This window comes from Carassius auratus, unplaced genomic scaffold (assembly GCF_003368295.1).
Source record: "Carassius auratus strain Wakin unplaced genomic scaffold, ASM336829v1 scaf_tig00217718, whole genome shotgun sequence".
In the NCBI taxonomy this organism is placed as follows: domain Eukaryota; kingdom Metazoa; phylum Chordata; class Actinopteri; order Cypriniformes; family Cyprinidae; genus Carassius; species Carassius auratus.
Window position 1 is genome coordinate 887 of NW_020529208.1, and position 72,089 is coordinate 72,975.

Here is a 72,089-nt window from a genome sequence, read left to right on the forward strand (position 1 = left end):
ATCAGCTATAAAACAAGGCATTACACAAATGAGGAACACGCTCAATTTTAAACTACCAAAATAAAACTACCTTATTGTACGATCTCAGATGTTTACTTTTAAGTTCACTTACTGCTGTTAACAATAAAGAGACGGACTCGAGTTTAACTGTCTCCTCTGGCTGCTTTCATTCATTTGAGGGGGGGGCGCACGCTGCTTAAGTCATGCATCACACAAACACACACACACACACACACGTCTCGACTCAGCTTTCATCCCGCAGCTAAATAAAAGATTAAATAACTTGGTTTATGCTCACAATTTAGATTAAACTGCCCGCATTCTCCACCAAACTGTAAGGGAAACAGGTCAATTTAGCTCAAAGGAAATCATTTAAGATTTTTAAAGGGAATTTGAACAGAATCACTGTTTCACGGCTGGTCACTGAGACGCCCTGCGATTCAGTGAACGAGCCGTTTAACATCAAATCTGCGCTGGATATTAATATCCAAGCTATAGTGAAAACACTATCAATTGGCACAGTAACAAGATCGGCAGTTTAAGACATTAACTTGTAAGCACAAAACACAAGATACTTCTCTTTTCAATATGAATAAGGCTTTATTAGATAAATTTAAGACATATAAACTAATCTAACACATAAACGCACGCACTCACACATTCACACAAGTTGCAGGAAGATCGAAAGTTAGGAAAAGATGAGTTTAAGAGAATGGAAATATGGAATCCCAAGTTTACAGCAATATGTTAAATTGCATAGACATGTACAACCATCAATCAAGTAATTAGCCCTCGCATTGAGTTCCTCAGTGAGGTTAAAATTATATTAGATACACCAGCAAAGGTCACAGTCTGGAGGTAAAGTTACTTGCATCTCCTGTGAAGAAGGAGCCTCGGTGGAAAGGGCTATCCCGAGGTCGTTTGATTGGCTGGAAGTTCAGTCGCTGAAGTGACGTCTTGGGAAGCCCGTGGTTGTTGGGCGTTGGGCTGAAAGTGCAGAGTCGTGTGCGCTTGTTGAAGTTGAACAGGCACCCGGAGGTCAGGCGTCGAAGACTCGACGTTACCAAACTTAACTCAGAACACGAAACTCTCAAACGGAAAAGAAAAGAAATAAAGTTTGACGAGACTAGGTTGTGTTCCTTCTCATTGTGGCTAAGTAGCAGGCGTGCAGGCTGAAGCACGCTGAAACCGCGCTTAGCAGACACTAAAAGCAGACTAAACGCAGACTAAAAAGCTAAGATTTCATGGTGTCCAAAGTATTTAAAGAGGCCTGTTGGCCACACCTCAAATGTTGTCTTGGACCAATCAGATATTGTCTTGGCTCGGGGGGGATCATAAATCATTTGTTTATCTTACCAAGCATGTGGTCCGAATTTTAGGGATGGCTGACGCGAAACTTACGTTTCGACACAGTGTCGAGATCCCGAAGCGTAGATGTTTCGAAACACTGCTCCGAACTGTGATTCAAAACACCCATGTCACGTGACTATGGCTAAACGAAGCTTCTGCGCGTTTCATAAGTGTCTCGACCGACAGGTGGCACGCTTGCCGAGTCTGCGTTTGATTGACAGGGGCGGGAACAAACCACACAATCGCACATCTGTCTCAACTGCCACAAAGTTTAAAAGAGGAGTTAATGCACCTTCACCTCATGGGTTTTTGTGAGAGGAGAAAGATTTTGAGATAGCGTTTACGATTTATTGACATTATAGTGTGATTTAGTTAGTTATATTTAGGTTACATTTAAGTTTAAATATATTTACTGATAAACTAAAGACAGTGACAGATAGTTAGGATAGATATAGTGACACATTTATATAGGCTAAGTTAGATATTGACAGATAGCACAGTAGTTAGAGATATAGAATTTAGATAGATTCATATATATATAGATAGATAGATTTATAGATATATAAATTATATATAGATTCATATATTAATATAGTATAGAGAGAGAGAGAGAGAGATTCATATATATATATATATATATATATATACTTTCATAAATATATAGATTCATAGATAGATAGATAGATATAGACATTAATAGAATAGATAGAATGGAGGCTCCACAGAAGAGATGCCGTAAATCTGTGGTGTGGGAGCATTTCCATTTGGAAACCCCAAATAAAGTGAGATGTATGTATTGTGATAGGCAGCTAGCCTACTTCAACAATACATCATCCATGATGCGCCATTTGAGGAGCACTTCATCCTGCCATTTTGCAGTGTGCAGAGGATGGTAACATTCCCCCTGTACCTAGGCCTGCTACTGACACTGCTGGGCCATCTAAACAAGGTATACATTGTTTGATATAATATGTACTTCATGTAACACTGTTTAGAAAGTCCATAGTTTTAAATAGACTTAGGCTTGTGTCCACCAGCCTTACAACGTAACGTCAATCTTTTCCAAAACTCCCAATCATGTTGAAACAGCTTCACTCTGAATATGTAAATGTAACATCTCACAAACTTAGTCACTGTATTACATAGATATTTTTATAGGCTTGAAGACAACATTTTGGTTTTCCTAATTGTTGTAATTAGGGCCCGAGCACCGATGGTGTGAGGACCCTATTGTATCTGCTTTGTTTATTATTATTATTATTATTTAGGGCTCAAGCCCAAAGGGCGAGAGGCCTATTGTTTTCCTTAGGATTATTTTTTATTATTATTATTATTATTTTTTTCCAACGTCTCGGGGGCTTTTGGGGCCCTTAACGTGCTTAAAAAGTCTTGAAAATTGGCACACAGATTGGAACCTGCGGCCATTAGGGCCGGGCAGAGACTGATACACGGGCGTGGCACAGGGGCTCTACAGCGCCCCCTGGAATATGGAGGGCCATATATCATACATTCTTGCTCGTAGACGTATGAAACTCGGTACACATATAAATCTCATCAATCCAAACAACTTTTGTATTGCATATCATAGGCTCCGCCCAACAGGAAGTTGGCTATTTAGGGTTTAGTATTCAAATTTTTCGTCAAAGTTGTGGGGGCTTTGGGGGTCCTTAACATACTCAAAAACTCTTGAAAATTTGCGCACACTTTGGAATCTGTGGCCTTTAGGAGCCTGCAGAGGCTGGGACCCGGGCGTGGCACAGGGGCTCTACGGCGCCCCCTGGAACACAGTCAGAAATGTTGATGTATAGCTCACACATACTTGCACATATTCATATGAAACTCAGTACACATATAGATCTCATCGTGCCGAACAACTTTCGTATTGCATGTCATAGGCTCCACCCAACAGGAAGTCAGCTATTTAGAGTTATGTAAAAAGCGCATGCTCTGGAATTTGAAATACTTGTCATAGGTTTTTTTCTCGATTGCCGCCAAACTCGGTCAACATGATCTCAAGACACTGGGGATGAAAAATTGCCAGGGGATTTTTGATATCTCGAACGGTTTGCTCGTGGCGAGGCGTTGAAATTATGGCGAGAAATTAGAAACAGGAAGTGTCTAATACCATCCACATACATTTCCTGATTTTAATCAAACTTCATCAGATTATTCGTTGTATGATGTCGATCGCATATATGTGACTATTAGGAGTCAAAGTTATAGCGCCACCAACTGGCAGAAGGAAGTGTGTCATTTTCAAAATGATTTGAATTCAGCATCTTATTATTACTCGATTTGCTTCAAACTTCATCAGAATAATGTTAAAACACAGCTGATATAAATCTGCAAGGGGGATATTGATATCTAAAAAATTGTTGCCGTGGCAACATGTCAAACTGGAATACTTCTCAGGTGATTTTGAGGCATATAACATGCTTAGAATTTCACAAAACTCTGAACACACATCAGTATTAGTGACAGCTAGACACTGGCAAAAGTTCATAAGAGGGGCGTGGAATAGGCACTCTATAGCGCCACCTTTTGTCAAAAGTGGGGGGGTTAGTTTTAGCTACAGACACCAAACTCAGTACAAAAATTGTTCTTATCAAGACGGACAACTTTCTAATTCACAGTCATCAGCTACGACCAACAGGAAGTCGGCTATTTTGATTTGAATGTGGATTATTTTTTACATTTAGCCGTGAATTAATGCATACTGCTCAGAGGAGAGTAACACTATACACACCAAACTTAGTCTACATGTTGAAAAAACATTGAGGAACTTAAATTGTGAATGGGTTTTGGATAGCTTGGATGGTTTTGTCGTGGTGATTTTTTTAAATGACAATAAAGATGGAATTATTAATTTTCCTGCATTTTTAAATTCCAAACACTTCAAAACCTTTTTTCATACAGAAAAAAAGTTATTCTGAGTAAATATGCATAGTTTCATGACTTTACAACACTGTATGGATAACAGAAAATTAAAAAACTGTCAGACATCTCATCTCACTCTGTCCATCTGTTTGAGTGTGTGTGCTTAGACTTCCATTGTCTGAGAGAAATAGCGCCCCTACAGGTTCAGTTACCGGGACTAAAAAAGGGAGGAGACTGTCTTTTGGTTTCGATTTTAAATCGGTTAAAATACAAATAAATACTTGGATTTAATTCACAGTGACAAGCTAAACCAACATATATGATTATTATCAGGTCAGGGCTCATTAATAATTGATGTGTGGTCAGTGATACGTGAGAAACACGAGAGATGAATCACCGCTCTGAGCAGGAGCGTGTGGAATGATGAGCTCAGAAAAAATAGTTTATTCTTGTTTATAGCTATTAAAAATAAAGTATTGCAGCGATATCACACAATTCACCATTAGAGCACACCAAGAGCTAAATTAAGATGTTTTTGAACTGTTTGTGTGAAAATGAAATATTTGCGGCTGCCTATCTGAAATCACTGCCTCCGATCAGCGCGCACAGTGTCTCAGAGCTCAAAACAAACGAATTTATTCTTGTTTAAGAGCTTTTTAAAATAAATTATTGCCATAAATGCACACAATATATCCATTATAACACAACACGAGCTAAATGCAGGTGTTTGTGACCCGTTTAAGTGTGCAAGACTATTTGAAAGCGCGTCTGGCAGAATAACATATCTCTCGAGCTGCAGGTTTCTGCCTTTCGTCGTAAGAACGAACACATCACGGACAAGATTATTTCAAAATACATAATAGCTTGGCTAATATAACGAAAACAGCCACGTGATAAACTGTTGAGAATTAAATCTGAAGTGGATCTACTGGATTTTAATATTAAGTGACCACATATACCAGCTGCTTCTGTCTTCAATTTTAATCTATATAAAAAAATTAAACTCATTCATCCTGGCTGCTTTTTTAATGTGTGTACGTATTTATTTATTATTTTGCTCTAACAAGACTTAATCTATATTTAATTAAATCAATTACATTTTATTTTACATTTGATTTGTCCATTTCTGCATCTAAACGCCTAAAAACCTAAAACATGCTCTATTATACTATTGTTAGCAATTTCTTTATCGTCCAAGTTATCTGGTGTACACGCTTTTATTTTCATAATAAACTCGTTTGTTAGATTATACACAGTTATAGTGGTCTATAATAAATATTGACAGGTTTTATTCAAGATGTTTAGAATGATCGCCGTAGGCTAATTTTTTAAAATGTAAATCCAAAAAAAAAAAAAAAAAAAAAAAAAAATTAAAACATTGGAAAAGAATAACTTGTACTTTTTTATACATTTTGTATAGTTTCATAGTTTATGCATTATAGTTATAAAAACAAACAAATTTAGCCACTCACATAGAAATCTTAGGCCTTATCCTTTTCTGACAGTTTTAGGGATTTTTAAAAATCCTAAAAAACCTTATTTGTGCTGCAAATAATAATTTCAAACTAATTTGATACTGACCTCTGACATCCTGTGACATGATATTTATTTGAATTTACATAATCTCATGGATGTAACAGTAAATCTGTTCAGCTCACAGATCAAGACTAAGCTCTAATGCAAGCAGAACTTTCACAAATGCTTTTAGGTCAATAAAATCATTACAAAACACTTACAAATCATTTAAGGGATTTGATAACACTGTAAAATAATGTCTAATTTGTTAAGATTAGCAAATGCATTGATAACACTTTATAATAACTGCACTCATTAGTAAATAGTCAGTTCATGCTTCATAAAGCCTTGTCCCAATATTAATAGTCAGTAGTAAGCAGTTTATAAATACAGCTATAAATAGCTTGTTCTTGGTTTATAAGCACATTTATTAAAAAGGAGAGTAAAGGGTCAGTTATCTTCCTATGAAAAAAATAAATAAAAAATAAACAAACAACAACACTGATTGATACAGAACTCATAAATGTTATTGTGGATTTATGATAAACTCAGCCTGTAAATGAATTCATTCTCCTCCAAGAAGACACAAGTAGTTCACACCAAACTGTTTTAACATGAAGCCATATACTGAAGATGTTAAATTGCGAATGGGTTTAGGATACCTTAAATGGTGTTGCCATAGCGATTTATTAAAGTAACATAAAAAAAATACAATAGTAATTTTACTATATCTTTAAAATTTTTAATTCCAACTCTTCATAATTTTTTATATACGTAGAAGTCATCATTTGAAGGAAGCACAGTAAGTTTAATAGCTTTATCATTTTCAAGAGCCAGCATAAATTTAAAACTATCATAACATATAAATCAAGCTTGCAATTCTTAGTACCAATAATGGCCACCAGATGGAGCTATAGGATTACTTTTAAATAATTATTGTAGAAACAAGTATGATTTAAATCATTTATAGAAATCTTTCAAAGAAAAATAATATGAATTTTATGTATTTTACTGATAAAATGACATTCACTTAATTAGAATAACAAGCTGAAGTATTGTGAACTGTATATTAAGAATAATTCTTTATAGGCTTTATGGACAGATATGTTTTGAGTGACTTGAAGGATCAGCACCACATCCTCTTTTACCAGTTTAAAGAATGTATCTTACAGTACAGGTGCGGATGAATTTTGAATGGCTTGAATGGTTTTGTCGTGGTGATTTTTTAAAATATTAGTAAAAAAGTAACCAGTAAAATGTCTTTTATTTTTTTAAGTGCAGCTTCTAAACACTTAAAAAAAATTACACATAGAAGACAAGTCATTCTGAGGAAATATGCATAGTTTCATGACTATACAACACTATATGGATGATAGAAAATTAAAAAACTATCATACATCTGATGTCACTCTGTCCCTCTGTCACTGTGGGTAATGTGTGTGTGTGTGTGTGTGTGTGTTAAGTGAATTAGTTGTGAAACTATCAGGGAGCATTTAGTCTCCAGTGCCAACATTTTACAGAACTGCCACTTTCCTGGAGTCTCAGAATTACAATGTGTCAGGTTCTGAGAGATCTAAGATTCCAAAAAATGATTTAATTATAATACCATGAAGTATTGTGAAATACTACATATTAAGACTTTATATATAGGCTTTATGAACAGATTAGAGTGACTCGTGAAGGACCAGCACCACCTCCTCTTGTCCGATGGTTTGAGGAATATATCTTCCTGAATCCGGGGTTAAGATTTAGGAGCTCATTTTTATTCCACCTCATTTCCTGAAAGTCTGTCTTGCAGAATTTACTAAAAATTAATCTTCACATTAATTCCTAATTATTTTGCAATTATTTTTGTCAGTTCTTCTTGACCTGTTTTTTTTTTTTCTTCTTCTTTTCTGACCTCATGACCCAGTCAGCATTTTTGTACAATGGTCAAATCTTAACTTATCCATTTCTGTATTGCATTTGTGTTTGATATTTCTCATGGGTATTTCATAATTTTCGACTTTGAGTTAAAAACGTTTGAGTTAAAACTCTTTTTTAGCGCATTTCATCTGTAAAAGAAAACATGCCTAATGATTCTGCACATGAATATAAGGAGTTTTCTCTTCCAGCTTTCCTGGAATATTGTATAGCACTCATAAATGATTAAACAAAAAATAATGGTAGTTATTAAGATTGATATGGCTTGGAATTGGTAAAATGTGCTTGGAAAAAAAATCACAATAAAACAATGTTTTAATGTTTAAGTTGGGAATATTAAATGACATGAATGAATGCTATATAAATATTGTTCATGTTAACATAATGTTTATAAATGAAATCTTATTGTAAAGTGTTACTAAATATATATATATATATATATATATATATATATATATATATATATATATATATATATATATATATATATATATATATATATATATATTGTTCTGTGAATGTGATTTTAAAGTCTAGATGATTCGGATTAACCCTTTAACCGCCATACCCTTTAAAACCTCACTGCCAGAGGGATATTGTGAATGCATGTGCCCGCTGGGCACAGTTTACCTGATGCCACCGGGGTGGCGATGGCATTGGTGGCTTGAGCCCGCCATCGCTGCTTGCAGCTATATTATTAGGGCCCGAGCACCGATGGTGTGAGGACCCTATTGTATCTGCTCTGTTTATTATTATTATTCTTATTCTTCCGCTTCTCCAAAATGAATCGCATTTTTGAGGGCTTAAACATGCTCAAAAAGTCATGAAACTTTGCACACGCGTAAAACCAGGTGAAAATTTTTGTCTGATATAGGATTCAGAAGAGGGTGTGGCAAAATGGCTCGACAGCGCCACCTATACGAAGAAAATCAACAGCCTTCGAGCTATGTTTCACGTACATGCACGAAAATTGGCACACATATGTAACACACCAATACCTACAAAAAAGACTCTTGGAGCAAAATTCTAAACCCAACAGGAAGTCGGTTATTTTTAATATTATGAGCAAATTTTGTGTAATTTTTGTCATTTCCATGTGTTGTATTTTAACGAACTCCTCCTAGAGATTTCTTCAAATCAACACCAAATTTGGTATGCCAAATCTAAAGGCCTTTGCGATGTTAAATTGCGAAGATCTTGAGTTTTCGTTGAAGGGCGTGTCCGTGGCGGCCTGGCGAATTTCGATGATTCGCCACGAAAAATGAAGTTGCTATAACTCACACATACAATGTCCAATCTTCCCCAAACTTCACATGTTGGATAAGACTCTTGACCTGAACAGATCTACATGCCCATATTCTGTTTTAGTCATAGCGCCACCTATTGGCAACAGGAAGTGACATATTTTACGCTGTGACGAACTACTCCTAGAAATTTTTTGACATCAATGTCTTTTTTGTGGTCAGTCTAATCTAAAGGCCTGTGCGATGTTCAGTTGTGAAGATCTTGAGTTTTCGTTAAAAGGCGTGTCCACGGCACCATGGTGAAGTTCGATGTCTCGCCATGTGAATAAAAGATGTTATAACTCAGGCATAAAATGTCCGATCTTCCCCAAACTTCACATGTGTGATAAGAGTCCTGTCCTGAACAGATCTGCAGGCCAATATTCCACCGGGTGTGGCAGAATGGCTCGATAGCGCCACCTATACACTTTCAATGGAGTGTGCCTCGAGCTATGTTTCACGTACATGTACAAAAATTGGTACACACATGTAAGTCACCAATATCTACAAAAAAGTCTCTTGGTACGAAATCCGAATCCCAACAGGAAGTCGGTTATTTTGAATTTTCCCTGCAAAATTGGTGTTGCTTTTGCCATTTTCAGGGGTTGTACTTTAACGAACTCCTCCTAGAGATTTATTCAGATCAACACCAAACTTGGTCAGTGTAATCTAAATCCATTTGCGATGTTAAATTGCGAAGGACTTGAGGTTTCGTTAAAGGGCGTGTCCATGGCGGCCTGACAAATTTCGATGTTTCGCCATAAAAAGGAAGTTGCTGTAACTCAGACATACAATGTCCAATCTGCCCCAAACTACACATGTTGGATAAGACTCTTGACCTGAACAAATCTACATGACAATATTCAGTTATACTCATAGCGCCACCTATTGGCAACAGGAAGTGACATATTTTACACTGCGACAAACTATTTCCAGAAATGTTATGACATCAATGTCTTTTTTGTGGTCAGTCTAATCTAAAGACCTGTGTGATGTTTAGTTGTGAAGATCTTGAGATTTTGTTAAAAGGCGTGTCCATGGCGCCGTGACGAAGTTCGATGTCTCGCCATGGGAATAAAAGATGTTATAACTCAGGCATAAAATGTCAGATCTTCCCCAAACTTCACATGTGTGATAAGGGTCCTGGCCTGAACAGATATGAAGGCAAATATTCCATTGGGTGTGGCAAAATGGCTCGATAGCGCCACCTATACACTTTCAACGGAGTGCATATGCACTTTCAACGGAGTGCGCCTCGAGCTATGATTCACGTACATGTACAAAAATCGGTACACACATGTAACACACCAATACCTACAAAAAAGTCTCTTGGTACGAAATCCGAATCCCAACAGGAAATCGGTTATTTAGAATTTTCTCTGCAAAATTGGCATAGTTTTTGCCATTTTCAGGGGTTGTACTTTAACGAACTCCTCCTAGAGATTTATTCAGATCAACACCAAACTTGCTCAGTGTAATCTAAAGCCTTTTGCGATCTTAAATTGCGAAGATCTTGAGGTTTCGTTAAAGGGCGTGTCCATGGCGGCCTGACAAATTTTGATGTTTCGCCATGAAATAGGATGTTGTTGTAACTCAGGCATAAAATGTCCAATCCTCCCCAAACCTCACATGTTCGACAAAAGTCCTGCCCTGAACACATCTGAAGGCCAATATTCCACTATAATGATAGCGCCACCTGCTGGCAACAGGAAGATTGGCACATATATGGAATAAACATTGATATATTCTACTTATATTTATGAGTTTAAACGCATATTTTATCTCACCGTTCACCTATTAACTAAAGCCACTCGCTGCCGGTGAGCCCGGGTGCGAGGGCCCGTTCATCGCTGCTTGCAGCTTTAATTATTATTATTCTTCTTCTTCTTCTTCTCCCGAATGAATCGCATTTTTGAGGGCTTTAACATGCTCAAAAAGTCATGAAACTTTGCACACGCGTCAAACCTGGTGAAAATTTTTGTCTGATATAGGATTCAGAAGAGGGTGTGGCAAAATGCCTCGACAGCGCCACCTATACCAAGAAAATCAACAGCCTTCCGGCTATGTTTCACGTACATGCACGAAAATTGGCACACATATGTAACACACCAATACCTACAAAAAAGACTCTTGGAGCGAAATTCTAAACCCAACAGGAAGTCGGTTATTTTTAATATTATGAGCATATTTTGTGTAATTTTGGTCATTTCCATGTGTTGTATTTTAACGAACTCCTCCTAGAGATTTCTTCAAATCAACACCAAATTTGGTATGCCTAATCTAAAGGCCTTTGCGATGTTAAATTGCGAAGATCTTGAGTTTTCGTTGAAGGGCGTGTCCGTGGCGGCCTGGCGAATTTCGATGATTCGCCATGAAAAATGAAGTTGCTATAACTCACACATACAATGTCCAATCTGCCCCAAACTTCACATGTTTGATGAGATTCCGAACCTGAACAGATTGACATGCCCATATTCAGTTATAGTCATAGCGCCACCTATTGGCAACAGGAAGTGACATATTTTACGCTGCGACGAACTACTCCTAGAAATTTTATGACATCAATGTCTTTTTTGTGGTCAGTCTAATCTAAAGGCCTGTGCAATGTTCAGTTGTGAAGATCTTGAGTTTTCGTTAAAAGGCTTGTTCATGGCGCCGCGACGAAGTTCGATGTCTCGCCATGGGAATAAAAGATGTTATAACTCAGGCATAAAATGTCCGATCTTCCCCAAACTTCACATGTGTGATAAGAGGCCTGGCCTGAACAGATCTGCAGGCCAATATTCCACCGGGTGTGGCAGAATGGCTCTATAGCGCCACCTATACATTTTCAACGGAGTGCGCCTCGAGCTATGTTTCACGTACATGTACAAAAATTGGTACACACATGTAACACACCAATACCTACAAAAAAGTCTCTTGGTACGAAATCCGGATCCCAACAGGAAGTCAGTTATTTTGAATTTTCCCTTTAAAATTGGTGTTGTTTTTGCCATTTTCAGGGGTTGTACTTTAACGAACTCCTCCTAGAGATTTATTCAGATCAACACCAAACTTGGTCAGTGTAATCTAAAGCCATTTGCGATGTTAAATTGCGAAGGACTTGAGGTTTCGTTAAAGGGCGGGTCCATGGCGGCCTGACAAATTTCGATGTTTCGCCATGAAAAAGGAAGTTGCTGTAACTCAGACATACAATGTCCAATCTGCCCCAAACTTCACATGTTGGATAAGACTCTTGATCTGAACAGATCTACATGCAAATATTCAGTTATAGTCATAGCGCCACCTATTGGCAACAGGAAGTTACATATTTTACACTGCGACAAACTACTCCTAGAATTTTTTTTTAGATTAATATATATTTTGTGGTCAGTCTAATCTAAAGGCCTGTGCAATGTTAACTTTTGAAGATCTTGAGTTTTTGTTAAAGGTCGTGTCCATGGTGCCATGACAAGTTTGATGTCTCGCCACAGCAAGAGAAGTTGTTATAACTCAGGCATAAATTGTTCGATCTTCCCCAGACTTCACATGTTCGAGTCCTGGTCTGAACACATCTGAAGGCCAATTTTCCGTAATAATGATAGCGCCACCTGCTGGCAACAGGAAGATTGGAACATATACAGAATATACTTTGATATATTCCAATCATATTTATGACTTTAAATGCATATTTCTCACCGTTAACCTTTTTACTAATGCCACTCGCTGGCGGGGAGCCCGGGTGCGAGGGCCCGTTCATCGCTGCTTGCAGCTTTAATTTTATATTGTATTTGATCTGTCTTTGCACACTGAGCATAAACTTTTCCAAACTTGAAAAAGCTTTTATTTTTTTGGAAATTTAGTTTTGTGAAAGTACTTTTAATCTTTTATCTTTATTTTCTTTTAAAAGGCAGACAGAGGGAATTGGATGAGGCTCTTGTAGACATGGTGGTAAAGGATTTGCAGCCCTTCACTATCGTGGAGGATGAGGGTTTCATGGCTTTTGTGAACAAACTTGATCCAAGCTATGTCCTCCCATCCCGGAAGGCACTTAAAACGATGGTAACCGAAAGGTACAACATTTCTAAGGAGAAGACAATGGAGGACCTAAAAAAGGCAGATTTTATTAGCCTTACAGCTGACATGTGGTCCTCCATTAATATGGACGGATACCTTGGTGTTACTTGCCACTACATAACACCAGAGGCAAAGCTGGCAACTGTTGTACTGGGTGTAAGGAGGTTTTACCAAACACACACAGCCCAGCATCTCATGGAGGCTAAAGCTTTGCTAATGGCCGAGTGGGGAATAACCACCAAAGTTCAGTGTATGGTGACTGATAATGCATCCAACATGATCTTAAGTGCCCAGCTACTGAACCTTCGGCATGTCCCATGTTTTGCCCACAATTTAAATTTAATTGTAAAAAAGGCCCTAGATCAAACCCCACTCATCAATGAAATACGACAGAAAGCCAGAAAGATAGTGGGGTTATTTAGATCCAGCTGCAAAGCAAAGGACAAGCTTGTGGAGATGCAGGGCTTGATGGGCAGACCAGCTCTGAAACTGATGCAGGAGGTGGACACAAGATGGAACAGCACTTACGACATGTTGCAGCGCTTGTATGAGCAACGAGAGCCAGTGGGTGCAGCGCTATCAAATTTAAACAGTGATACTGCTCCGCTGACAAGTTTTGAGTATAACATTATACAAGAATCATTGTCACTACTGCAGCCTTTCAAACTCGCAACGACAGAGTTGTCAGAGGAACAGAGAGTGTCTGCTTCAAAGCTCATACCACTTTACAGGATGTTGCAACACAAGCTATCGCAGAAAAAAGGCCAATCAGCACAGGAATCAACTGCACAATTAGGTAGGCCACAATGACCATACTACTGTATGTAATGTATTGGCCACAACTGTCATATTATTTTTTATCAATATAACCAATATGGTTTGCTTGTGTTTTGAACAGGCACACACCTGCAAGAAGGTCTGCACTCAAGATGTGGTGGGTACGAGTCATTCAGAGCCTTGGCTCTGGCTACACTGCTGGACCCAAGGTTCAAAAATGTGGGTTTTGGAAATCCTGCCAAAGCCCAGGAGGCTGAAAAGCAGATCACACTGGAGTGTGCTTCGCTGATGCGTTCAAACACAGCAACTCCTGGTAAGCAGTTTCACTCTTCATCTGACATTATGGAGTTATGTCATCTGAATAATTATGTGACTTATACTTCATATATGCTGTCAGTTTAGACTTAGTAACTAATTGTTGTTTTTACTTTCATTCAGAGCCACAGTCAACATCAGGCCCATCATCATCATCATCAACAACAACATCAACAACAGAAACCCAGGACAGTTTATGGGAACTTTTTGATAGTCGTATCCATGAAACCCAGGCGATACACAGTGCCACAGCAGATGCCACAGTAGAAGTTAAAAAGTACCTAAAAGATGCATTTTTGCCAAGAGCCCATGATCCACTAAGTTACTGGAAAGAGAGAGCTGTGATTTTTCCTCATTTGTATGTCCTTGCTAAAAAATATCTATGCATGCCAGCAACAAGTGTCCCTTGTGAGAGGATTTTTTCTAAGGCTGGAGAAATTATCAGTAAAAAAAGAAGTAGGCTAAGCCCTTCCACAGCAGAGCAATTAATATATTTGAATAAAAATCTTAAAAAAAAAAAAAAAAATTAGACCATTGTGGATTTATTTGTTTTATTCATTTTTCATGACCAAAATAACCTAGTTATTATTATGATATAGGATTATATAGGATATTATTATAGGATTTTAAAATATCACCACATTAACGAAAACAAAATATTTTTATTTATTTTTAAATGGCTTGTTGTCAAAGTTGTTTCAGATAACATGGGCAATTGGCCACTAGGTGTCACCGTGGAGACGGGTGTCGGTAAAGTTTCGAAGCCTCGAAACAAATACGGCACTTTGCTTCAACTGTTTCAGTGTTTCATGAAGCCTCGCTCTGCCCACCACTACCGAATTTTCCTGCCTTGCAGGGTCTAATTCCGGAGATGATTCCTATTACCAGGTTATGATATATTTTACAAATAAATGATTGTCAGGACAATATCAAGCAAGAAAATTCAATCACACACATACAGTATTGTTCAAAATAATAGCAGTACAATGTGACTAACCAGAATAATCAAGGTTTTTCGTATATTTTTTTATTGCTACGTGGCAAACAAGTTACCAGTAGGTTCAGTAGATTCTCAGAAAACAAATGAGACCCAGCATTCATGATATGCACGCTCTTAAGGCTGTGCAATTGGGCAATTAGTTGAATTAGTTGAAAGGGGTGTGTTCAAAAAAATAGCAGTGTGGCATTCAATCACCGAGGTCATCAATTTTGTGAAGAAACAGGTGTGAATCAGGTGGCCCCTATTTAAGGATGAAGCCAACACTTGTTGAACATGCATTTGAAAGCTGAGGAAAATGGGTCGTTCAAGACATTGTTCAGAAGAACAGCGTACTTTGATTAAAAAGTTGATTAGAGAGGGGAAAACCTATAAAGAGGTGCAAAAAATGATAGGCTGTTCAGCTAAAATGATCTCCAATGCCTTAAAATGGAGAGCAAAACCAGAGAGACGTGGAAGAAAACGGAAGACAACCATCAAAATGGATAGAAGAATAACCAGAATGGCAAAGGCTCAGCTAATGATCACCTCCAGGATGATCAAAGACAGTCTGGAGTTACCTGTAAGTACTGTGACAGTTAGAAGACGTCTGTGTGAAGCTAATCTATTTTCAAGAATCCCCCGCAAAGTCCCTCTGTTAAAAAAAAGGCATGTGCAGAAGAGGTTACAATTTGCCAAAGAACACATCAACTGGCCTAAAGAGAAATGGAGGAACATTTTGTGGACTGATGAGAGTAAAATTGTTCTTTTTGGGTCCAAGGGCCACAGGCAGTTTGTGAGACGACCCCCAAACTCTGAATTCAAGCCACAGTACACAGTGAAGACAGTGAAGCATGGAGGTGCAAGCATCATGATATGGGCATGTTTCTCCTACTATGGTGTTGGGCCTATTTATCGCATACCAGGGATCATGGATCAGTTTGCATATGTTAAAATACTTGAAGAGGTCATGTTGCCCTATGCTGAAGAGGACATGCCCTTGAAATGGTTGTTTCAACAAGACAATGACCCAAAACACACTAGTAAACGGGCAAAGTCTTGTTTCCAAACCAACAAAATTAATGTTATGGAGTGGCCAGCCCAATCTCCAGACCTTAATCCAATTGAGAACTTGTGGGGTGATATCAAAAATGCTGTTTCTGAAGCAAAACCAAGAAATGTGAATGAATTGTGGAATGTTGTTAAAGAATCATGGAGTGGAATAACAGCTGAGAGGTGCCACAAGTTGGTTGACTCCATGCCACACAGATGTCAAGCAGTTTTAAAAAACTGTGGTCATACAACTAAATATTAGTTTAGTGATTCACAGGATTGCTAAATCCCAGAAAAAAAAAAAGTTTGTACAAAATAGTTTTATGTTTGTACAGTCAAAGGTAGACACTGCTATTTTTTTGAACACACCCCTTTCAACTAATTGCCCAATTGCACAGCCTTAAGAGCGTGCATATCATGAATGCTGGGTCTTGTTTGTTTTCTGACAATCTACTGAACCTACTGGTAACTTGTTTGCCACGTAGCAATAAAAAATATACTAAAAACCTTGATTATTCTGGTTAGTCACATTGTACTGCTATTATTTTGAACAATACTGTACCAGACATGACTATGTACCCTTCAGCTATCCCAGTTATTTAAAAAAAACATACACAATAAGTGATTATTACATGATAGTCAAATGTGTGGGTTACACATAAATGAATATGGAGTGATGCGATGGACTGATTCATTTATAAGTCTTTTTGAGTTCATTCTGGTCCATATATATGTACAAAAGCAGTTTCTTTGCCATTCTCATGACAAAGACTTTTGTGGAGACAAAATCCCTTCCCCCTTAGGAATTTCAGTCTGGTTCTGCTAGGTGGGGGGAAGTCAATGGAAGTGTTTACCTCATGGGTTTCCATGTGATGTCCAGCGTTGCATTTCATACATGAACAACAAATTTAACAATCTCTTCTGCAAATTAAAATAGTCAATAATTGTTCTAGTGGTGTTAATGTTGAAAACTGTTGTGTGCACAAGTTGGTTGGTCATCTTGCTTGGTTCTTGTGGCACTAGAACTGATTTATGACTTCCTGAGGAATTTGGCTCGTGTTCCAAACAGCTTTGATAGACTCTTTAATTTGTCTGGTTCGACTCATTTCTGTTACAGTGTGTATACAACAGCCATGCAAATTAAAACAAGGAATGGTAAAAGATGGATGTGTCAGATTTTACTTCCATATCACAAAGCTATGGAATGGGTTTTTTTGGGGGGTTCTTAATTTTTGACATGTAGTTATTTTTCCTTTTGGCAGCATCCCCTGCTGACTCTTTTCATTTTTATTGTTACTATTATCTGTTTAGTTGTTTATTAGTATTGAGTAATTGTTTAAGGTTATATGGTTGACATGTTCTGTTCTTTTTACCCACATAGCGACTGATATTTTAATTACTTACTCCTCCCTTGTTCATTTTCTTTTTTTTTATTCACAGTCTCCACAAGTTTTGTTGTATATAGTTCTTTTGGGGTTTCTGGTATTCTTAAATATCTTGCCTAGTCGAGGGGTGGCCTTGAAAATATTTTGGTGGTGGATAATGTCTTTTCTTGTAATCAAGAAAATTTGATCATTTACCTAATTAAAAAAATATAATGTTTTACCAATAACTCTATTCGTATCTTGTATAAAAAAAAAATATATATTTAAAAAAAAATGTGTGTATATATATATATATATATATATATATATATATATATATATATATATATATAAACATATACCGCCACCAGGAGTGGAGATGAGGATGAGAGTGTATTGGTCTTGCATAACTAGAATTATTAATATTTTCTAGAAGAAAAAGGCAGCGTACAAGCATGTCCATCTTTTTGGAGGCATGATCTCAGTTCTTGTTCACAGTTTCTCAGGGGTGCAAACACATGTATGGTCAAAAAAAGAGAGAGGTAATCGAAGCCCCCGCCCAGCGGCAAATATCCAGATACTTACATTGCCACCAACCCCTGCCATCCCCAGCCCACCCCATAGGCACAGACTAGAATGAAATTCTGAAAATCAAAATACACAGACGCTAATTTGTAATATTCTATTTCATTTTTAATTCCGAAACATAAACTCTCATTGAACTATCTTCTTGCTTTACTCCAACTTCCTCTTCTTCCTGGCCACCTCCTGCAACGTATCCAGGGCCTTGCGTCTGGCTGCATTAATTTTCTTATCAACATGTTTGAGACGTGTCTGCCTCTCTTCGGCCAGAGCAGTGGTCTTGGCCTTCTCTGCACTTTCACATGTAGCACTGCAGCCATACTCCACCTGCCTCTTCTGCTTTGCCTCCATCCTCTTCTCTCTGTCGGTCTTGTCCCTTCTCCCTGCAACCCTAATGTTCTGGCAGAGAGTTTTATCAATGTCAGCTCTTTTGAACATGCTAATGCCAGTCTTGCCCCTTGACCTCAGCACATATTTGACAGTCTGCACTGCATCAAAGGTGGAGATCTTCATGCTAGATCTTTTAGCATCAATCACATCTCCCATGAGACTAAAGGAGGACTCTACCAGTGGTCCATGGAAGATGGAGAGGGCCCGTCTGATAACCTGGCTGAGAGCTGGATACTTCCCCAAACTCATGACATGGGCCCACCACTTCACAATGTCATCTCCATCTTCATACTTGGCCAGGTTGGGGTCCACATTGTACCTAATGATCTCCTGGGTGATCTCACTCTCTAGGGGCACTAAATGTTTCATGATCCTAGCCAACTCCTTCAGCTGGGTAACAGCCTGGGAATGTTGAATCTCTGAACACAAAAGAAGACATTTTGGAGAAAGTCGGTAACCAAACGACTGATGGACCCCATTACTGACTTCCATAGTAGGAAAAAAAAATACTATGGAAGTCAATGGGGACCAGCAACTGTTTAATTTCCAACCTTCTTTAAAATACCTTTTTTGTGTTTAGCAGAAGAAAGGAAATAATACACTTTGGAACAACTTGAGGGAGAGAAAATTACAGAATTTTCATTTTTGGGTGAACTATTCCTTTAACATTGCTGCCCCAGCATGACTATACCAGCTCAGCAAACAGAAGTCTACAGAGAAATGTCACCTTATTTGAGCAGACTTTGCTTTTCCAGTGCTTGATCGGTACATGATTGGAGCGTTGGGCCGTGAACGACAGAGCGGAACGCGCAGCGCAAACACGGAGTCGGACATTGAGCAGAGAGTGCAGCGCGCCGACACCTATGGCCGACACACACACAGACACACGGAACAGAGAGTGCGGCGGCGCACACGGAGCGGAAAAGACCCGCTCATGAAAGCTGCGCGAGAATGAAACCCGATCCACATATTTTCGGCTTTTCAATAGCAGCCGCAACAGGAAATCATTCAAACGAGGCAAAAAAGTGCTGCGTTAAATGCGTTTTTTTAACGCGTTAAACATTTCAAATTAATCGCAAAGATTTACGCGTTAATTCCCCCAGCCCTAGTTAATATTAATAAAACATCCTAACTATCAGCATTGGCGTGTTCTACCTCTTTTACTGACGCCTTACAAAATGGTAACATTAGCACCACAACCATTATTTGCTCTCGCACAAATTAGCAGTAACTTACTCCTGAATATATTTTTAGGTTACCATATATGTCGACAGATTACATTTTTCACGAGCACATGCGACCAAAATGGTTGTAATTTTGAGCCTAACAACTTTTTCTATGTAGCTACAGTCATCCATAATTTGATCTGATAGCTAGCGCTAACGTTAGGTCTTTACATGTGAACTTGATGTAGCTAAATCGTACTGATAGCAGGTTACACACAGACACACAACATATTACCACCACCTTTCCAGTGGTGTGACATGCACTTCAGACATGTGCGACGTGACATGTTTTTAACTTGAGTTCTTTGTAATATTTTCCGTTTTTTGTGTTATGCACTATTTATGTATTTGTGTGGTTACTACATTGGTGCCTGTCGTCTTGACAATTTTAGGGAGATGCCACTTTAACTGCAAGGAGATCAGGGAGATGCTCCGGCCTTCTGGATACAGACAGCCCAGGCCCTGTGGAGAAAGAAGCAGCACAAACCACATATTACTATTTGTTTAGATATGTATTAGTATTGCTTAATTTGTGCGTTTGTAAACACTGTAAACCCGGATAAGTTGAATTTACTTAAAAAAACTGAGGTAACTCGTTGCCTTAAAAAAGTTAAGTAATGAAGCATTAGTTGAATAAGTGAAGTGGACTACGTTCAATGTACTAAACACACACACACACACACACACACACACACACACACACATATATATATATATATATATATATATATATATATATAGAGAGAGAGAGAGAGAGAGAGAGAGATACATTAATTCACAAAACAATGTATGTTTACACTTATTTATTTATTTTAACTGAAATATTGTAATTATTTTTCCCTGCACCAAAATGTCTTCACATTCAGTGTTTTTTAAATTTATATAAAGAACATACTTTACAACAATTAAAACAATGTCAAAGCAAATCAGTGCAAAGGCACAAAAAAATGTATTGGGTCCATATGTATTCTCAATTTAATCAGGTTTATAGTGCTTACATTTATCTGCTTAAACAACACAGCATCTCAGTCATTACCATTAACTATGAATGCAGGCCCATACTGGTGCGAAGTAGGAAGCGTTCTGGGGGAGTGGGGCTCATTCAGTCCGTTTACCCCTCAAGTGTGGAGTCCGGTGCGACCGCATCAGTTGCACCCCCTAAGGACAGCCCTGGCTGAATGTATGTTACTGATCACTGAACAAAGTCTGTGCCAATGGAGAAAGTAGTCTCTTTCTTTTTTTCAGGACGACAGGATGTGGTTCTCTGCAGTTTCCATCTAAGCAAGAAATCCACTCCCACTTGCAGCATCACAAAAGTGCTTCTGTAAAATTGGGGAGAAAAAAAACAATCATTTTACATCCATTTATCAAAAATATTATTAACAGGTGAAATATCAGACAAGTATCAATTACAATACAACAATAGTTCACTTAAAGCATTTACCCAAAAATTCTGTCATAATTTTTTTTTCATCCTCATGTGGTTCCAAACCTGTATGACATACATGTCTTACATGGTACCATGTCTGTAGAACCGCATGAGTATAAGTGAATAACAATTCATGTGAACAATTTGTTTTAAGGATTATTTCGGGATTATAATTAAGGATTATATATTTTTTTCAATTATGTCATCATTTATTTACCCGACTGCTGGTCTCTGTGCATGAATATGTGTTCATGAGAATCTATTAGCAAAGCAATTCAATCCAACTCAACTAGGAAAAGCACAATAAAAACTAAGCATGAAATACAACAAATGTGCTTTTTTTTTTTATATAAATACATCTGCTGTGCTCGTCAGCTGTCATTTTGACAGTCATAACAATCGAAGCTCTGGTCAGGAGTCAGTGAAAAAGAATCAACTCAGTGAAGAAAGTACACAGTTTTCTTAAATTTTTTTCACAACTTTTGTGCAATTCAGAGTGAACTAAACTAATAGTGTCTCATGAACACACAGTCATGCACAGAGACCAACAATCTAGTCAGGATGTTGGTTTAATAATATGAAAAAGTTCAGTATGTTTCTGATTCTTTCTACGATTCCTGAATTCCATGCTGATCTCACTGCGCTGAGGGCTCTATCAAAATGTATGCGCATAAATGGGACAGCACATAAATAAATGACAGTACCAAAAAAATCATATCTAATCTGTAGTTCATGCTAACCATCTGTCATACTCCAAGTCTTGTGAGGGCACAAATTCACTTTGAAGGGTGAACAATTTAACTCATGCATTATAGAGGATTTGAGTATATTGAAAAGTTATTTTCAAATATATACAAATTTATATATATATATATATATATATATATATATATATATATATATATATATATATATATATATATAAAAAATATGAAACCTACACATACATACATATATATGGAAAAAATAACTACGTAAAATACAATATACTGAAACTCAACATTATGAAAACTCATTAAATTAATGCTTAGTATAATGACAAAAATGACAACATTTGGTCAGGAGACGTGCAAGAAACAATTAACATTGCTGATATTGCTATTTTGACATCAAATTTAATCTGTGAGAAATGTTTCAGATCATCTAGGCACGCACAGCATACAAATAGCATTAACGTTACTAAATAATATCATTTTATGAAATAACGTACATAAAGTAAATGAAGTAAAACACTTATTTTCCGTGTTTTCCTAATTTCCTTGTTAAAACCAACTTCTCCGTCTGCTCCGCTTTATAAATGAAAGAAAATATCTCTCTGAGGAAAGTGTAGGAGCGCACAACATATTAATTTCACAATAAATCAATATGCTGTTATAAAATAGATATTTTAAATGAGGTAAAACGCTTACTTATGGTCTTTTCTGCGTCTGCACCATCGTGGTGTGCTGCACAGCAGTTCAAATCTGTGAGGAACCGTTAGGCTCGTTTAGGTGCGCAGAGCATTTAAATATCACCATAAAGTAATATCATCTTACAAAATACATGTAAACGAGGTAAATCACTTATGGTGTTTTCCTTTGATAAAAAACTAATTCCCCGTCTTCTCCCCATCGCGAGTGGAAGAAAATATCTCTCTTGAGAAAAAGTTTTGGAGTAAAGCACATAAATATCGCTAAAAACCAATATGATGTTATTAAAGACATTTTAAATGAGATAAAAACACTTACTTTTTAGATTTCCCATATAGAAATTAAAAGACGTCCTCGTCTGTTCCACATCGTGAGTGAAAGGAAATGTCCTTGAGAAAAGTTTATGTGCGCACAGCAAATAAATGTCATTATAAAACAATATGATATTACAAACCCCATTTTATGAGTAAGGTTATGCACTTTATTTCGCCATATTCCGTCCTCATACGAGCCGCGTCGTGAGCAAAGAAAATGGCGTCTGTGAAAAGTATTTCAGATGGGTCAGGCGCGTGCACACGAGTAAATGTCCCGGATTTGACTATAAACACTCAAAGGTAACACCGGCCAGAGGGGCTGTTTACCATAGACAGTAAAAGTTTACACTAGATAAAATTCAACACCACAAATTTAACACTTTACTCTAAAAGTCCCCAACACTAGCATTTCAACACTGGGTAATTTGCTGTGATGAAAAGAAAAATATATCTTCCTCTTTACTTCCAATCATTACAATATTGTACAGCACCTCTTCAAGTTTTCATAAATTTTATGTTAACATCAGGGACACAACAATAAAATCCGGAAATCACAAATTTACCCGTGATTCCATGGAAAATAATTTGCGATTTCATATTTTGTTTTTGACCCTTTGAACCGCTGGACACGAGAAGCGCCAGGCTGCAGGGTCCGTGTATCTTTTGGTCATTCGATTTTCTATTTAAAAATTAATAAAGATAAATGAAAAACGGTTTGATTTTCGTTTTTTCGTTTTGTTTAAGAAACGGAAAACGAAAAATTAGCTGGATTTTTCGTATTTTTGTTTGTGGGTAAAAAATGAGATTATGCTTTAATTTGTTTGAATGTGTGGGCGGCGCTGAAACGCCCCTTTCATCCCTTCTGTACTGCACCGACAAGCGGCAACCGGAAGCTCAGTTCATCTTCACCTGGAGAGAAGCGGCAGACAGCAGAGTTTATTAATCCTGCGGATTATTTCCTGTTTGACCATTTTTGACAGCTCCCCTCTTGATGACTCTATCCATATGAGTACAGTCATACAGCTGAGGTCAAGAACTATTCATAACAGTTGGTTTCATGTATGCTGTTTTTAGCTATTTACAACCTTCAGACTGACATATTTTACTCTTCATGTCGAGCCCTTTCCAACAATATATTTGGTATAGTCCTAAGAAAAAGTTTAAATTTTAACTTCTCATGGACACAGCCTTGGCTCAGGCTTAGTTTCAGTGAGGACTTTGCAGCCCCGACCTCAACTTTTATATATTTTTTTAGAAATGTAGTATTATACCGTGCTGGTCATATAATTAGAATATCATCAAAAAGTTGATGGCTTCAAAAAGTCAAACTTGTATATTATATTCATTCATTACACACAGACTGATATATTTCAATTGTTTATTTATTTTAATTTTGATGATTATATCATTTTCTCATAAAATTAGAATATTACTTAAGTTATAATCATCAAAATTAAAATAAATGAATAAAATGCTTTCTGAATGGAATTAGTGAAATAAATAAACTTTTTGATGATATTCTAATTATATGACCAGCACCTGTATGTATGTACTGCAGCCAAGCAACAAACAGACTATTTGAGTGTTTTGGCACAGTCATAAACTTATGCGCATCAGCATTAGTCTAAAAGGAGCAATTAGGTGTCCAAATAGTACTTTCAAATGATGGCAATGGTGGATTATGTTTTCAGATAATTTACTTTTATTTTTTTTACTTTTAAAGTAAAAGTGCTAATAATTAGCTGGACAAATACTCTGTTACAAGTAAAAGTCAAAATAATGTTACTTAAGTAAAGGATTAGGGTTAGAGTAGAGTCAGAGTTAAACCTCAACCTTAATCAAGAACCCATAGCCTAAAAGTAACACCTTCACACTGCTTGTTTCGTCAGTCTAAACCTAAAAATGTTTAATATATATATATATATATATATATATATATATTAAATAATCAAAATTAAAAGATAATCTTCGCATTTGTGAAGCTGGAACCATTAAATGTTTTTACATGACATGACTTAAACAATTATCTAAATAGCTGGCAATTAAAGTTCTGTCGATTAACAAATGTACTAGCTATACTTTTATAAACTGTTGAGTACCTTAATTTATATTCTTCATATTGTTTGTGTGGAAAACTTTGTGAAGTAAATAGTAACTAAAGCAGTTTTCTGAATAGAAAATACAGAAGTAAAAATACCAGTATTTTGTACCTAATTACAGTACTTTTGTAAATGTACTTATTCACGACCAGGTCCACCACTGAAGGATTTAACTGGCATATTAAGACACAACAGACAATTCCATTAAATGGGTTTATTAAAGTTGTGCATATGCAAGACATTTCTTTATACAGTTTTACAGGATGTAAGTGAAAAATGTTTGGATTTGTCTGTCTGTATTTACATGTAGATATAGAAAACATAAAGTATGCTATAACTACAAATAACTACAAAATAATATGGGTACATGCATATGCATATTGCAAACAAATATAAATCCAAATATATTATGGAAATAAAAAAAAGCATTAGTATTATACTTGTTACAATTACACACAGACTGCCATTGAATCTTCATTACATTTTTCCATGCAAATATGACAATTAATTATTTAAAGCAGCAATAAGCAGTTTTGGTCTGAAACCAGCAAACTCAAATGTTAGAAGAGATAAATAAAACAATGTTTTTCTATTTTTTTTTCCTTTTATAAAAATACAGACTCTACACAAACTTTCCTGTAGATACTTTGGTACAGCTATTTAAAAACAAAGGCAAGATTTTTTTGTACAAATCTCCAGTTCCTCTGTGTTGTTTGGCAGCAGTCTTTAGGTGTCTTCCTCAGATTCAGGGCTGGTGAACCCATTGTCATCCCACTCCTCAATGTCCTCCTGTATGGAAAGAAAATCACATTCCATAGTGGCTATACTGCTGTATGCTTTAACAGCCTGTTGGTGTTGACTTCTAAGTGAGTGACCCCTCCGACTGAGGACACTGTTGAGCCCATGTGTAGCGTCCTCTGTCAGGTCACTGAAACCTGTAGAGGAATTGTGGAAAAAAATAGAAAGAGAAATATGAGACATAAAACAATACATGACATTTGTAACTATTTTTGCTTTTTACAATGCTGAATTTGCAACTCCAACATTATTTTTTAGTCATTATATTTACAACTTTAACATTGTGCACACTGGTGCCAAATAGCTGGTCAGCTTAGTGTCTGATCACAACTCAATGTATAGAGCTCCCTGGAGATATATATCTATATCTTTATTATCTTTATATCTTTATTTATATATCTATTTATTATAAATTAATTCATGACACTAAAATCTAAAGATGCTGTACATACTGCTGGTTTTGATGCGCTCCAAAGTCTGTCCTCTAAGTGACTCGACTTCTTGCACTTGCTTCAGAAGGTACTTGATGTGCTGAGACATCTCCTTTACCAGGATACTCTGCTCCTCCTCCAAGCGTTTCAGCAGCATTACCTGGTCGAAGATAGATCTCTTCAACCTGAACGTGTTGCCTTTGGTTGGGGAAAGGAATGGAACAGTGGACAAAGGAATGTTTATTATTATATTAAGTATAACAGAATTATGTTATTTCTGAAAAATCTTTTTAGTGACAGCATTGGTTCTGTAGAATATAAACAATTAAAACAATATGAATAAAAGTAACAATAATATAATTTGGATGGAGAGCTTGTGAAATTGTGATGGTCAAGCATTTGCATTTACTACAGCAGAATAACATGGTGTTGATGTCACCATTCAAATGTTTATGCTCCATGATAAATATTTCCATATTTTCGTATTCATGATATTTTTTATTTCAATGTATCATCTCATTCCTGTGTTGTTGCATGACAAGTAACAAAAAGGACAATGGTAAACTAGCAATTCATACATATACCATCTTTGTGTCTCTCCCATGGTAGGATGTATCCCTCTGTCAGACTGCAAGCTAATTCCTCGTCAATCGGATCTCCTTCCACTACGGTGTTGTATTGCAAGACCTTTTCGCGAAGCTTCTTCTTCAACTCTGTCATTTTCTTTTTCTTTCTTTGTCTTGCCTGGTTGCTATCTGAAAATCGAAACGAAAAGAAAACTGTGCCATAATCCCAGAATATTATTGTTTTTTGAAGTGTTATTAACTTAAATAACTTGATTTGACAACAAACCATGTAAACGATACAGATCTTTCTTCTTGCGCAAAAGGGTTACAGTGATGTTCTCAATGTCAGCCCTTAGCTCTTCAGTACAACCTGGAGTGTAGACTCTCTCTAAATAGGTGAAACAAAACAGTTGAACAAGAGACAATTAGTGACATTTTCAAAATATAGCCACCTTTTATTATTTGTATAAGGTACAGTCATTAACAGGTGTGTGTGTGTGTGTGTGTGTGTGTGTGTGCATATATACACACACTCTATATACATAGTGTACTGTTTTACCTGTAACCGCCCATTGTCTGACATCACACACCCACTGCTGTATTGTATCCTGATCAAGGTTGTGCTCCTTCTTGATTTTGCTAAGGCTGGCAGCTTCCAGTTTTGCCCTCTCTGTGATCTTTTAAAAAGAAAAAAAAGTCAGAAAAAAAGCTCTACGCACCACTACAATGCAAAAAACCACAAATTTTACTTGAGCTTTTGGTACAAGACATTCATCAGAACAGGTGTTACATTAAATAACACATTAAATATCTGTGTATACTACCAAGCAGACTTGTAAATAGGAGAAAAATGTCATTAAAACAGTGAGGTTACAATCTTAGAAGGTAACTGACCAATCCTAAACACTACCCTCCCCTCAGTTACAAGATTATTATCCAAATAGTCACATATTTATTTGATTAAACAATTAATCAACAAATAGTTTCAGATCTAGCTGTAGATGGTGCACTGAGAGAAACGGGCAGTGCTTAGGATCTCAATTATAATTTACCCTTACTTTGACATATCTGTGGGCTAACACTTGATGAAGGTTGTCCCTCTTTCTTCTGTTCCAACCCATGGCCTGTCGCGTTAGCATGTTCACTCTTCCTAATGAAAACAATGCACCCACAAGCCAAAAAGTATGATTTCACAACCAAAAGACAAAAAGAGAAACCCAACAGACATGCCTAAACCCTATCACTAAAAGTTAGTTGAACGGGTAATTACCTTACATTTACATGTACATTTAATCATTTAGCAGACGCTTTTATCCAAAGCGACTTACAAATGAGAACAATAGAAGCAGTCAGGTCAACAAGAGAACAACAACAGTATACAAGTGCCATGACAAGTCTCAGTTAGTCTAGTATAGAACGCATAGCCAGGATTATTATTATTATTATTATTATTTTTTTTTTTTTTTAATTAAATGAACAAAGACAAGAAAAGGAAAAGTACTGGTGTTAGTAGGTTAAGTGCAGGCGAAAAAGATGAGTCTTTAGACGTTTCTTGAAAATTAGTAAAGACTCAGCTGTACGAATTGGGATTGGGAGGTCATTCCACCAGCTGGGCACAGTCCAGGAAAAGGTCAGTGAGAGTGATTTAGAATTTCTTTGGGATGGCACCACAAGGCGTTGTTCACTTGCAGAGCGCAAACTTCTGGAGGGCACATAGGATTTAACCAGTGAGTTTAGGTAAGTTGGTGCCATGCCAGTGGTCGTCTTGTAGGCAAGCATCAGTACCTTGAATTTGATGCGAGCGGCTACTGGTAGCCAGTGTAACCTGATGAGGAGAGGAGTAACATGAGCTTTTTTTGGCTCATTGAAGACAATCCTCGCTGCTGCATTCTGGATCATTTGCAGAGGCTTGACAGTACATGCAGGAAGGCCCGCCAGGAGAGCATTACAATAGTCCAGTCTGGAGAGAACAAGAGCTTGGACAAGATGTTGGGTGGCTTGCTCTGACAGGAAGGGTCTAATCTTCCTAATGTTGTATAAGGCAAACCTGCAGGACCGGGTCGTTGTAGCAATGTGGTCAGTGAAGCTTAATTGATGATCCATCACAACACCTAGGTTTCTGGCTGTCTTTGAAGGAGTTATGGTTGACGAGCCCAGCTGTATAGAGAAGTTGTGATGAATCAATGGGTTAGCTGGAATCACCAGGAGTTCAGTGTTTGTAAGGTTAAGCTGAAGGTGATGGTCATTCATCCAGCTAGAAATGTCACTCAGACAGGCTGAAATGCGAGCAGCTACCGTCGGGTCATCTGGCTGGAATGAGAAGTAGAGTTGGGTGTCATCAGCATAGCAGTGATAAGAAAAGCCATGCTTCTGAATGACAGATCCTAAAGATGTCATGTAGATGGAGAAGAGAAGTGGTCCAAGAACTGAGCCTTGAGGAACCCCAGTAGCAAGGTGGTGTGACTTTGAAACATCACCCCTCCAAGACACACTGAAGGATCTGTCAGAGAGGTAGGACTTAACCCACAGGAGAGCAGTTCCAGAGATGCCCATCTTTCTGAGGGTGGACAGGAGAATCTGGTGATTAACAGTGTCAAAAGCAGCAGACAGGTCCAGCAAGATGAGTACCGAGGATTTTGAAGCTGCTCTTGCTAGTCGCAGGGCTTCAGTAACCGAGAGCAGAGCAGTCTCAGTTGAGTGGCCACTTTTGAAGCCAGATTGGTTGCTGTCCAGGAGGTTGTTCTGTCCAAGGAACATAGAAAGCTGGTTGAACACAGCTCGCTCAAGTGTCTTTGCAATGAATGGAAGAAGGGATACCGGTCTGTAGTTTTCAAGAAGCGCTGGATTTAGAGATGGTTTCTTGAGCAGTGGGATTACCCGAGCCTGCTTGAATGCTAAGGGAAATGTTCCAGAGTGAAGAGAGGAGTTGATAATGTGAGTAAGTGAAGGTATGACTGAAGTAGAGATCGCTTGAAGGAGGTGAGTGGGGATCGGATCAAGTGGACAAGTAGTAGGATGATTGGACAGGAGAATTTTGGAGACGTCCATCTCTGAGAGTGGGGAGAAGGAGGATAAAGAGTGTGCATCCGTCATTGTGAAGTTGTCCTCGGTCTGCGGTGTGGAGAATTGGTCACTGATGGATCTTGTCTTATTTGTGAAGAAAGCTGCAAAGTCGTCCGCTGTAAGAGTCGATGGAGGAGGCGGAGGCGGCGGATTAAGAAAGAGAAGAGAAAGTCTTGAAGAGTGTCCGAGCATCACTGCAGCTGTTAATTTTGTTGTGGTAGTAGGATGTTTTAGCTGTGAAGACATTTGCAGAGAAGGAAGAGAGGAGAGATTGATACACACTGAGGTCCGTAGAGATTTTTGATTTCTGCCATTTCCTCTCTGCAGCCCTTAGTTTAGAGCGATGTTCACGGAGAACCTCGGACAGCCAGGGGGCAGATGGGGCAGTGTGTGCTGGTCTAGACAACAGTGGGCAAAAGTTGTCCAAGCAAGATGTTAAAGTGGAGCAAAGAGTGTCCGTAGCACTGTTCGTGTCCAGAGCAGAAAACTGAGAGAGTGGTGGAAGAGAGGATGAAACCACAGCAGATAGGCGAGATGGAGAGAGTGAGCGTAGGTTCCGTCGAAAGGTGACCCGCGTTGGAGTGTGTGCCACTTCAGGAGTAAGTGCTAGGTTAGCAGTAATGAGGAAGTGATCAGAGGTGTGCAGTGGAGCAACTGAAGAGGTGTCCACAGAGCAACAGCGTGTGTAGATGAGGTCCAGTTGGTTGCCCGATTTGTGAGTTGCTGTAGTAGACACTAGCTTGAGATCAAATGAGGTGAGCAGAGTTTTGAAGTCAGCAGCCTGGGGTTTATCTAGGTGGATGTTGAAGTCACCAAGCAGTACCAGAGGAGTACCATCTTCAGGAAAGTTTGATAGCAGCACATCCAACTCCTCCAAGAAGTTTCCCAGTTGACCTGGGGGACGATAAATGATCACAAAGTGGATTTTAACAGGGTGGGTTACAGTAATGGCATGTGATTCAAATGAACCAGTACCTGTAGGTGATGGCTGAAGATCAAATTTCCATTCTTTGGATATAAGGAGACCCGTACCTCCACCCCTCCCAGTGGTGCGAGGAGTGTGGGAACAAGTGAAATTAGTGGAGAGGGCTGCAGGGGTGGCAGTATCTTCAGGTTTGATCCAAGTCTCTGTCAGTGCCATGAGGTTGAGACCGGAATGAGTAGCAATAGAAGAAATGAAGTCTGCTTTGTTAACTGCAGACTGGCAGTTCCAGAGACCAACTGGAATAGAGAGCATAGTAGTAGAGGTCAGAGGGACATGGCGTAAGTTTGTCAGACAGGCCTTCCTGCGACATACATAGCGTGCTCTCCGAGTGTTAGTAGTGATAGTAGAGATCTGACAGCACATAGTGACTACAAGTGTAAGATATATTTGAGAGGCTATACAAAAAGTAAAGAAAGAGAAAAGCAATACTCAAGTGCCCTGTCGGTGTCCTTGCTCGGTGAAGTTTTTATATAACATCATCCAATCAGGCATAACATGCACAAATGTAAAAATAATCCTTTGCATTGAAGATTGCTTGAATGTTATATCTACATTAATGCATACAATTATCTCTAAAACATCTCATGACACAATCTTTTTATTTTGCGGAGGAAAACAAAATCCATGTCCTACAAAAGCAGCTGAAAAGCAGTTGGTGAAAGATAACACACAGCATCCTTTATTATCCGACCCATTATTATTTCCCTATAGCTACAGCCATACCAGACAAAGTTACTGCATGTACCTCGCATTTTGCTGTATGGGCTTTGGCATGCATGACGCTCAGAAATGGCCTCATTTCTGTCAATGGCAGAAGCTCTGGTAAACCCTCTGCTACTTTGTTAAGGTAGGGCCAGTACCTAAAAAGCAGGAGCAGCATTATGTGAGTGTAACAAAGATCCATTTTTAATTGAAATCTAAAATCACTGTAAAGCTGAGAAACAAGACAATTTAATCATGGAGTTTGATTTGCAATATGACAATGTGGATTACCTGCATGTAACATCCATACAGAAGAAGGTAACATTTGCCTTCTTTGACATCTCTCTTTGAAGAAACATTGGGTAAGCAAATATTTCTCCACGGTAATGGTTCAGTCCTCGTAAGAGAAACCCATGTCTGATAAATCAGAAGAAAATCTAGTGGTTAGACTCCCTCCTAAACTTTCGTCTCTCATAAACTTAAGAATCGCGTTTGATTTTCTGCGTTTTTCAGTAGCATTCACTTTGACTGGTGTTTTGACAATTCAGAGCCACAGAATCATGAATATGAAAAAACGCATGTGAAAATTTCGGACTTGGTGTGCAAGGACCTTAAAACTTGGATTACCATTAAAACTCAAATATCAGACTCAAAAATCATACACAAGCTCATACATACCTGCAAACTGCAACTTGAATGCCCTCCTCGTCTATCTGAGCACCAGACTTTTTTGACATCTCTCTGCCAGCGGTGAACTTGGCAGTACTTTCATTTGCCTATAAAGTCAGTTTATAACACATTTTAAGATACATAAAAACACAAAATATCTGTATAAACAAGTATTATAAAAAATATTTAAAAAAATAAATCAAATGTTCGTACACTTCTCATGTTGCCTCTGACGAGGTCAACAAAGGTAGCAACTTCCTCGTCCTTGGCCAAGAACAAGCCCTCGTATATGGGTGGCTCCTCAGTCCTGTCCATGATAAGATAAAATGCGTCAGTAATAAAAATCAAAAGTACAACATTTACTATTTGTTAAAATGTAAGTTATGATCACTCAAAGACAACCCGCAGAGCTACTATTTGTGTAAGACAAGTCTAAAATAAACTTCTGAAAAATACCTATACCTACCCTTTTGACTTGCTGAAGCGGTAATGTTTTCGGTTCCCATCAGAGCAGACAGCCAACATGTCTGGATAACATGCTGGACACTCAAAATGATGGACCTGGCACATATCCTCTTCTTTGTATTGACAGAAGGTAAACTCAAAAAAGCTTCGCTGAAATGTATCAGCACAGATACTACCTGTCTGTATATTAAGAAATGATCGGGTTAGGATTTTTTGAATTAATGCCCACAATTAAATATTAGGTATAAAGTAATATAATTTTGTTTGTTATACGTTTCAGTGATATTCAGGCAGATTTACCCTTCCAGCTTGAACAGATCTGTGCTCCAACATTTTCAGGAAGGCCTGCCTGGACATGGCTGGTGCCGTCACCTTCATATGTTCAAACGAGGTGAAGACATCAAACTTGTACAGGGTCTGGCAGCTGGTGCTAGCTGGCCAGTACCGATAAATGAGCAGGTCTTTCAACTCGGGAGTCCACTCTGCAGAGCATGATGAACAGGATTTCCGAGGCAAGCAGACATCGTATCGTCCTGTGAACAAGTAAATATGCTGTAGTAAAGACTAAAATAATTTCAGTAATCAAACTGCAACAGATAGCCTTCTATACAGAGATACAAATTTATGATATATTAGCTATTTGACATGGCATTTGGGCAACGCTTTGCTAGTTCTAGTACAATAAGGCACAAAAAAGAGGGCTTTCAGAACAACATACCATTGATGGTGACCACAGAAATATGCTTCCCTGGAGTGATTGTGAAGTCATGTGTGCATTCACAAATTGACCTTGGTGCAGGAACAGGCAGCTGACATACTGCAAAACAGAAAGAAGTTATGAAGGCCATATTTACAGCTTTTCCTCAGTCCCTTAGATGCATTTCTCAAAACGCTAAGCTCATTTTCAAAACAGTGCTTTAAAACACAACCATTAATCAAAACTGTCCACACCACTATACCAACTGTAATTGTCACTATGTAAATGCTTAGACACATTTATTAAGATGCAATTGACTTAGCTGGTCAAAGATATGCTGGTCAGAACTGTCAAAACCAATCATACTTTTGTTATTCAGCTACTAAATTTCACACTTGCACTTTTTGAGAATAATCTTAGAATGAGATTAGCATTTTAGAAAAAAATGTCTAAGACATTTAGAAACACTGTTAAATATAAACGTGCCAATCTACAAAAACATTTGGGGAATTACACTATAAGTATGAGACAATTTGATATAATAATAATTTTAACATACTTTGTTCACAAAACTGAGGCTGGCCATTTTCATTCAGCACCACAGCAGTTGTAGGGGGAATGGGCTCAAGAAATCCATGGAACACAGCCTCTCTGTCATGGAAGATATTTCTCTTGTGGGCCTCCATGTCACAGGTAGCACAGAGGTACTCCATGTCCAGTGGTACACAGTCCAGGCACCTAATCACAGCTTCTACAGCACAGCATCTGTGACAATTTTGGACGGATACTCTCTCGGCTGAGAGCTTTGCATCAAAAAGCATAGGCCTAGCAGTTTTCATTCTCACATCTGTGAGAAGCTGCCTTTGTTCCCAAGCAGAAACCATTCTGTCTGTTCCCTCCGTAACCTGGTCTGCAGTTATAGTGTACCTTAACTCTTGGAGTCTTGTTTCTAAAAAAACAAAAATATACATTCACTTGTCCTTAAAAGGTCTGTACTCATGATTATGATCACACACGAGTATATATCACAAGTATATATCAGGGAACACATGTTAGGTAAAAACTGTTAGCCTGAATGCACTGTAAGTCACTCTGGATAAAAGCGTCTGCTAAATGCATAAATTTAATTAAATTTAATATATCAGTTATACTGTGAGTCTGTAATGGAACTGACCAAACATAATGCTTGATTATAATTAAATAAATGGTGGGAATTGGAAAAACTGTAGTGGACTGTTACTACTGTACCACTCAGTATCCTCACCAAGACTTGCCAACTCTTGATCTTCTATCTGAAGGCCTTCCTCATGCACTGGATCCCTTCTTCTGGATTGAGAAGCAGCTGCAGAGACAGTCATTTTACTTCAATATAATCATAACTGATCAATATAACATGAAACCAATTCATTTCAAAATGAAAATATTGGAGTGGAGGCAGGGGAACTAAGCAAAAGGTATTAAAACACAACACAAGTAAGGATTATCAGTCACATGCTCTTCAAATATCTTATACTTTAGTGAGAAAAATTTTCACAAACATTGCTACACCATTTTTTCAAAGTAGTATTTGACTCTCATTTTATAATACGTGTAACCACCAAAACACTATTTAATGAATTATCTTTATTCTTAGATACAGTAATCGTGTTTTAGTAAAGAACAAACCTGATGCAGGGCAGTGTGTTTCCCGATGTTTTTCACACCTGCCTGTGACCAGTGGATTAGTGAGGGATCTCTTCCTGCTTTTTCTCATTTTTCTTTGGGGAAAGGCAGGGTTTTTCTTGGCCATGGCAGCCTATATATTTGCAGAGCACTTATACCAGCAGCACTTATAATTGTGCATTATTCAGTAGTTGCATAAAAGGGTCTTACTAACCCTTTTCATCACTATAAACAGCAATAGCAATTAGTATTTTCAGACTTAGGTATTTGCTTCTCATGACAAGCCTTACCCTGGCATCATGGAGATAAGCATCACTAATCAATGCTGCCATGTGGATCCTGGCATCATTGGGATCATCAAAGACCCTGACGTCAGAATTTAGGGACATCACATACAAATAGAAACAATACACAAAAAAAAAAAAAAAACAAGATGAAGAAATAGAGAAAGAGAGTGATCGAAAGAGACAAGTGAGAAAGAGAGAGAGAGAGAGAGAGAGAGAGTGGCTCTTAAAAGTGCCGTTGTTTTGATTTGTGTGCGTGTGTGTATATATGTGTGTGTTGGTGAAGGCAAAAAGTGTTGCAATAAAGCTGTAAAACAGGAAAAAGCAAAAGATTATTAGAATAGCCTTTGTAGTAAATGAGCATTTCTTAATTGTTAGGACAGAGTAAATATAAATATTAATCAATCACAACCACTACGCACAAATATCATATCAAAATACAAATCAATCCTTACCGTACAAATGTCAGATTTGTACCACAGTCACTTGACACAAGCAAGTACATACACAAATCTATTTTTATTTAGGCCTACAAATAATGGAAACAGTGGTCTTTTTCTGTCCTGTTGCGTAAAATGCTTCTCAGAATATCCACTGCTCTGTCTTCTCAATGTCACACATAACTAAAGTAACAATTACCCTCAATTATGTCATGATGATTTCAGTGTCTTCTGAAATGGCAAAGTCTTACAAAAGTATGGCACCATAGAGTTACAGGTTATTCTATCTATATCTCTCTATTTAATTGTGCATTGATTATATCAGGTATATGACATTAAGTCGCACTGAGCAGTCAAATCCTCTGGAAAGACTCCAGGTCCACTTTTTTATTCCAGTCCATCCCTGATTCTGGTAATTCCCCTTAGTTACACTTCTGACATTTACTTCGCACTTTGAATAAAACATTAACCACTGCAACAACTCGTTGTTAATTGTTGTCTTCACAACACATGGACAAATACATGAGTTTAAACTGATTTTGGTAGCAGTGGTTAGCAGTGCCACAATCCAGCTGTGCCGGGAACAGCTGTCATTTGGCTGGATAGCGGCGGGTAGCCGTGTAAATGAGAATGCAACAGTAACAAATTCAACCTAATCTCCAGGGTTGACTACAACTAAAGAAATAACAGCAAAGGCCGCGGTAACCACTGAAAGTTTTCTGATTCGTAAGAATAATTATTAATAATATTCGATGCTATGACAGAAAATTCATTTGAAAATCATAAATTATCGTAAAGGGTTTAATAACGTAAAGGGAACAATCTATTTAACACTGCCTCGGGCAATTCTTTAAAACTACTCCATCTATAAATAGATAGTTAAATAACAAATAATTTACTGTTATTTAGACAACAAAAATAGCAACAAATTCAATATAATAAATTATAAAAGGAGGACGTTTCCTAAACTAGAAAACAACATTTACCGCCGCCCACTGTGTGACGTTGTTGAACCCGGGAATCCGTGTGTCCACCACGACAAATTAGCTTCATTGACTTTGTATGTGTGTTGTTTCCGTGGTCCCGACACGTAATTTCAACACATTCCGTGCCACCACCACGTATATCGGGATTAAGGGCTCGTGTTCATTTCACGCATTTCTTTGAGATCAGGTTGCGTAATTCCTTTGAAACTAACCACTGCGCATGCGCAAAGCAAGCAGGACGGCACCGTGGGAAATAGTTAGACCTACTACAACAAATAAAGACAAATTGAGAAAACGTAAATTTGATCCATTATTTCGTTTTGGTTTCCTTGTTTATTATATTTCCCGTTTCGAGCTGAAAGCAATGAAACAAACGTCAGTTTTTAATATTTGGTTCATACAGAAAAACAGAAAAACAAAATATTGATTCGTTATTTCGTTTTTGGTTTGCCAGATTAAATGGAATAATTGAATGATCGGATGATACACGGACCCGTAAATTTTTCTTTATTTGTTGTTGTAGGTCTAACTATTTCCCACGGTGCCGTCCTGCTTTCTTTGCGCATGCGCAGTGGATAGTTTCAAAGGAATTACGCTTACTTCCGCGTATTCCTCGCGGGGATAAAGAACACGTTTTTTTATTTTTTTTTACGATCACAGGCATAGTTACAGTATGTCCAATTACAATACAACACGCTATAATAGATTATATTGGTTAATATAATATAATAAACCAATCAGAGATGGTTTAAATGTCCTTTGAAATCACGCTAACCACTTGTTTTGGTATGTTTGGCGTTTTAAGCGATCATTAATTAAAACATTTATATTAGCAGATTATTTTATTAATAATGAGATCAATAAAAGCAATCAAAACTATATATATATATATAGCTTTGATTAAAAGATTTGATCCACTTCAAACGTTGACTACTTTATATATATATATATACACACACACACACACAGAGAGAGAGAGAGAGAGAGAGAAAACAAGTAGTTAGAATATAAATATTTAGAATATATAAAGACAGTGTTTTTTTTAATCTTAAGTAGCCTAGATAGAAAACGAACATAGAGCAAGTAGAGGGTCAAGTGTTTTCTTTATTTAAATGCAAAAATGTAAACAAATATGTACAGAATTATGTGAAGTTACATATTTACATTATTTTTACAGTTACATTGTGTGACATATAAGTAGTAGTTTTCAGATGTTTTTTTTTTTTTTTTTTTTTTTTTTTTAATATTTATTTATTTTTTTAGCATACATTGCATAACATTTATCAACAATACATCCAAAGTCAACAGAACTAATGGAAGAAAAGGAAAGATACAAAAAAAACAAAAAAAAAAACAAACAAACAAAAAAAATACAGCAAATCAAGTATTAATCATTGTACAAGAAAGATCTCATCATATCTCCTCAAAAAAGAAATACATTTTTTGTTATTAATTATTCTTAGTGATTTAATTAAATATTCTACTTCACATAAGAATTCTATAAAATTAGGTTTTTTCTTAAGAATTCTTTGTTTGTGAAAATAGAATTTTGCTACAAGGATAAGAAAGTTAACAGATGATTCTAAAGATTTGTTTGGGTTTTCAAAAAAACAAACAACATCCTTAATGAGTAAATTACAATTCATTTTAACTTTAGAAAAACAGTAAACACTCAAATCTTTCCAGAAAAGTGATGAAACATTGCATGAGAAAAATAAATGGCAACTGTCTTCACTCTCTTTTTTACAGAAGGTACATATATCAGCTACATCACAGAATTTAGACACAAATGCATTGCAAGGGTATATATTATGCAGAATTTTAAAGTGCACTTCTTTCACTTTATTCGGTATGCAGTACTTATATGGTAATAACCATGTTTTTCTCCAATTAATATTAGCTATTTTAGAACCCCAAAAAAACTTCCCTTTTGGAGAAATTGAGGTTCGAGATTGAGAAAGTTGACGAATAAATGTATTATTACATTCTTTACTTAAAAGCGAAACTCCTCCCAAACATAACTGTGAGAGTTGTTTTGTGCATGACTCATAGGAAAGGGAAGCTTTCATTAGACACATTAAACCAGCAGGAATCGCCTTTATAACGGAGTTAAATTCTTTAAACGGAATGGGATATTGATGGATATTCATAAAGCATTCATAAGATAACAAATCACCATTAGAGTTGAAAAGATCAGCAACAAAAATTATGTTTTTATCAAACCATTTATCAAAAAAAATTGATCTGTTCCTAATTTTAATATCCATATTATTCCATAATATGGCTTTGTGGGGGGAAAAGTTGTGGTTGTAAACTAGTTTCCAGGCTAACAATGCTTGTTGATGAAATCTAGCCAATTTAATAGGTAATTTACCAGTAGAGTAGTTGCATTTCATCAAAAAAGAGAGGCCACCAAGTCTCTTAAATATATTAATAGGAATAAAATACCACAAAGAATCTGACCCAAGCAAACATCTTTTCATCCAATTAATTTTAAATGTATTGTTAGTATCATCAAAATTCAAGACTTCAAGACCCCCCTCACTCCTTTTGTTTGCTAAAACATATTTCTTCAATTTGTGAGATTTATTGCTCCAAATAAAATCAAGGAAAATCTTATCTATATTTTTGGAAGTGTGATTATCTACAGCTAAAGACAGGGAAGGGTACACAAATCTGGATAATCCTTCTGTTTTGGATAAGAAAACTCTGCCTAAAATTGATAAATCTCTTTGGAGCCAATTATTAAAAATATATTTTGTTTTCATTATCCTTTGAGAAAAATTCAGAAATTGTCTACTAATTAAATTTTTTGTTATATGAATTCCCAAATATTTAAGTTCATTTTTAATAGGTATATTTTCAATTTCATTTTCTACAGTATCAAATAAGCAAATAATTTCACATTTATTTAAATTAAGTTTGAGCCCAGAAGCGTTAGAGAAATCATTGATTGTAGTTAAGACTGGAGAAACTTGCTGTTTATCCTTCAAGAATAAAGTAGTATCATCTGCTAATTGTGAAATTCGAATCTCTCTGTTAAAGATATCAAGGCCAGCAAAGTTATTATTGTGCAAAATATCTATGGATAACATTTCTACAACAAATAGAAATAAAAAAGGACTTAAAGGGCAACCTTGACGTATTCCGCGAAGAATAGGAAACCTTGGTGATGTACGTGAATTTAAAATTATACAGCTATCTATTTCTTTGTACAACATTTGAACAATATTTATGAACTTTGAAGGAAATCCAAAGGTCTCTAAAGAGTTAATAAGGAACTGGTGTTTTACAGTGTCGAAGGCCTTATAAAAATCGAGGAATAAGATAATAGCATCAGACTTGATTTCATCTCTATAATCAATAAGATCCAGAACAAGTCGAGTATTACAACTAATATGACGACCTTTTATAAATCCAGTCTGTGTTTCATTAATAATGTGATGTAAATGTTGTTTTAATCTCTTGGCGAATATGGAAGCAATTAATTTATAATCAAAATTAAGAAGAGTGATAGGGCGCCAGTTATCAATTATAGTTACGTCTTTGTCTGGTTTGGGGATGAGAGATATTACCCCTTGTTTCATAGTAGGAGTCATTGTACCATTGTTTATACATTCTTGAAGCATTAAGAAAAAAGGTTGTTCTAAAAAATCCCAAAAATGTATGAAGAATTCTAAAGTTAGGCCATCAGAGCCAGGTGATTTTCCCCTTTTCATTGATTTCATTGCATCTCTAATTTCATTTAAGGAAACAGGAGCCTCACAGGATAACTTAAATTCATCACTTATTTGAGGTATATAGTTCTTAATCTGTTGCAGGTATGACTTACTTTGGTTTGCCTGTAACTCAGGGGAGTACAGGTTCCTATAAAAATTTGTAACAAAATTCTCAATTTCTTCAGGGTGTTTAGAAATTGAATTGTTAATCTGTAATGCAGAGATGCTTTTCCTTTTAAAATTCCTTTTTTCAAGTGAGAAGAAGAAACTCGTATTTTTCTCTCCTTCCTCAATCCATCTTGCTCTGGATCTAACAAAGGCACCTTTAACTATTTCTAAATATATATGGTCTAATTCCAATTGCAAAGTTTTTAACTGGTTAATTTCTATAACAGAGAGACTCTCTTTTTTGATTAAGGTATTAATTTTAATTAGCAAGTCAGTTTCCTTATCAGCATTAACCCTTTTTAAAGTTTTAGATCTTCTAATTGCTAATAATCTTGCTTTATATTTAAAATATTCCCATTTAGCACCATGAGACTCAAATTCATCATTTGAAAAAATTCCTTCAACTAATTCCTTGATTTCAACATTAAATTTTTTGTCTTTTAGCAGATTATTATTCAATTTCCAGTAACCACGGACAGTACTCTCCCTATGTCTAGTCTGCAAAATCATCTTAATTACTAAATGGTCAGAGAAAGGAGCATATTGGTGACTGACATCAGACACATATTGCAGTAACTGTTGAGAAATCAAAAAAAAGTCTATTCTAGATTTAGAGGACAACAAGTTATTGCTCCAAGTATATTCCTTTAAATCAGGATGATAATAGCGCCATGCATCTGCAATATGAAAATAATCACACAAAGTACAGATAATAGTATCAGTGAGGCCCAATTTAGGAGGAAATCTATCAGCTGAATTATCCAATACATCATTAAAATCTCCACCAATAATAATAAAGGCTTGTTGATATTTATTTTTCAAAGCTTCAATATTCTTCTGTAATAAGAGAATAAGAGACTTGTTGGCAGATCTTAAGTTGTGGCCATATATATTACATATTATAAAAGTAGCATTATCAAGTTTAATGACAATAATAACCCATCTTCCTTCCGTCGAAATCAACGATTCAATAATGTCTCCTTTAAATTTGTTAATCAAAGTGAGAACTCCTGCGGAATGGTTAGATCCGTGACTAAAGTAGGCCTTGTCACCCCACTGTGATTTCCAAAAACGAACATGACTCTCACAGGAATGAGTTTCTTGTAACAGTATTAAGTCAGCATTGGTTCTTCTACAGTATAAGAATAAGGCTTTTCTTTTAGTGAGATCTCTCAAGCCACGAGTGTTTAATGAAATAATACTTAAAGAGTTAAACTCAAAGTCTTGCATTTGCATAAAAAAAAAACAGAAAACAAAATAGAAAAAAAAGGAAAGAGTAATTTGAATAACAACACTAACAAGAACACAAAGGTTTTAAAGCTTACCGCTGTAAAACTGTGTTGCAAAGAGGTAGTTGAAGCTAACACATACCCTCTAACTTAGGCAAAGTGCAACTGTATGGGAGGGCATAACTTACTTATGAAGGAACCACAACAGAGTATTAAACTTACACGTTGCTCCGTTTATCGGGCTGCAATTAGAGGCTGTTTGTCTATGCACAGTCCAGGAGACATGTTCTACTGCAGATGCTCCATTAAGGTAGTCATTAAAGGGAAATGACTATCAAATAAAAATTAAAATAAAAAATTGTCCTAACACACAAGTAATGGAAAAGTGGTTTGTATAAGGAAGACTGATAAAGTGCAACTCGTGAGAACAAGGGTGCAGTCTGTCAGCAAAAACGCTGTTCCAGCGCAATTTTCGAGCTAAATTAAAAATAAGTTGCTCCATGGAAGCAATCTGCGAATATAAACCAGTAACGTTACGTTGTACATCTCAAGGGTAAAGTTCAAGTTTTTTCCCAGCGACAAAAGCATGGGGACCCTTCCATGAAACCTTCTTCCCCTCCTCACGCGCCTTCTTAACCAGTGGCCATAATTTGGCTCTAGCCTCAACATCTTGTTTGATCAGCGCCTCCTTGATCCGAAGCTTGTTTTCTTTTAAATAGCGAGAGTCTTTTGCAGCCCGCCATACCATGTCTCTGTAGGTACGCATGGTAAAACGCATGATGATGTTGCGAGGTGCTCCGTCGGATCTCCTTAGCCCCAGGCGGTGTACAACATCCACTACATCATCCAACTTGTTCTGGATACTAGGGACCATCTTTCCTAGGATGTTGATTGTCACGCTTCTCACATCTTCTCCGTCGCGCTCTGGGACCCCCTGTAGCTTAAGATTCCATCTACGTGAGTACCTTTGCATTTCATCGAAGCTTTCTTTCAGACTTAAGTTTTCACCTTGCAATTCCTTAATCTCCTTTTCAAATTGAGCGATCTTGACAGCGTGCATCTTGACCTCTTCACTCATATGTGAGACTTTTTCAGACAATTTGTCGAGTTTACCGCAAGAAACGGCTACCGTTTTATCAATGGAGATCACCTTGTTGTGTGTTTCGTCCACTTTAGCGGTTAGCTTCTGAATCGCATCAAGGAGTGTAGATAAGGAAACTTCGTTCCTGCCTTTTGAACTCACAATATTCTTAGATGGAGTAGAGCAAATAGGCCTCGCATCAACCTCTTCATTGGCACCAATTTCTGTCTCTAGATTCATATTCTCCATGTCAGTCAACTCCGTGCAGCATTCTTCCACGAGATGTCCAGCTAGTATAGCGCTTTCGTGAAGGGACTGATTTTTCCTTTTTTTGCCCATTATATCACGTCAGAAGGTGCTAGTTTTGCCAGAAAAATATCGGAAAAAGCATATATTTTCACAACTGTACCTTTACATATTCAAGTTTCAGTTCGTTAGCTTCAAACTCCTCAGACTACTTTAGACGCATATAAAACGTGACCATTCACACCGCTGCCATCTTGGCACCCCCAGTAGTTTTCAGATGTGACTGGGTGGGGGGTATTTTCTTGACGTCATCAAACCAGAGTCACAGTAAGCGTAGACTTAAGTATCATTCCTGAATCCTGATATGAATATCTTTGAAAGACCTATTATTATAGACAGTTCAGTGACAAATTATTAAACACAGACACTTGAATTTATTCCTGAAAGAATCTGAATCTTGGACGAATAGATTGAATAAAAGGCTTCTTTATTAACACAGTGTCTTACCGACACCTAGTGGCGATATTACTTTCAGAAGTATCACAAAGTAGGCCTATCATTTCATTTTGTCATTACATATTTCTGCAGAGATGTATAAAGTACTAGAGACCCATACTTGAGTAAAAGTACAAGTGCTCTATCAAAAAAGTGACTTGAGTAGAAGTAGAAGTGCTCTTTAAGCACCACACTTAAGTAGAAGTACTAAAGTATTCAACATTTTTTGTACTTAAGTATTGCAAGTAGTCTATTTTAAAATTTACTACTCAAGTACTGAAAGTAAAAGTAGAAGTATTGTGATATGTAGCTATTAAAGAAAGTAGTCAAAAGTTTGAACATATTGTTTTTACTATTTCAAATGATTAACCTAGAGGACAATCATAATTCCTTTGACTGTAACTTCTTGTAAACAAAAAACGGTTACTAGGGTTAGTTAGCCCAATTTGCAAAATTATGTCATTAATAACTTACCCGGCCTCATGTTGTTTCAAACCCTTAAGACATCAGAGGGTCATTTAGAATTTTTTGAAGCATCGAAAATACATTTTGGTCCAAAAATAGCAAAAACTATGACTTTATTCAGCATTGTCTTCTCTTACATGTCTGTTTTAAGACAAAGCAGTTTGTGATATCTGGTTCGCGAACGAATCATTCGATGTAACCGGATCTTTTTTTGAAACAGTTCACCAAATCGAACTGAATCGTTTTAAACGGTTCGCGTCTCCAATACGGATTAATCCACAGATGAACTTGTTTAATGTGTCTGACACTCCCCCTGAGTTAAAACAAACCAATAACCCGGAGTAAATCATTGACTCAAACAGTACTCTGACTGAACTGCTGTGAAGAGAGAACTGAAGATGAACACCGAGCCGAGCCAGATAATGATTCGTTCACGAGTCAAGAACCGTTTCTGTCAGACGCGTCCGATTCGTGAACCGAGGAGCTGATGATACGGCGCATGTGTGATTTAGCGTGAAGCAAACCGACACACAGAGCGTCTGAAACGAACTGATTCTTTTGGTGATTGATTCTGAACTAATTCTGTGTTAATGTTATTAGCCCAGGTGCAGTCAACGGCAATGACGCCATTGCGTCGAGCGCAAAAGAATCGGTGAACGGTTTTCTTCAACTGGTTTATTGAATCGAACTGCCAGAAAGAACTAACGTTACTGGTCATCCGAGAACCGATGCAACCGGTTCTTGACTCGTGAACGAGTCATTATCTGGCTCGGCTCGGTGTTCATTTCTCTCTTCACAGCAGTTCAGTCAACACGCGCAGTCTTCTTAATCGCTTGATTCGCTCAGTGATGTGCCAGCTTCATCTAACCTGCCATCTACAGTTCTGGCAGTGGTTTGTAATGGAATGATTCGTAACATTTTTATAATTGTAACGAGTAACGATGGAGCACATGAAAAAAATATCGGAGTAAAAGTATTAAACTCAGCGAAAATATGTACCGAAGTAAAAGTGGAAGTAGGAGAAAAAAAATAATACTCCAGTAAAGTACAGATACCGCCTTTTAGTACTTAAGTACAGTAGCGAAGTAGTTCTACTTCGTTACTATACATCTCTGTATTTCTGTGTTAAAAATGTTGTATTAAACATTAATCTCATTTCATTATACAGTTGTAATTGCTATGTAAAGGCATGTCTGATCAGCATTAAACTGTAAACAGGCCTAATACATCTAAAATCAACTTCAGACGCAGCTATCTCTGAAGGCTTAATTAATAATAATTTAATTATTACATGTATTCCAATTTAACATTATCATTATCATTAAGAATTTAACATTAAGGATGAGATAAATACAAACCCGATTCTCAAAAAGTTGGGACGCTGTACAAATTGTGAGTAAAAAAGGAATGGAATAATTTACAAATCTGATAAATTTATATTCTATTCACAGTAGAATATAGATAATATATGTTGAAAGTGAGACATTTTGAAATGTCATGCCCAATATTGACTCATTTTGGTTTCGTGAGAGCTACACATTCCAAAAAGGTTGGGACAGGTAGCAATAAGAGGCCGGAAAAGTTAAATGGACCAATTTGCAACTTATTAGGTCAATTGGCAACATGATTGGGTATAAAAAGAGCCTCTCAGTGTCTCTCAGAAGTCAAGATGGGCAGAGGATCACCAATTCCCCCAATGCTGCGGTGAAAAATAGTGGAGTAATATCAGAAAAGAGTTTCCCAGAGAAAAATTGCAAAGAGTTTGAAGTTATCATCATCTACAGTGCATAATATCATCCAAAGATTCGGAGAATCTGGAATCATTTCTGTGTATAAGGGTCAAGGCCAGAAAACCACACTGGATGCCCGTGATCTTCAGCTCTTAGACAACACTGCATCACATACAGGAATGATACTGTAATGGAAATCACAACATGGGCTCAGGAATACTTCCAGAAAACATTGTCGGTGAACACAATCCATGGTGCCATTCGCCATTGCCAGCTAAAACTCTATAGGTCAAAAAAGAGTTCTGGATCATATCTAAACATGATCCAGAAGCGCAGGTGTTTTCTCTGGGCCAAGGCTCATTTAAAATGGACTTTGGCAAAGTGGAAAACTGTTCTGTGGTCAGACGAATCAAAATTTGAAGTTCTTTTTGGAAAACTGAGATGCCATGTCATCCGGACTAAAGAGGACAAGGACAACCCAAGTTGTTATCAGCGCTCAGTTCAGAAGCCTGCATCTCTGATGGTATGGGGTTGCATGAATGCATCTAGCATGGGCAGCTTACACATCTGGAAAGGCACCATCAATGTGAAAGGTATATCCAAGTTCTAGAACAACATATCCAGATGTCGTCTCTTTCAGGGAAGACCTTGCATTTTCCAACATGACAATGCCAGACCACATACTGCATCATTTACAACATCATGGCTGTGTAGAAGAAGGATCCGGGTACTGAAATGGCCAGACTGCAGTCCAGATCTTTAAAGAGGAAGATGTGACAAAGAAGACCTAAGACAGTTGAGCAACTAGAAGCCTGTATTAGACAAGAATGGGACAACATTCCTGTTCCTAAACTTGACCAACTTGTCTCCTCAGTCCCCAGACGTTTGTAGACTGTTATAAAAAGAAGAGGGGATGCCACACAGTGGTAAACATGGCCTTGTCCCAACTTTTTTTGAGATGTGTTGATGCCACGAAATTTAAAATCAACTTATTTTTCCCTTAAATTGATACCTTTTCTCAGTTTAAACATTTGATATGTCATCTATGTTGTATTCTGTTTTTATTCACAATGTCACAATTTTTTTTGGAATCGGGTTTTATATTTAGGCCTAATACGACATTCTGTTTAAATGGTTAATAAAAATTATTTGTGATAGAATATGACACTGATAGAATAATTTCTAGTGAGTGCAGGTTTGAAGTAAATTAATTTCATTTTTCAGATTTCAAAATTAAATAAAAAAAGATGTGGATGAAACCCTGATTTTATGCTGATTCTTCACAAAAACGACAGTCTTCTTTAGGATATTCATTTATTTTATGTGAGAATTAAGAATAAAAAAAATCTGCTGGCAGAATTTGGAAGATAACAAATCATTAAAGCACAAAGATCTGCATTTATCTTAAAGTAATTAGTTATTTTCCTACATAGCTGCTAAATATAATTTTTCACTTGCTGCCTTTCCAACCTAAGGAAATAGGCAGCAGAATTCTGCTCACTTGTTGCCAATTCAGATGAGATCTGATAAAGCCATGGATTTACAGTAGGCCTACTAAGTGTATAGTTACTTCAACCCTGATACTACATCAATAATTTGATAACTGAAGAACGGCACACAGCAGTAGATAAGCTGATGCTAGTTTAGACATAACACAAGGAATACATTAATTTGTTTTATTTGTACAGATTGCAATGTAACTGTAAAATAATGTAAATATATAACTTCGTAGTTCTGTGCATACAGTATTTGTTTACATGTGCACTAGAACTGTTTGTAAGTGTGTGTTGCTACTAGAACTTACATTTCAAAGTACATCTGTGCAATAAAGGTGTTCTATTCTATAAATTCAGTATAATAAAAGGGTGTAATATATTTAACTGATACAGTAATTGTCAGGTAAAATACTATTACAAACATCATTACAGTATGTCAACCAATACCTTTTTAATTACATTGTTACCTTTAAATTGTTTACATTTTTATATTGCAAAGCTAAATATATATTACATGCAGTACATGCATCTTCAAGAAACATCTAAAAACGCATCTCTTTCATCTTTGACCCTCGAACTCTAGCACTGTATATTCTAATTACATTTTATCTAATTTTTATTTATTTATTCTAACTGCTAGTTTTTCATCCAACACTAGCTTTCTGTATTCTTTTTCAATTCTTTCTATTTGTTTTTTTTTTGTATTGTATGTGTGTATGTAGATAGATAGATAGATAGAGAGATAGATAGTATTTAATAATTAATGATCTACTTAAAATGCCCCACATACCAAAACAAGTGCAAAGCAAGCAGGACGGCACCGTGGGAAATAGTTAGACCTACAACAACAAATAAAGAAAAATTGAGAAAACGTAAATTTGATCCATTATTTCGTTTTGGTTTCCTTGTTTATTATATTTCGCGTTTCGAGCTGAAAGCAATGAAACAAACGTCAGTTTTTCATATTTGGTTTATACAGAAAAACAGAAAAACTAAATATTGATTCGTTATTTCGTTTTTGGTTTGCCAGATTAAATGGAATAATTGAATGATCGGATGATACACGGACCACCCTCCTCCATGTCCTGCAAAGCGCTCAGTCTCCGCAGAAATGATTGGATATGGGTCCGTGTACGTTTTGATAGTTTGTTTTCCAATTTGAAATGAAATAAGCAGAAATGAGAAAACGAAAAACGAGATTTCGGCTTGATTTTTCGTTTTTTAGTTAAGAGGCATAAAACGAATAAATGACTTCAAAATTCGTTTTCCACATGTGGGCGGTCCTGAGACGCCCCCTTCCGCCGATTGGTCAAGCAAGTCTGAGCATGTCACGTCATCAGTTGTCGCTCAGGTCTGCTCAACAAAATAATAGTCCTCTAACGTTACTATGGCTACCGATTCTTAAACTGTGCAGGGCAGGTCCTGTTGGGCTTTCTTCTGTGCAACTTTACGCGTTTCACAGAAATGTTTACATCAGAAATATTAAATATTAGTCTGCCACCAGCCCATTTTATTTAGCTTTGCGGAGTTAAATCTGTGTGGTGAAGCTGCGCTAGACAGCGCAGAGCGGGAGAGGATCACTGACCAGTGTTCGGTCAGCAGTCAGAACTTGGTACCGATGATGGGGGAAATACATTTTTACTGAAAATGTTAAAGACGTCTATTCCTGATATCAACAATTTAGTTGTTACTAGTTGAAATGTTAATTCTTGATATCAAAAATGTAATTGTTACTAGTGACACTGTTAATTTCTGATATCTGAAAATGTATTTCTGATATCAACAATTGGGAGGGTAATTTCTGATATCTAAAATGGCATTCTTACTAGTAACAATTACATTCATGATATCAGAAATAAACATTGTCACTAGTGACAATTAAATTGTTGATATCAAGAATTAAATTGTTGATATCAAGAATTAAATTGTTGATATCAAGAAAAGACGTCTTTACTAGTAACCATGTGATTACTGATATCAAAAATAAAGGTCTTTACTAGTAAGAATTGTATTTCTGATATGTGAAATCAGAATTTCAACTAGTAAGAAAGCAATTCTTGATATCAACAATTAAATTTGAATGGCAGCCTATGGTGACATTTAACTAGTGAAAATACAATTCCTGATATCAAGAATTAACATTGTTACTAGTTGAAATTGAATTGTTGATATCAAAAATAGCAATTGTTACTAGTAGAAATCTAATTCCTGATATCAAAAATTAACATTGTTACTAGTGGAAATGTAATTGTTGATATCAAAAATTCTAATTGTTACTAGTGGAAATGTAATTGTTGATATCAAGAATTAACATTGTTACTAGTAAAAATTGAATTGTTGATATCAAGAATACATATCCTGCGAATGAATAAAAGTTAATTTGGCTTGCCATAGACCGCGCCTAATTTACTAGCTCTGCTGTCAGAGTCTTTAATGTATGAAAATGAAAGTAAATCACTCACTGCTCTTGATTGAATTACTTTGTAGTTTTAACAAGAATTTATCCAAAGTCAATCCAAAAATCAGATAGAATAGATTATATTGTTTTACTAGTGACTAAAGAAAAAAAAAGATTATTAGGGACCTAGCATGTTTTGCTTAAGTGTTTCTTTCTTTAATATGCAACCTTTTCACACCACAGACTGAAACAAATTAAGCATTGCATCCGACATTATCAAGATGAATTTGTTGTTCTGACACAGTTTAACCCCGAGTTATTGTCATATTTTATTACCAATTTCTAAACTACAGCAAATAAACTGTGATATTGTAAGAAACGTTGAAGGTGTCTGAATACATTTTGGTTTGATTGTGTATTTTATTTTACAGTGAAGACTATGCAGTGCTATTTTAAATGAACAAAAACAAACTTAAAAAAATTGTAAACTTTGTGTAAATAGCACAAATAAAGAAATAGAATGAACATACAATACAAATATAATATAGGTGGTTGTCTATTTCAATAATACTGTACTTCATCTTGAAAGAATGTCATATGCATGCATATCATTCATGATGAATGCATATCTTTTTCAGAGAGCATGTATATTTTACATTGAGAGCAGGCCTTATGTTTATTTTATAAATACCATTCCATAACAGACTGATGGAAACATTTAGTCAAGTCAACTAAGTTGACTTTGTTCTACTAAAAAAAAACTAGACTAAGACTAAAAGACTTAAGACTAGACTAAGACTAAAACTCTTATGATATTTAGTCGACTAAAACTAGACTAAGACTAAAACATTTCAGATGACTAAAATGTGACTAAAACTAAATGGTGTGTTATTCAAAAGACTAAGACTAAGACTAAATCCGAATTTGCTGTCAAAATTAACACTGTTTGTAACAGACTGTAAAGACACAATCTTGCAGTGTTTATTGTGATGCATGAAGTGATATGATTAAAAATTATGAGTAGTTTTCCTCTCCAAGATATTGTATTAATATAAAAATCTAGATCAAGTTAACATAGCTTAAGATAACATAACATTGATTAAATTTTTTCTTTTAAAACAATTTCTTGGAGACCAAAATTACTCAAAATCTTATTTTTTATTGTTTCGCAGACCATAAAAACTACTGCAAGTTTGGGTCTTTGGCATCATAGTGTTTCTTTGAGTTCCCTCTAAGGTCTCAAGTGGTTTGAATTCTAAATCTGTTGCAACTTCTGGCATTTTTAAAAAATGTTTTTAGGGGGAAAAATTACATTTGTGGATCCACTTTGTAACAGACAGTAAAGACACAATCTTGCAGTGTTTATTGTGATGTGTGAAGTGATATGAGTAAAAGTGTTGAGTAGTTTTCCTCTCCAAGAAATTGTATTAATATAAAAATCTAGATCAAGTTAAAACGTGCTTAAATGTACAAAGTCCATCAAAGGCATTTAAAGTTCTACCTTGGCATCATAGTGTTTCTTTGAGTGCGCTCTAGGGTCTCAATTGTCTTGAATTTTAAATCTGTTTTAGCTGCTGGCATTTTTATTTTTTTAGGGGGAAAAATTACGGATGTGGATCCACTTTGTAATTGAGTGGAAATATGCAAATGTGCTCAAATGGACAGGCCATCAAAGGCATTTAAAGTTCTACCTTGGCATCATAGTGTTTCTTTGAGTTCCCTCTAAGGTCTCAAGTGGTTTGAATTCTAAATCTGTTGCAACTTCTGGCATTTTTTAAAAATGTTTTTAGGGGGAAATATTACATTGGTGGATCCACTTTGTAACAGACAGTAAAGACACAAACCTGTAGTGTTTATTGTTCAATTCAATTCAATTCAAGTTTATTTGTATAGCGCTTTTTACAAAACAAATCGTTACAAAGCAACTTTACAGAAAATTATGTTTCTACAATATTTAGTAGTAGCTAGTAGTTTGTGCACATTTGACAGGATTTTAGAAAAAATAAAAATAATAATAATACAAGACGTAGTCAGCTAGACGATGAACTATCAATATTATTAATTAAGTTATTATATGATTCAGTCACACATTTAGCAATAATTGTTAGTTCTGTTTGTTGATTCAGGGTTAGCATCATCTGAGGTCCTCTGAGGGTCAGCATCATCTCTTCTCAGGTGTTCTGGATCCAGACTGGAGCTTGTGTAAATCCTAGTTACCACGGGATGTAAATCCCGTGGCAAAACATAGAAACAAAATAGAGACATCATTAGCATAGCTGCTGATCCATCAAAGTAAGATTAGTTTAACCCAAGCTAATGAATAAAAATGCACCTTTGATCAGATGCAACTACACTCACAATTAAAAAGATACATTATTCGAATGCTTGGCGAACGAGATGTGTTTTTAATCTAGATTTAAACAGAGAGAGTGTGTCTGAACCCCGAACATTATCAGGAAGGCTATTCCAGAGTTTGGGAGCCAAATGTGAGAAAGCTCTACCTCCTTTAGTGGACTTTGCTATCCTAGGAACAACCAAAAGTCCAGCGTTTTGTGACCTTAGGGTGCGTGATGGGTTGTAGCGTGGTAGAAGGCTAGTTAGGTACGCAGGAGTTAAACCATTTAGGGCCTTATAGGTAAGTAATGATAATTTGTAACTGATACAGAACTTAATAGGTAGCCAGTGCAGAGACTGTAAACAAGACTGCTTGTTTATTGACGAAGCAGGACAACCACCTAGAAGTGCATTACAATAGTCCAGTCTAGAGGTCATGAATGCATGAGCTAGCTTTTCTGCATCAGACAGATAACATGTTTCGTAGCTTGGCAATGTTTTCTAAGATGGAAGAATGCAGTTTTTGTAACTTTGGAAATATGATTTTCAAAAGACAAATTGCTGTCTAATATAACACCCAGATTTCTGACTGTAGAGGAAGTAACAGTACATCCATCTAGTTGCAGATTGTAATCTACAAGATTCTGTGTAGTGTTTTTTGGTCCAATAATTAGTATCTCTGTCTTATCTGAATTTAATTGGAGAAAATTATTTGTCATCCAATCTTGTACATTTTTAACACACTCTGTTAGCTTAGATAATTTAGAAGTTTCATCTGGTCTCGTTGAGATATATAGCTGAGTATCATCAGCATAACAGTGGAAGCTAATTCCGTATTTTCTAATAATATTACCAAGGGGTAACATGTATATTGAAAATAGAAGGGGACCTAGGACGGATCCTTGTGGCACTCCATATTTTACTGATGATAAATGAGATGACTCCCCATTTAAGTAAACAAAATGGTAGCGATCGGACAGGTAGGATCTAAACCATCTTAGAGCCTGCCCTTGAATACCTGTATAGTTTTGTAATCGATCTATGAGTATGTCATGATCTATGGTGTCGAACGCAGCACTAAGATCAAGTAAGACTAGAAATGAGATGCAGCCTTGGTCTGACGCAAGGAGCAGGTCATTTGTAATTTTAACAAGTGCAGTTTCTGTGCTATGGTGGGGTCTAAAACTAAAAAAATGAAATTCTTCATACAGATCATTTTTATGCAGGAAGGAGCTCAATTGAGCAGACACAACTTTTTCTAAAATTTTAGACATAAATGGAAGATTTGAAATAGGCCTATAATTTGCCAGTACACTAGGATCTAGTTTTGGTTTCTTAATAAGAGGCTTGATAACCGCCAGCTTGAATGGTTTTGGGACGTGACCTAAAGATAACGACGAGTTAATGATATTGAGAAGTGGTTCTTCGGCTACAGGTAACAGCTCTTTCAGTAATTTACTGGGTACAGGATCTAATAAACATGTTGTTGGTTTAGATACAGTGATAAGTTTATTTAGCTCTTCCTGTCCTATGGTTGTAAAGCACTGCAGTTTATCTTTGGGTGCGATGGATGAAACTGAAGTGATAGACGCTGTAGAATCTACATTCGCTATTGTATTTCTAATGTTATCTATTTTATCAGTGAAGAGCTTCATAAAGTCATTACTATTTACCGTTGGTGGAATATTTGAATCAGGTGGCATCTGGTAGTTTGTTAACTTAGCCACTGTGCTAAATAAAAACCTTGGATTGTTTTGGTTATTTTCAATGAGTTTGTGTATATGCTCTGCCCTAGCAGTTTTTAGAGCCTGTCTATAGCTGGACATACTGTTTTTCCATGCAATTCTAAAAACTTCCAAGTTAGTTTTTCTCCATTTGCGTTCAAGACTACGAGTTAATTTCTTGAGAGAGTGAGTATTACTGTTATACCATGGTACGTTTTTCTCTAACCTTTTTCAATTTGATCGGGGCAACAGCTTCTAATGTATTAGAGAAAATAGTGCCCATGTTGTCAGTAATTTCGTCTAATTCATGTGTATTTTTGGGTACAAATAGCAGTTGAGATAGATCAGGCAGGTTATTTGCGAATCTTTCTTTAGTGGCTGGAACAATAGTTCTGCCCAGACGGGATCGCTGCGAGATATAGTTAATATCAGTTATACGCAGCATGCACGATACAAGGAAATGGTCTGTAATATCATCACTTTGAGGTACAATATCTATAGCAGTAAGATCGATTCCATGCGATATAATTAAATCTAGTGTATGATTAAAACGATGAGTGGGCCCGGTGACATTTTGCCTGACTCCAAAGGAGTTTATTAGGTCAGTAAATGCAAGTCCTAATGTATCATTTGCATTATCAACGTGAATATTAAAATCTCCCATGATTAGCGCCTTATCAACTGTAACTAGAAGTTCTCAGAGGAAATTTGCAAATTTTTTTAGGAATTCTGTATACGGCCCTGGTGGTCTATACACAGTAGCCAGAGCAAGAGATACATTAGATTTCTTTTGCATGTCTGACAGAGTAACATTTAGCAGAAGTATTTCAAAAGAGTTAAACCTGTATCCTGTTTTCTGGGTAACATTGAGAATATCACTATATATTGTTGCAACACCCCCGCCACGACCAGTCTGACGGGGCTCATGTCTATAACAGTAGTTTGGTGGAGTAGACTCATTTAGACCAAAATAATCATTTGGTTTTAGCCAGGTTTCAGTCAAGCAGAGTAAATCAAAACTATTATCTGTGATCATTTCATTTACAATAACTGCTTTAGGTGTGAGTGATCTAATATTTATGAGCCCAAACTTTAAAAATTGTTTTAGTTCGTTTACTTTACATTTTTCTGGTTTAATTACGATAAGATTTTTTCTAGATCCTACATTTTATTTATATTTTGACCTCACTATTCGGGGAACAGACACAGTCTTAATAGTTTTTACAGCGCAAGTACTTTTATCATTTAAACGGGTGGAACAAAACTTATCATAATGGTTATTTGAGAATTGTCTTACTAGTCACATGGAGCGAAGTGTCCTGGAGATGTTGTCAGAGAGCAGCTCCGCACCGACTCTACTGGGGTGTAATCCATCAGAGCGAAACAGTCTAGGACGCTCCCAGAAAAGATTCCAGTTGTTAACAAATAGCAGTTTCTGTTCTTTACACCATGACAACAACCATTCATTTAAAGCAAAAAGTCTACTGAACCTTTCGTGTCCTCGTCAGTACGTGGGCAGTGGTCCTGACACGACGATCGTCGCCGCGGGCGTCGTGCTGCGAACCGTCTCGATCATAATGGAAAGACACAATCCTGCAGTGTTTATTGTGATGCGTAAAGTGATATGAGTCAAAAATTTGAGTAGTTTTCTTCTCCAAGAAATTGTATTAATAGAAAAATCTCGATCAAGTTAACATAGAAGTCGCTTGATTTCTAGGTCTGTTGTATTTACTAGCGATTTGTGGGTTGTTTTTAGGCGGAAATATTACAGATGTGGATCCACTTTGTAATTGTGTATGAAGACGCAAACGTGCTTAAATGGACAAAGTCCATCAAAGGCATTTATTAGTGTTTCTTTGAGTGCCCTCTAGGGTGTCAATTGGCTTGAATTCTTAACCTGTTTTAGCTGCTGGCATTTTTATTTTTTTAGGGCGAAATATTACGGATTTGGATCCACTTTGTAATTGAGTGCAAAGATGCAAACGTGCTTAAATGGACAAAGTCCATCAAAGGCATTTAAAGTTCTACCTTGGCATCATAGTGTTTCTTTGAGTGCGCTCTAGGGTCTCAAGTGGTTTGAATTCTAAATCTGTTGCAACTTCTGGCATTTTTTAATGCTTTTAGGAGGAAAAATTATAGATGTGGATCCACTTTGTAATTGAGTGCAAAGACGCAAACATGCTTAAATGGAAAGGCCATCAAAGGCATTTAAAGTTCTACCTTGGCATCATAGTGTTTCTTTGAGTGCCCTCTAGGGTCTCAATTGTCTTGAATTTTAAATCTGTTTTAGCTGCTGGCATTTTTATTTTTTTAGGGGGAAACATTACGGATGTGGATCCACTTTGTAATTGAGTGCAAAGATGCAAACGTGCTTAAATGGACAGTCCATAAAATGCATTTAAAGTTCTACCTTGGCATCATAGTGTTTCTTTTGAGTTCCCTCTAAGGTCTCAAGTTGTTTGAATTCTAATTCTGTTGCAACTTCTGGCCTTTTTTAAAAATGTTTTTAGGCGGAAATGTTACAGATGTGGATCCACTTTGTAATTGAGTGCAAAGACGCAAACATGCTTAAATGGACAGGCCATCAAAGGCATTTAAAGTTCTACCTTGGCATCATAGTGTTTCTTTGAGTTCCCTCTAAGGTCTCAAGTGGTTTGAATTCTAAATCTGTTGCAACTTTTGGCATTTTTTAAAAATGTTTTTACGGGGAAATATAACATTTGTGGATCCACTTTGTAACAGACAGTAAAGACACAATCTTGCACTGTTTATTGTGATGCTTGAAGTGATTTGAGTAAAGATTTTGAGTAGTTTTCCTCTCCAAGATATTATATTAATAGAAAAATCTAGACCAAGTTAACATAGAAGTGGCTTGATTTCTAGGTCTGTTGTATCTACTAGCGATTTGTGGGTTGTTTTTAGGCAGAAATATTACAGATGTGGATCCACTTTGTAATTGTGTATGAAGACGCAAACGTGCTTAAATGGACAAAGTCCATCAAAGGCATTTAATGTTCTACCTTGGCATCATAGTGTTTCTTTGAATGCCCTCTAGGGTGTCAATTGGCTTGAATTCTTAACCTGTTTTAGCTGCTGGCATTTTTATTTTTTTAGGGGGAAATATTATGGATGTGGATCCACTTTGTAATTGAGTGCAAAGATGCAAACGTGCTTAAATGGACAGTCCATCAAAGGCATTTAAAGTTCTACCTTGGCATCATAGTGTTTCTTTGAGTTCCCTCTAAGGTCTCAAGTGGTTTGAATTCTAAATCTGTTGCAACTTCTGGCATTTTTTAAAAATGTTTTTAGGGGGAAATATTACATTGGTGGATCCACTTTGTAACAGACAGTAAAGAGACAATCCTGCAGTGTTTATTGTGATGCGAGAAGTGATATGAGTCAAAATTTTGAGTAGTTTTCTTCTCCAAGATATTGTAATAATAGAGAAATCTAGATCAAGTTAACATAGAAGTGTCTTGATTTCTAGGTCTGTTGTATCTACTAACGATTTGTGGGTTGTTTTTAGGCGGAAATATTACAGATGTGGATCCACTTTGTAATTGTGTACGAAGATGAAAACAAGCTTAAATGGACAAAGTCCATCAAAGGCATTTAATGTTCTACCTTGGCATCATAGTGTTTCTTTGAGTGCCCTCTAGGGTCTCAATTGTCTTGAATTTTAAATCTGTTTTAGCTGATGGCATTTTTATTTTTTAGGGTGAAATATTACTATTGTGGATCCACTTTGTGATTGAGTGCAAAGATGCAAATGTGCTTAAATGGACAGTCCATCAAAGGCATTTAAAGTTCTACCTTGGCATCATAGTGTTTCTTTGAGTTCCCTCTAAGGTCTCAAGTGGTTTGAATTCTAAATCTGTTGCAACTTCTGGCATTTTTTAAAAATGTTTTTAGGGGGAAATATTACATTGGTGGATCCACTTTGTAACAGAGAGTAAAGCCACAATCCTGCGGTGTTTATTGTGATGCGTGAAGTGATATGAGTCAAAATTTTGAGTAGTTTTCTTCTCCAAGACATTGTATTAATAGAAAAATCTACATCAAATTAACATAGAAGTGTCTTGATTTCTAGGTCTGTTGTATCTACTAGCGATTTGTGGGTTGTTTTTAGGCGGAAATATTACAGATGTGGATCCACTTTGTAATTGTGTACGAAGATGCAAACAAGCTTAAATGGACAAAGTCCATCAAAGGCATTTAATGTTCTACCTTGGCATCATAGTGTTTCTTTGAGTGCCCTCTAGGGTGTCAATTGGCTTGAATTCTTAACCTGTTTTAGCTGCTGGCACTTTTATTTTTTTAGGGGGAAATATTTTGGTTGTGGATCCACTTTGTAATTGAGTGCAAAGATGCAAACGTGCTTAAATGGACAGTCCATCAAAGGCATTTAAAGTTCTACCTTGGCATCATAGTGTTTCTTTGAGTTCCCTCTAAGGTCTCAAGTGGTTTGAATTCTAAATCTGTTGCAACTTCTGGCATTTTTTAAAAATGTTTTTAGGGGGAAATATTACATTGGTGGATCCACTTTGTAACAGACAGTAAAGCCACAATCCTGCGGTGTTTATTGTGATGCGTGAAGTGATATGAGTCAAAATTTTGAGTAGTTTTCTTCTCCAAGACATTGTATTAATAGAAAAATCTACATCAAATTAACATGGAAGTGTCTTGATTTCTAGGTCTGTTGTATCTACTAGCGATTTGTGGGTTGTTTTTAGGCGGAAATATTACAGATGTGGATCCACTTTGTAATTGTGTACGAAGATGCAAACAAGCTTAAATGGACAAAGTCCATCAAAGGCATTTAATGTTCTACCTTGGCATCATTGTGTTTCTTTGAGTGCCCTCTAGGGTGTCAATTGGCTTGAATTCTTAACCTGTTTTAGCTGCTGGCATTTTTATTTTTTAGGGTGAAATATTACGATTGTGGATCCACTTTGTGATTGAGTGCAAAGATGCAAACGCGCTTAAATGGACAGTCCATGAAAGGCATTTAAAGTACTACCTTGGCATCATAGTGTTTCTTTGAGTTCCCTCTAAGGTCTCAAGTGGTTTGAATTCTAAATCTGTTGCAACTTCTGGCATTTTTTAAAAATGTTTTTAGGGGGAAATATTACATTGGTGGATCCACTTTGTAACAGACAGTAAAGCCACAATCCTGCGGTGTTTATTGTGATGCGTGAAGTGATATGAGTCAAAATTTTGAGTAGTTTTCTTCTCCAAGACATTGTATTAATAGAAAAATTTACATCAAATTAACATATAAGTGTCTTGATTTCTAGGTCTGTTGTATCTACTAACGATTTGTGGGTTGTTTTTAGGCGGAAATATTACAGATGTGGATCCACTTTGTAATTGTGTACGAAGATGCAAACAAGCTTAAATGGACAAAGTCCATCAAAGGCATTTAATGTTCTACCTTGGCATCATAGTGCTTCTTTGAGTGCCCTCTAGGTAGTCAATTGGCTTGAATTCTAAACCTGTTTTAGCTACTGGCGTTTTTATTTTTTAGCGGTAAATATTATGGATTTGGATCCACTTTGTGATTGAGTGCAAATACTCAAACGTGCTTAAATGGACAGTCCATCAAAGGCATTTAAAGTTCAACCTTGGCATCATAGTGTTTCTTTGAGTTCCCTCTAAGGTCTCAAGTGGTTTGAATTCTAAATCTGTTGCAACTTTTGGCATTTTTTAAAAATGTTTTTACGGGGAAATATAACATTTGTGGATCCACTTTGTAACAGACAGTAAAGACACAATCTTGCAGTGTTTATTGTGATGCGTGAAGTGATTTGAGTAAAGATTTTGAGTAGTTTTCCTCTCCAAGATATTATATTAATAGAAAAATCTAGATCAAGTTGACATAGAAGTGGCTTGATTTCAAGGTCTGTTGTAACTACTAGAGATTTGTGGGTTGTTTTTAGGCGGAAATATTACAGATGTGGATCCACTTTGTAATTGTGTATGAAGACGCAAACGTGCTTAAATGGACTAAGTCCATCAAAGGCATTTAATGTTCTACCTTGGCATCATAGTGCTTCTTTGAGTGCCCTCTAGGTAGTCAATTGGCTTGAATTCTAAACCTGTTTCAGCTACTGGCGTTTTTATTTTTTAGCTGTAAATATTATGGATTTGGATCCACTTTGTGATTGAGTGCAAATACGCAAACGTGCTTAAATGGACAGTCCATCAAAGGCATTTAAAGTTCTACCTTGGCATCATAGTGTTTGTTTGAGTTCCCTCTAAGGTCTCAAGTGGTTTGAATTCTAAATCTGTTGCAACTTCTGGCATTTTTAAAAAATGTTTTTAGGCGGAAATATTACATTGGTGGATCCACTTTGTAACAGAGAGTAAAGACACAAACCTGCAGTGTTTATTGTGATGCGTGAAGTGATTTGAGTAAAGATTTTGAGTAGTTTTCCTCTCCAAGATATTATATTAATAGAAAAATCTAGATCAAGTTAACATAGAAGTGGCTTGATTTCTAGGTCTGTTGTATCTACTAGCGATTTGTGGGTTGTTTTTAGGCGGAAATATTACAGATGTGGATCCACTTTGTAATTGTGTACGAAGACGCAAACGTGCTTAAATGGACAAATTCCATCAAAGGCATTTAATGTTCTACCTTGGCATCATAGTGTTTCTTTGAGTGCCCTCTAGGGTGTCAATTGGCTTGAATTCTTAACCTGTTTTAGCTGCTGGCATTTTTATTTTTTTAGGGGGAAATATTATGGTTGTGGATCCACTTTGTAATTGAGTGCAAAGATGCAAACGTGCTTAAATGGACAGTCCATCAAAGGCATTTAAAGTTCTACCTTGGCATCATAGTGTTTCTTTGAGTTCCCTCTAAGGTCTCAAGTGGATTGAATTCTAAATCTGTTGCAACTTCTGGCATTTTTAAAAAATGTTTTTAGGGGGAAATATTACATTGGTGGATCCACCTTGTAACAGACAGTAAAGACACAATCCTGCAGTGTTTATTGTGATGCGAGAAGTGATATGAGTCAAAATTTTGAGTAGTTTTCTTCTCCAAGATATTGTATTAATAGAATAATCTAGATCAAGTTAACATAGAAGTGGCTTGATTTCAAGGTCTGTTGTAACTACTAGCGATTTGTGGGTTGTTTTTAGGCGGAAATATTACAGATGTGGATACACTTTGTAATTGTGTATGAAGACGCAAACGTGCTTAAATGGACAAAGTCCATCAAAGGCATTTAATGTTCTACCTTGGCATCATAGTGTTTCTTTGAGTGCCCTCTGGGGTGTCAATTGTCTTGAATTTTAAATCTGTTTTAGCTGCTGGCATTTTTATTTTTTAGGGTGAAATATTACGGATGTGGATCCACTTTGTATTTGAGTGCAAAGATGCAAACGTGCTTAAATGGACAGTCCATCAAAGGCATTTAAAGTTCAACCTTGGCATCATAGTGTTTCTTTGAGTGCCCTCTAGGGTGTCTATTGGCTTGAATTCTAAACCTGTTTTAGCTACTGGCGTTTTTATTTTTTAGCGGTAAATATTATGGATTTGGATCCACTTTGTGATTGAGTGCAAATACGCAAACGTGCTTAAATGGACAGTCCATCAAAGGCATTTAAAGTTCAACCTTGGCATCATAGTGTTTCTTTGAGTGCCCTCTAGGGTCTCAATTGTCTTGAATTTTAAATCTGTTTTAGCTGCTGGCATTTTTATTTTTAGGGTGAAATATTACGATTGTGGATCCACTTTGTGATTGAGTGCAAAGATGCAAACGTGTTTAAATGGACAGTCCATCAAAGGCATTTAAAGTTCTACCTTGGCATCATAGTGTTTCTTTGAGTTCCCTCTAAGGTCTCAAGTGGTTTGAATTCTAAATCTGTTGCAACTTCTGGCATTTTTTAAAAATGTTTTTAGGGGGAAATATTACATTGGTGGATCCACTTTGTAACAGAGAGTAAAGACACAAATCTGCAGTGTTTATTGTGATGCGTGAAGTGATTTGAGTAAAGATTTTGAGTAGTTTTCCTCTCCAAGATATTGTATCAATAGAAAAATCTAGATCAAGTTAACATAGAAGTGGCTTGATTTCTAGGTCTGTTATATCTACTAGCGATTTGTGGGTTGTTTTTAGGCGGAAATATTACAGATGTGGATCCACTTTGTAATTGTGTACGGAGACGCAAACGTGCTTAAATGGACAACGTCCATCAAAGGCATTTAATGTTCTACCTTGGCATCATAGTGTTTCTTTGAGTGCCCTTCTAGGGTGTCAATTGGCTTGAATTCTTAACCTGTTTTAGCTGCTGGCATTTTTATTTTTTTAGGGGGAAATATTATGGATGTGGATCCACTTTGTAATTGTGTGCAAAGATGCAAACGTGCTTAAATGGACAGTCCATCAAAGGCATTTAAAGTTCTACCTTGGCATCATAATGTTTCTTTGAGTTCCCTCTAAGGTCTCAAGTGGTTTGAATTCTAAATCTGTTGCAATTTCTGGCATTTTTTAAAAATGTTTTTAGGGGGAAATATTACATTGGTGGATCCACTTTGTAACAGAGAGTAAAGACACAATTCTGCAGTGTTTATTGTGATGCGAGAAGTGATATGAGTCAAAATTTTGAGTAGTTTTCTTCTCCAGGATATTATATTAATAGAAAAATCTACATCAAGTTAACATAGAAGTGGCTTGATTTCAAGGTCTGTTGTAACTACTAGCGGTTTGTGGGTTGTTTTTAGGCGGAAATATTACAGATGTGGATCCACTTTGTAATTGTGTTTGAAGACGCAAACGTGCTTAAATGGACAAAGTCCATCAAAGGCATTTAATGTTCTACCTTGGCATCATAGTGTTTCTTTGAGTGCCCTCTAGGGTGTCAATTGGCTTGAATTCTTAACCTGTTTTAGCTGCTGGCATTTTTATTTTTTTAGGGCGAAATATTACGGATTTGGATCCACTTTGTAATTGAGTGCAAAGATGCAAACGTGCTTAAATGGACAAAGTCCATCAAAGGCATTTAAAGTTCTACCTTGGCATCATAGTGTTTCTTTGAGTGCGCTCTAGGGTGTCAATTGGCTTGAATTCTTAACCTGTTTTAGCTGCTGGCATTTTTATTTTTTAAGGGGAAATATTATGGATGTGGATCCACTTTGTAATTGAGTGCAAAGATGAAAACGTGCTTAAATGGACAGTCCATCAAAGGCATTTCAAGTTCTACCTTGGCATCATAGTGTTTCTTTGAGTTTCCTCTAAGGTCTCAAGTGGTTTGAATTCTAAATCTGTTGCAACTTCTGGCATTTTTTTAAAATGTTTTTAGGGGGAAATATTACATTGGTGGATCCACTTTGTAAAAGACAGTAAAGACACAATCCTGCAGTGTTTATTGTGATGCGTGAAGTTATATGAGTAAAAATTCTGAGTAGTTTTCCTCTCCAAGATATTGTATTAATATAAAAATCTAGATCAAGTTAAAACGTGCTTAAATGAACAAAGTCCATCAAAGGCATTTAAAGTTCTACCTTGGCAGCATAGTGTTTCTTTGAGTGCGCTCTAGGGTGTCAATTGGCTTGAATTCTTAACCTGTTTTAGCTGCTGGCATTTTTATTTTTTAAGGGGAAATATTATGGATGTGGATCCACTTTGTAATTGAGTGCAAAGATGCAAACGTGCTTAAATGGACAGTCCATCAAAGGCATTTCAAGTTCTACCTTGGCATCATAGTGTTTCTTTGAGTTTCCTCTAAGGTCTCAAGTGGTTTGAATTCTAAATCTGTTGCAACTTCTGGCATTTTTTAAAAATGTTTTTAGGGGGAAATATTACATTGTTGGATCCACTTTGTAACAGGCAGTAAAGACACAAACCTGCAGTGTTTATTGTGATGCGTGAAGTGATTTGAGTAAAGATTTTGAGTAGTTTTCCTCTCCAAGATATTGTATTAATAGAAAAATCTAGATCAAGTTAAAATAGAAGTGGCTTGATTTCAAGGTCTGTTGTAACTACTAGCGGTTTGTGGGTTGTTTTTAGGCGGAAATATTACAGATGTGGATCCACTTTGTAATTGTGTATGAAGACGCAAACGTGCTTAAATGGACAGTCCATCAAAGGCATTTCAAGTTCTACCTTGGCATCATAGTGTTTCTTTGAGTTCCCTCTAAGGTCTCAAGTGGTTTGAATTCTAAATCTGTTGCAACTTCTGGCATTTTTTAAAAATGTTTTTAGGGGGAAATATTACATTGGTGGATCCACTTTGTAAAAGACAGTAAAGACACAATCCTGCAGTGTTTATTGTGATGCGTGAAGTGATATGAGTAAAAATTCTGAGTAGTTTTCCTCTCCAAGATATTGTATTAATATAAAAATCTAGATCAAGTTAAAACGTGCTTAAATGAACAAAGTCCATCAAAGGCATTTAATGTTCTACCTTGGCATCATAGTGTTTCTTTGAGTGCCCTCTAGGGTGTCAATTGGCTTGAATTCTTAACCTGTTTTAGCTGCTGGCATTTTTATTTTTTTAGGGGGAAATATTACGGATGTGGATCCACTTTGTAATTGAGTGCAAAGATGCAAACGTGCTTAAATGGACAGTCCATCAAAGGCATTTAAAGTTCTACCTTTTCATCATAGTGTTTCTTTGAGTTCCCTCTAAGGTCTCAAGTGGTTTGAATTCTAAATCTGTTGCAACTTCTGGCATTTTTTAAAAATGTTTTTAGGGGGAAATATTACATTTGTGGATCCACTTTGTAACAGAGAGTAAAGACACAAACCTGCAGTGTTTATTGTGATGCGTGAAGTGATTTGAGTAAAGATTTTGAGTAGTTTTCCTCTCCAAGATATTGTATTAATAGAAAAATCTAGATCAAGTTAACATAGAAGTGGCTTGATTTGTAGGTCTGTTGTAACTACTAGCGATTTGTGGGTTGTTTTTATGAAAAGGCAAACGTGCTTAAATGGACAAAGTCCATCAAAGGCATTTAATGTTCTACCTTGAAATCATAGTGTTTCTTTGAGTGCCCTCTGGGGTGTCAATTGGCTTGAATTCTTAACCTGTTTTAGCAGCTGGCATTTTTATTTTTTTAGGGGGAAATATTACGGATGTGGATCCACTTTGTAATTGAGTGCAAAGACGCAAACATGCTTAAATGGACAGTCCATCAAAGGCATTTAAAGTTCTACCTTGGCATCATAGTGTTTCTTTGAGTTCCCTCTAAGGTTTCAAGTGGTTTGAATTGTAAATCTGTTGCAACTTCTGGCATTTTTTAAAAATGTTTTTAGGGGGAAATATTACATTGGTGGATCCACTTTGTAACAGAGAGTAAAGACACAAACCTGCAGTGTTTATTGTGATACATGAAGTGATATGAATCAAAATTTTGAGTAGTTTTCTTCTCCAAGAAATTGTATTTACAGAAAAATCTAGGTCAAGTTAACATAGAAGTGGCTTGATTTCTAGGTCTGTTGTACCTACTAGTGATTTATGGGTTGTTTTTAGGCGGAAATATTATGGATGTGGATCCACTTTGTGATTGTGGATTTAATGTTCTACCTTGGCATCATAGTGTTTCTTTGAGTGCCCTCTAGGGTCTCAATTGGCTTGAATTCTTAACCTGTTTTAGCTGCTGGCATTTTTATTTTTTAAGGGGAAATATTATGGATGTGGATCCACTTTGTGATTGAGTGCAAAGATGCAAACGTGCTTAAATGGACAGTCCATCAAAGGCATTTAAAGTTCTACCTTGGCATCATAGTGTTTCTTTGAGTTCCCTCTAAGGTCTCAAGTGGTTTGAATTCTAAATCTGTTGCAACTTCTGGCATTTTTTAAAAATGTTTTAGGGGGAAATATTACATTGTTGGATCCACTTTGTAACAGGCAGTAAAGACACAAACCTGCAGTGTTTATTGTGATACGTGAAGTGATTTGAGTAAAGATTTTGAGTAGTTTTCCTCTCCAAGATATTGTATTAATAGAAAAATCTAGATCAAGTTAACATAGAAGTGGCTTGATTTGTAGGTCTGTTGTAACTACTAGCGATTTGTGGGTTGTTTTTATGAAAACGAAAACGTGCTTAAATGGACAAAGTCCATCGAAGGCATTTAATGTTCTACCTTGAAATCATAGTGTTTCTTTGAGTGCCCTCTGGGGTGTCAATTGGCTTGAATTCTTAACCTGTTTTAGCAGCTGGCATTTTTATTTTTTTAGGGGGAAATATTACGGATGTGGATCCACTTTGTAATTGAGTGCAAAGACGCAAACATGCTTAAATGGACAGTCCATCAAAGGCATTTAAAGTTCTACCTTGACATCATAGTGTTTCTTTGAGTTCCCTCTAAGGTTTCAAGTGGTTTGAATTCTAAATCTGTTGCAACTTCTGGCATTTTTTAAAAATGTTTTTAGGGGGAAATATTACATTGGTGGATCCACTTTGTAACAGAGAGTAAAGACACAAACCTGCAGTGTTTATTGTGATACGTGAAGTGATATGAATCAAAATTTTGAGTAGTTTTCTTCTCCAAGAAATTGTATTAACAGAAAAATCTAGGTCAAGTTAACATAGAAGTGGCTTGATTTCTAGGTCTGTTGTATCTACTAGTGATTTATGGGTTGTTTTTAGGCGGAAATATTATGGATGTGGATCCACTTTGTGATTGTGGATTTAATGTTCTACCTTGGCATCATAGTGTTTCTTTGAGTGCCCTCTAGGGTCTCAATTGGCTTGAATTCTTAACCTGTTTTAGCTGCTGGCATTTTTATTTTTTAAGGGGAAATATTATGGATGTGGATCCACTTTGTGATTGAGTGCAAAGATGCAAACGTGCTTAAATGGACAGTCCATCAAAGGCATTTAAAGTTCTACCTTGGCATCATAGTGTTTCTTTGAGTTCCCTCTAAGGTCTCAAGTGGTTTGAATTCTAAATTTGTTGCAACTTCTGGCATTTTTTAAAAATGTTTTTAGGGGGAAATATTACATTGGTGGATCCACTTTGTAACAGACAGCAAAGACACAATCCTGCGGTGTTTATTGTGATGCGTGAAGTGATATGAGTCAAAATTTTGAGTAGTTTTCTTCTCCAAGACAGAGTATTAATAGACAAATCTACATCAAATTAACATAGAAGTGTCTTGATTTCTAGGTCTGTTGTATCTACTAGCGATTTGTGGGTTGTTTTTAGGCGGAAATATTACAGATGTGGATCCACTTTGTAATTGTGTACGAAGATGCAAACAAGCTTAAATGGACAAAGTCCATCAAAGGCATTTAATGTTCTACCTTGGCATCATAGTGTTTCTTTGAGTGCCATCTAGGGTGTCAATTGGCTTGAATTCTTAACCTGTTTTAGCTGCTGGCATTTTTATTTTTTTAGGGGGAAATATTACGGATGTGGATCCACTTTGTAATTGAGTGCAAAGACGCAAACGTGCTTAAATGGACAGTCCATCAAAGGCATTTAAAGTTCTACCTTGGCATCATAGTGTTTCTTTGAGTTCCCTCTAAGGTCTCAAGTGGATTGAATTCTAAATCTGTTGCAACTTCTGGCATTTTTTAAAAATGTTTTTAGGGGGAAATATTACATTGGTGGATCCACTTTGTAACAGAGAGTAAAGACACAAACCTGCAGTGTTTATTGTGATGCGTGAAGTGATTTGAGTAAAGATTTTGAGTAGTTTTCCTCTCCAAGATATTGTATTAATAGAAAAATCTACATCAAGTTAACATAGAAGTGGCTTGATTTCTAGGTCTGTTGTATCTACTAGCGATTTGTGGGTTGTTTTTAGGCGGAAATATTACAGATGTGGATCCACTTTGTAATTGTGTACGAAGACGCAAACGTGCTTAAATGGACAAAGTCCATCAAAGGCATTTAATGTTCTACCTTGGCATCATAGTGTTTCTTTGAGTGCCCTCTAGGGTGTCAATTGGCTTGAATTCTTAACCTGTTTTAGCTGCTGGCATTTTTATTTTTTTAAGGGGAAATATTATGGATGTGGATCCACTTTGTGATTGAGTGCAAAGATGCAAACGTGCTTAAATGGACAGTCCATCAAAGGCATTTAAGGTTCTACCTTGGCATCATAGTGTTTCTTTGAGTTCCCTCTAAGGTCTCAAGTGGTTTGAATTCTAAATCTGTTGCAACTTCTGGCATTTTTTAAAAATGTTTTTAGGGGGAAATATAACATTTGTGGATCCACTTTGTAACAGACAGTAAAGACACAATCTTGCAGTGTTTATTGTGATGCGTGAAGTGATTTGAGTAAAGATTTTGAGTAGTTTTCCTCTCCAAGATATTATATTAATAGAAAAATCTAGATCAAGTTAACATAGAAGTGGATTGATTTCAAGGTCTGTTGTAACTACTAGAGATTAGTGGGTTGTTTTTAGGCGGAAATATTACAGATGTGGATCCACTTTGTAATTGTGTATGAAGACGCAAACGTGCTTAAATGGACTAAGTCCATCAAAGGCATTTAATGTTCTACCTTGGCATCATAGTGTTTCTTTGAGTGCCCTCTAGGGTCTCAATTGTCTTGAATTTTAAATCTGTTTTAGCTGCTGGCATTTTTATTTTTTAGGGTGAAATATTACTATTGTGGATCCACTTTGTGATTGAGTGCAAAGATGCAAATGTGCTTAAATGGACAGTCCATCAAAGGCATTTAAAGTTCTACCTTGGCATCATAGTGTTTCTTTGAGTTCCCTCTAAGGTCTCAAGTGGTTTGAATTCTAAATCTGTTGCAACTTCTGGCATTTTTTAAAAATGTTTTTAGGGGGAAATATTACATTGGTGGATCCACTTTGTAACAGAGAGTAAAGCCACAATCCTGCGGTGTTTATTGTGATGCGTGAAGTGATATGAGTCAAAATTTTGAGTAGTTTTCTTCTCCAAGACATTGTATTAATAGAAAAATCTACATCAAATTAACATAGAAGTGTCTTGATTTCTAGGTCTGTTGTATCTACTAGCGATTTGTGGGTTGTTTTTAGACGGAAATATTACAGATGTGGATCCACTTTGTAATTGTGTACGAAGATGCAAACAAGCTTAAATGGACAAAGTCCATCAAAGGCATTTAATGTTCTACCTTGGCATCATAGTGTTTCTTTGAGTGCCCTCTAGGGTGTCAATTGGCTTGAATTCTTAACCTGTTTTAGCTGCTGGCACTTTTATTTTTTTAGGGGGAAATATTTTGGTTGTGGATCCACTTTGTAATTGAGTGCAAAGATGCAAACGTGCTTAAATGGACAGTCCATCAAAGGCATTTAAAGTTCTACCTTGGCATCATAGTGTTTCTTTGAGTTCCCTCTAAGGTCTCAAGTGGTTTGAATTCTAAATCTGTTGCAACTTCTGGCATTTTTTAAAAATGTTTTTAGGGGGAAATATTACATTGGTGGATCCACTTTGTAACAGACAGTAAAGCCACAATCCTGCGGTGTTTATTGTGATGCGTGAAGTGATATGAGTCAAAATTTTGAGTAGTTTTCTTCTCCAAGACATTGTATTAATAGAAAAATCTACATCAAATTAACATGGAAGTGTCTTGATTTCTAGGTCTGTTGTATCTACTAGCGATTTGTGGGTTGTTTTTAGGCGGAAATATTACAGATGTGGATCCACTTTGTAATTGTGTACGAAGATGCAAACAAGCTTAAATGGACAAAGTCCATCAAAGGCATTTAATGTTCTACCTTGGCATCATTGTGTTTCTTTGAGTGCCCTCTAGGGTGTCAATTGGATTGAATTCTTAACCTGTTTTAGCTGCTGGCATTTTTATTTTTTAGGGTGAAATATTACGATTGTGGATCCACTTTGTGATTGAGTGCAAAGATGCAAACGCGCTTAAATGGACAGTCCATCAAAGGCATTTAATGTACTACCTTGGCATCATAGTGTTTCTTTGAGTGCCCTCTAGGGTGTCAATTGGCTTGAATTCTAAACCTGTTTTAGCTACTGGCGTTTTTATTTTTTAGCGGTAAATATTATGGATTTGGATCCACTTTGTGATTGAGTGCAAATACGCAAACGTGCTTAAATGGACAGTCCATCAAAGGCATTTAAAGTTCAACCTTGGCATCATAGTGTTTCTTTGAGTTCCCTCTAAGGTCTCAAGTGGTTTGAATTCTAAATCTGTTGCAACTTTTGGCATTTTTTAAAAATGTTTTTACGGGGAAATATAACATTTGTGGATCCACTTTGTAACAGACAGTAAAGACACAATCTTGCAGTGTTTATTGTGATGCGTGAAGTGATTTGAGTAAAGATTTTGAGTAGTTTTCCTCTCCAAGATATTATATTAATAGAAAAATCTAGATCAAGTTGACATAGAAGTGGCTTGATTTCAAGGTCTGTTGTAACTACTAGAGATTTGTGGGTTGTTTTTAGGCGGAAATATTACAGATGTGGATCCACTTTGTAATTGTGTATGAAGACGCAAACGTGCTTAAATGGACTAAGTCCATCAAAGGCATTTAATGTTCTACCTTGGCATCATAGTGCTTCTTTGAGTGCCCTCTAGGTAGTCAATTGGCTTGAATTCTAAACCTGTTTCAGCTACTGGCGTTTTTATTTTTTAGCTGTAAATATTATGGATTTGGATCCACTTTGTGATTGAGTGCAAATACGCAAACGTGCTTAAATGGACAGTCCATCAAAGGCATTTAAAGTTCTACCTTGGCATCATAGTGTTTGTTTGAGTTCCCTCTAAGGTCTCAAGTGGTTTGAATTCTAAATCTGTTGCAACTTCTGGCATTTTTAAAAAATGTTTTTAGGCGGAAATATTACATTGGTGGATCCACTTTGTAACAGAGAGTAAAGACACAAACCTGCAGTGTTTATTGTGATGCGTGAAGTGATTTGAGTAAAGATTTTGAGTAGTTTTCCTCTCCAAGATATTATATTAATAGAAAAATCTAGATCAAGTTAACATAGAAGTGGCTTGATTTCTAGGTCTGTTGTATCTACTAGCGATTTGTGGGTTGTTTTTAGGCGGAAATATTACAGATGTGGATCCACTTTGTAATTGTGTACGAAGACGCAAACGTGCTTAAATGGACAAATTCCATCAAAGGCATTTAATGTTCTACCTTGGCATCATAGTGTTTCTTTGAGTGCCCTCTAGGGTGTCAATTGGCTTGAATTCTTAACCTGTTTTAGCTGCTGGCATTTTTATTTTTTTAGGGGGAAATATTATGGTTGTGGATCCACTTTGTAATTGAGTGCAAAGATGCAAACGTGCTTAAATGGACAGTCCATCAAAGGCATTTAAGGTTCTACCTTGGCATCATAGTGTTTCTTTGAGTTCCCTCTAAGGTCTCAAGTGGTTTGAATTCTAAATCTGTTGCAACTTCTGGCATTTTTAAAAAATGTTTTTAGGGGGAAATATTACATTGGTGGATCCACCTTGTAACAGACAGTAAAGACACAATCCTGCAGTGTTTATTGTGATGCGAGAAGTGATATGAGTCAAAATTTTGAGTAGTTTTCTTCTCCAAGATATTGTATTAATAGAATAATCTAGATCAAGTTAACATAGAAGTGGCTTGATTTCAAGGTCTGTTGTAACTACTAGCGATTTGTGGGTTGTTTTTAGGCGGAAATATTACAGATGTGGATACACTTTGTAATTGTGTATGAAGACGCAAACGTGCTAAAAATGGACAAAGTCCATCAAAGGCATTTAATGTTCTACCTTGGCATCATAGTGTTTCTTTGAGTGCCCTCTAGGGTCTCAATTGTCTTGAATTTTAAATCTGTTTTAGCTGCTGGCATTTTTATTTTTTAGGGCGAAATATTACGGATGTGGATCCACTTTGTAATTGAGTGCAAAGATGCAAACGTGCTTAAATGGACAAAGTCCATCAAAGGCATTTAAAGTTCTACCTTGGCATCATAGTGTTTCTTTGAGTGCGCTCTAGGGTGTCAATTGGCTTGAATTCTTAACCTGTTTTAGCTGCTGGCATTTTTATTTTTTAAGGGGAAATATTATGGATGTGGATCCACTTTGTAATTGAGTGCAAAGATGCAAACGTGCTTAAATGGACAGTCCATCAAAGGCATTTCAAGTTCTACCTTGGCATCATAGTGTTTCTTTGAGTTTCCTCTAAGGTCTCAAGTGGTTTGAATTCTAAATCTGTTGCAACTTCTGGCATTTTTTTAAAATGTTTTTAGGGGGAAATATTACATTGGTGGATCCACTTTGTAAAAGACAGTAAAGACACAATCCTGCAGTGTTTATTGTGATGCGTGAAGTGATATGAGTAAAAATTCTGAGTAGTTTTCCTCTCCAAGATATTGTATTAATATAAAAATCTAGATCAAGTTAAAACGTGCTTAA

General features: G+C 36.5%; 3 protein-coding genes across 4 annotated transcripts; all 3 read right to left on the bottom strand.

Annotated features, from left to right (window-relative positions):
• Positions 1-17,914: 17,914 nt before the first annotated feature.
• Positions 17,915-23,070, bottom strand: LOC113102396 (uncharacterized). Of its 2 annotated transcripts, XM_026265798.1 has the most exons (5): positions 22,844-23,070; positions 22,526-22,579; positions 20,724-21,009; positions 20,051-20,149; positions 17,915-18,880 (listed from the first exon to the last, which is right to left on the bottom strand). In XM_026265798.1, the coding sequence occupies exon 5, from the start codon at positions 18,828-18,830 to the stop codon at positions 18,225-18,227; it is 606 nt and encodes a 201-aa protein (XP_026121583.1). In that variant the 5' UTR covers positions 18,831-18,880; positions 20,051-20,149; positions 20,724-21,009; positions 22,526-22,579; positions 22,844-23,070; the 3' UTR covers positions 17,915-18,224. The 2 variants fall into 2 exon arrangements, with proteins under 2 accessions (XP_026121583.1, XP_026121582.1); XM_026265797.1 differs by lacking the exon at positions 22,526-22,579.
• Positions 23,071-25,160: 2,090 nt separating this feature from the next.
• Positions 25,161-28,084, bottom strand: LOC113102394 (uncharacterized). Its single transcript, XM_026265794.1, has 6 exons — positions 27,792-28,084; positions 27,293-27,410; positions 27,020-27,121; positions 26,752-26,922; positions 26,189-26,365; positions 25,161-25,873 (listed from the first exon to the last, which is right to left on the bottom strand). Exons 1-6 carry the CDS (start codon positions 27,870-27,872, stop codon positions 25,665-25,667), a joined length of 858 nt encoding a protein of 285 aa, XP_026121579.1. The 5' UTR covers positions 27,873-28,084; the 3' UTR covers positions 25,161-25,664.
• Positions 28,085-31,410: 3,326 nt separating this feature from the next.
• Positions 31,411-36,871, bottom strand: LOC113102395 (uncharacterized). The gene is made up of 12 exons (XM_026265796.1): positions 35,267-36,871; positions 34,980-35,109; positions 34,579-34,656; positions 33,874-34,263; positions 33,336-33,434; positions 32,918-33,150; positions 32,619-32,797; positions 32,366-32,459; positions 32,162-32,259; positions 31,775-31,900; positions 31,527-31,641; positions 31,411-31,422 (listed from the first exon to the last, which is right to left on the bottom strand). Exons 1-12 carry the CDS (start codon positions 35,363-35,365, stop codon positions 31,411-31,413), a joined length of 1,653 nt encoding a protein of 550 aa, XP_026121581.1. The 5' UTR covers positions 35,366-36,871.
• Positions 36,872-72,089: the final 35,218 nt, after the last annotated feature.

Bases quoted from the DNA above. Each gene is read 5' to 3' on its own strand.
- LOC113102396 (XM_026265797.1), bottom strand. From the start codon at position 18,830: ATGAAACATTTAGTGCCCCTAGAGAGTGAGATCACCCAGGAGATCATT.
- LOC113102394 (XM_026265794.1), bottom strand. From the start codon at position 27,872: ATGCTAACGCGACAGGCCATGGGTTGGAACAGAAGAAAGAGGGACAAC. The intron at 26,923-27,019 runs GTTTGTTGTCAA...TTCGATTTTCAG, and splicing joins AGATCTGTATCGTTTACATG to ATAGCAACCAGGCAAGACAA. The intron at 25,874-26,188 runs GTATGTACAGCA...ATTCCTCTACAG, and splicing joins GGAGCGCATCAAAACCAGCA to GTTTCAGTGACCTGACAGAG.
- LOC113102395 (XM_026265796.1), bottom strand. From the start codon at position 35,365: ATGTCCCTAAATTCTGACGTCAGGGTCTTTGATGATCCCAATGATGCC. The intron at 34,657-34,979 runs GTTTGTTCTTTA...CTGTCTCTGCAG, and splicing joins AACACACTGCCCTGCATCAG to CTGCTTCTCAATCCAGAAGA. The intron at 34,264-34,578 runs GTGAGGATACTG...TTGTTTTTTTAG, and splicing joins TCAAGAGTTGGCAAGTCTTG to AAACAAGACTCCAAGAGTTA.